This window comes from Beta vulgaris, chromosome 4 (genome assembly GCF_026745355.1).
Source record: "Beta vulgaris subsp. vulgaris cultivar EL10 chromosome 4, EL10.2, whole genome shotgun sequence".
Lineage (NCBI taxonomy): Eukaryota > Viridiplantae > Streptophyta > Magnoliopsida > Caryophyllales > Amaranthaceae > Beta > Beta vulgaris.
In genome coordinates, this window is record NC_079205.1 from 53,890,359 (window position 1) to 53,962,447 (window position 72,089).

Here is a 72,089-nt window from a genome sequence, read left to right on the forward strand (position 1 = left end):
TCAACAATCAAATGAAAAGTAATGAAACTTAGAATAAATGAGAAAGCAATGAAAAACACACCGAGTAACGTGGGAAAACCCGAGCACCGGGAGAAAACCCACTAAGTAAGCACCTTTGATCAATAAAGAAATGGATAAACAATACAAGCATTATGGAAGATTTAATGCTATTGTCTCTCTCCTATTTCACTAAATCCTAGGTTGATCTCTCTTTAGGTGGATGAGTGCCTAAAACATAAAAGAGGGGTTTATATACTTTTACAGGGTCAATAAAAATCAAGGGCCGAGATTAAAGCAGAAATTCGTAAAAAATCACGTCAGATCTGGGTTGCCCGGGCAGACGAAGTGGGCCCGAAGAATCGTCCGCCAGAGCCCGAGAGCCGCTCGCCCGGGCGAAGAGCCCCTGTCACATTTTTCCCAAAGGGACAGAACAACATCTGCCCGCCCGAGCTAGGCACAGCCCACCCGAGCCTATGCTGGCGCGATCGAGCAGCTGGGTTTGAGAGGATTCCTTGCTTTCGCTTTTAGGCCGTGCTGTTGGGCCGTGGCTTCGAAGCAACAAGATGAGCATTGTTTGCTCAATCTCCACAAGAGCCCAACAATCTCCCACTTGGAGATGTGGGCAAACAAGGTTTCAAAACTACCAGTATTAAACTCCCATGAAACACCATATACAAACCCAAAAAAGAAATCATCATCCAAACTCATTATCACCAAAGATCCTTACTCCCCTCCATCTAGAAATGGAACCACCTTAGTGAGCATGTCCGCTGGATTCTTTGAACCGGCTATCTTCCTCGAAACCAAGACACCATCATCCACCAAACTTCTAGTGAAGTGGTAGTGTCTCTTTATGTGCTTGGTTCGGTAGTGAAACATAGGATTTTTAGCCAATTGAACCGCACTTTGACTATCATTATGCAACACACATTGTTGTTGTTTCATGTCCATTTCATCAAGGAAAATTTTCAACCATTCCATCTCCTTTCCCGCCTCCGACATAGCCACATACTCGGACTTCGTAGTAAACAGAGAGATACACTTTTGGAGCTTGGACATCTAACTAATGGTCGTATCAATAATAGTGAAAACATACCCCGAAGTGCTCTTGCTTGAATAAACACATCCTCCAAAATCGGCATCAACAAACCCTTCCAAGATAACCCCTTTTCTCCCAAAGCAAAGAGACATAGAAGACGTACCTTGTAGGTACCTCATGAGCCATTTCACGGCTTCTCAATGTTGCTCACCAGGATTTTCCATGAACCTACTCACAACTCCCACCGCATGAGAGATGTCGGGACTTGTGCACACCATAGCATACATTATGCTACCAACGACCGAAGCATAAGAAACAATGGTCATTTGCTCCTTTCTTCATCCGTTTTGGGAGAATCCTCCTTTGATAACTTGAGTTCAATAGAAAGTGGAGAACTTCGAGGCTTTGCATCAACCATGTTGAACTTCTTTAGCACCTTCTTGACATACTCCTCTTGAGATAACCTCAACAAACCCGCCGATTTATCTCTCAAGATTCTCATGCCAAGTATTTGCTTCGCCCCACCCAAGTCCTTCATCTCAAATTTCTTTGACAAATTCTCTTTCAACTTGTTCACAAGATCCATACTAGAACCCGCAATAAGCATATCATCAACATAGATAATATAAGCAAATAGATACAATCATTTACGTACCTTTGAAAGTAGCAACAACGGTCTCCATCCGATCTCACAAAATTGTTTTCTAGCATGAACATGTCAAACTTCTTGTACCATTGTCTTGGAGCTTGCTTCAACCCATATAAGCTCCTCATGAGCTTGCACACCAAGTTCTCTTTACCCGAAACTTGAAACCCTTCCGGTTGCTTCATGTAGAGATCCTCTTCTAAATCCCCATGTAAAGACGCGGTTTTCACATCCATTTGCTCAAGAAAAAGGTTTTCGGAAGCCATTATTGCCAACAAGATTCTAATAGTGGTGAGCTTCACAATCGGGGCGAAAATCTCTTGATAGTCAACCCCTTCTTTTTGTGAAAACCCTTTCACCACAAGCCTTGCCTTGAAGCGGATTATGCCATCCAGTTCATCCTTCTTACGAAAGATCCACTTGTTCAATAGTGCTCTCTTTCCCTTGGGTAGTTCACAGAACAACCAAGGCTTGTTCTTCACCAATGAGTCCATCTCATCTTTCATGGCTTGCTCCCACTTAGATGCTTCACTAGACTTCATTGCTTCACCATAGTATTTCGGTTCACCCGCATCGGTTAACAAGAAATAATGCAAATATGCAATGAGAGAGAGTATCGATTCGGTGGCTTGATAGACCTTGAAGATCTCCTCATTTGAGGAGTGAAGCTAGCTTGTGGAGTGTTTGGTTCACTATGAACCTCATCATCCATGTCATCAAGAGGATCATCCTCCAAATCAATAAATTCATCAACGTTGGGAGCTTGAACATCTTGTTAAGGAGCTTGAACATCATCAACCTCAACTATTTCTCGCTCCTCTCCAATCCACCTTCTCTCAATTGAATCTCCACCAAGGTTATCCTTATACAAGGATTTCTCATCAAAGGTCACATCACAATGCCTTATCACCACACGTTTCTTAAGATCCCAAATACAATACCCATATTTTTCACAGCCATATCCTAAGAAATAGCAATTGATGGTCTTTAGGTCAAGATTATCACGCTTTTCGGATTGAACATAGACAACACAACCAAAAGTTCTCAAGTGTGAAAGACATACCTCTTTATCACTCCAAACTTCTTCCGGAATCTTGAACTCCAAGGGAACACTAGGTCACCGATTGATCAAGTATGTTGCGGTGCTCACAGCATCGGCCCAAAAGTACTTGGGAAGACCTACATGGATTCTCATGCTCCTTGCCCTCTCAAGTAGTGTTCTATTCATTCTCTCCGCTATCCCGTTTTGGCGAGGTTTCCCCGGAATTGTCCTCACCAAAACAATGCCATGCTCTTGACAAAGCTTCTTGTAAGCTTCCAACTCATACTCACCTCCATTATCGGACTTGATACTCTTTATCTTCTTTCCGGATTGATTTTCAACTTCCGCCTTCCAAACCTTGAAGGTTTCATACACCTCGGACTTGTGCTTCATGAAGCAAGTCCATACTTTCCGGCTAAAGTCATCCATGAAGGTCACAAAATACCGTGAGCCACCAAGGGCATTGATGGGGGAATGTCCCCATACATATGTGTGCACTAGCTCTAGCTTCTCATCTTTCAAAGACTTCTTGGTTTTTGTGAAGGACACTTTCTTTTGCTTCACAGAGACACAACTCTCACAAAATTCCATGTCGATTGATTTCAAATTCGACAACTTACCCCTTGAAGCTAGAATCTTTATCCCATTCTGACTCATGCCGAAGCCTAGTATGCCATATCTTACTTGGTGTCACCTTTCGTGGTTGTAGCAATCACGCTCTTACACCCTATGGTAGTGTAAAGTGTGCCGGTTTTAGAGCCACGAGCCACCACCATGGCTCCCTTTGGTTACTTTCCAAACACCGTCACCAAACATGATTTTATAACCACAAGAGTCCAATTGACCCACCGAAATCAAATTCTTTCTCAACTTAGGTATAAACCTAACATCTTAAAGTTTCCATAGGCTCCCACTTGAAGTCTTGATCATAATTTTTCTTTTTTCCATGATATCCAAAGTTTCATCATCGGCTAGATAAACCTTCCCCAACTTCCCACCTAGGGATGGCAGTGGATCCTGGACCCGGCCCGGATCCGTGGACCCGAATCCGTTTTTCCGGGTCTGGATCCTAAAATTATGGACCCGTTGGATCCGGGTCGGATCCGGGTCCACTTGTCAGATCACGGATCCGGGTCCGGATCTGTGCAATAAACCCGGATCCGCAGATCCGTTTTAAAAAAAGCCTTGCTAAATTTCAGGTACAAAAAACCCTAAGCACTAAAACCCACCCCCTACCTCTTATGCGCAGACCCCAAGTCCCCAACCCCCTATCCCTTATCCGCCCCTTCTCTCTCTCTCTCCTCTCTACATCTCTCTCCATCCTCATCCTCTCTCTCTACCTCTCTCCTCATCCTCTCTCTCTCTAATACTGCGTTTCTCTCTCTCACACAATTTCTCCTTAATCAGCCGCCACCAACAACCGCCACCCATATATAGCCGCCACCAACAACCGCCACCCACGTACAGCCGCCAACAACAACCATCCAGGTATGCGACCACTTGCCTGGAAAAGCAAATAAACGCGAAGGAGTTCCCAACCCTTCTCTCTCATCAACCTAATGGAATTGACTGATTTTTCGTTTGATTTATTTTTTATTTTCATATATATTTTCGTTCTCTTGTATTTTCATAACAATTTATTTTTTGGTTGATTTTCGTTTAGATTTAGTCATTATGTAATTTATTTCAATTTTAGGGTTTATGTTTCAATTTTCGTTTATCAGTGGATTTTCGTTTAATTTTTTGGTTCATTTTTCGTTTATTTGTTGATGTTTCGGTTTATGTTGATATTTGTTTTGATTTTGCTGCTGTTTTGGTTTTGTTTTGATTTTGTTGTTCTTTCCATTTAGTTGCTGCAATTGTGAAGCATAATTTGAAATAATTTATTGATTGTAAGTGTGGTACTATTTGTGTGAATTTATTCATTTCGAATTTGTGATAAAGTTGGTAAATTGTTAAAAACCAAGTAGAATAGTAGGGACCCGTTTTGGACCCGGTTCCGTAGGATCCGTCGGATCTGGATCTGGGTCCAACATTTTCAGACCCGCTGGATCCGGGTCGGATCTGGATCCAGCGTCTTGAAACGGATCTGGATCGGGTCCACCTGGACCCGGTCCAGATCCGACCCGTTGCCATCCCTATTCCCACCCTTAAAGTTGTGAAATAGCTCCTTGTATGGAGAGGAATGAAATGAAGCTCCCGAATCAAAGATCCAAGAAGACATCAAAATCAATGCCCTCACTTTATCTTCAAACTTGATACCAACCGAAGACAATTGGCTAATGATCGAATTGAACTCATTTACGTGTTCGGCGGCCGAATTTCCATCAACCATCTCAAGATTAAACAACCGACGCATCAAATACACGTTGTTAATTGCCGAGTGCTTCTCATACATATTTGATAGAGTTTGCATCAACTCTGCCGTTGTTTTCATCTCCTTGACATTGAAAGCCACACTTCGGGCCAATGTCATTCCCACCACACCAAGAGCTTGTCGGTCAAGCACTTTCCATTCTCCTCCTTCATACCACTTGGCCTCTTGCCTTCAAGTGGTAGGAAGAGATTCTTTTGGTACATATAGTCCTCTATTTGCATCTTCCAAAAGCCAAAGTCCTTCCCATCAAATTTGTCAAGTCTCACCTTTCCATCCTCCATTGTTGAATAACAACCCAAGTTCAAAATATCACAACTTTATATCCATAAAGCAAAAAACTTTGAACTCCAATAAACAAATAACTAGTTTTGCATACAAATACTTTTCCCAAGGTAAATCTTAGCTCAATACAAGTATTAAATTAAGCAAACTAACTAATTACTTGTAATTACCACTAATCAACAATCAAATGAAAAGTAATGAAACTTAGAAAAAATGAGAAACTAATGAAAAACACACCGAGTAACGTGGGAAAACCCGAGCACCGGGAGAAAAAAACCCACCAAGTAAGCACCTTTGATTAATGAAGAAAATGGATGAACAATACAAGCATTAATGGAAGATTTAATGCTATTTTCTCTCTCTTATTTCACTAAATCCTAGGTTGATCTCTCTTTATGTGGATGAGTTGGCAATCAGGTCGGGTTGGGTCAGGTTCGTGTTCAGGTCACCTATAATCGGGTTGACTACCACCTGACCTGAACCCGACCTGTTTATATAATCGGGTCAAAAACAAGAACCCTAACCTGATCTGCAACTAATCGGGTCGACCCTAACCCGACCTGCTTGACCTGATTTTTTCTAACGTACTTTTTAGCGGTCTAACCTGAACTGCTATACTTGTTATTTTTTCAGTTTGACCCGAACCCATTAACCCATATAACCTGATTTTAGGCTTTTCTGCTCTTTAAAAAAATCAAACAAAAAATATTGTTGCTCTTTTAGAAGATTATTATACAAAAGATAAACAAGTATCTTTAGAAAAAAAATGGCAGAACTTGAAAAATATAAAAGCAGAACTTGAACAAAAATACATAATATTAATACCAGGGCCTGTAGGCATAGAATTTACAGAGAAAAAAACAAAATAAAAATGAAAGCTTAAGTTAAAAAATACAGAAAATTCAATATAGAACTTACTACTTCTAGATTACTTCTTGCAAAATACATACAATCAAAAGAAAGTAAAAGAGTAGTATACAAGAATGAACACATCAACACACACAAACACTCATACAAAGAAATTTAAACGAAAAAAAGAGAGGAGAATTGATATGGTCGATTGAAGCAAACGAAACAAGTGAAGCTTCTTGAAGAGCAATCGTCTGAAGCGTAACAAGATGTAATCCGAAGAGGAGAGAGTAGATAGAGATACCGAGTTGCGAGAATTAGCGCAGGAGAGAGAGATTGAACAATTAGGTTAGGTCATAAGAAGGAGAGGAGGGGCTGAGAATGAGAGGAATGAAGAGGAGAGAGAAAGATTGAGAGAGTGACTTAGGGGTGTTTGATGTTAGCTACGTTAGGTTATTTTTCAAGAAATATGAGTAAGAAGATTTGGGCTGGTCAGATGAGGCCCAATTCTAGCATTTAAAGTTTGACCCATTAAAAAATTCAGGTTAGACGGGTCAATTTCAGGTTGAAAATTTCGACCTTAACCTAACCCATCTATTTTTCAGGTCGGGTTCGTGTCGACCCATTTAACTACTCGGGTTGAAAAACTCAACCCAACCCGCTATTTTCAGGTCGGGTTCGGGTCGGGTTATCAGGTTGGGTCAGCTTTTGCCAGGCCTAGTTATATACTTTTAGGGGTCAATACAAATCAAGGGCCGAGATTAAAGCACAAATTCGTAAAAAAATCCCGCCCGGGAGGGCAGGCCCGAAGAATCGCCCTCCCGGCCCAAGAACCTCCCGTCCGGGCGAAGAGCCCCTGCCACATTCTCGCCAAAGGGACAAAACAACATCTGGCAGCCCGAGCTAGGCACAACCCTCCCAGGCTGAGCAGTAGCTCGCTCGGTGCAGGGTCTTCCACAAGGTTCCTTGCTTTCGCATTTGGGCCGTGCTGCTGTGCTGCTGGGCCGTGGCTTCGAAGCAACAAGATGACCATTCTTTGCTCAATTTCCACAAAAGCCCAACACATGTCTCCTAGATGCGTGTCTAAGTGTATAACAAGTCTACCAGATTTTTATCTCTTCTTATAGGAAATGTTTCAATACAAGAGTCAAATTATGGCCATTAATTCTCACTTTATTTAAGGGAAAAAGTAATTCATTGGTCATATGGTATTGAATGCATGTCAATGTATATCATCATAAATTGTAACCTCGGCTTTCCACAATTTATGATTACGTAATTAAAAAAATTAATAGTTAAACCAATTAAAGTGGACCTCCCTTGATAAACCAATTAAAGTGGAATGTTAATGCTTCATTTGCACCCCAAATCCTTGTTTTTTCTATTGGAGGTATTCTCTAGGATAGCTATGTGGGGTTTTATGTGCATTTTCTCATCTCCCATTCATCGCATGGAAATTAATAGTGCCGAGGTGTTTGCAGTTCTTCGTATTGTTAAAATTTCAATTTCAGATTTACGGTTGTGCAACATGACTATTATTATCGAGTCGAATTTGGCAAATGTTGTCAACTGGTGTACTAGTGATAATAGTGGTGGCCCATGGAATCTGAACTTCCTACTAAATTTCATCCGAAGCTCCCTCAAGAATGGGCGCACTCCTCCATTATTCATAGGGGTCGAAGTTCGAATTCAGTTGCGGACTCTATTGCAAAACAAGGCTTATCTAGGCAAAATGATTTTGTGGCCTGGCTCTAACATAGTCTTGCAAGTCTCCAGACCCTCTTGAGTGCAGTGGCTTGTATTTTAGTCTTTCTCTAAAAACCTTTGACTAATCTGGTTTTGTTTGATTCTAAGACTATGTAATCCTCCAGCCAAGCTTCTTGGCACTCTTAATAAAAATGAGCCCAATTATCAAAAAAAAGTTAATAATTGCATTGAAAATAGTGAAGAAACAATTAAGAGTGTGCTTGCTTCACCAAATGATGAAGTATTTACAAAGGATATTCTAGAGGTGGTCATGGGTCGGGCCTAAAAAATTGCCCATTGCTCGGGTCGGGCCGGGCTAAAATTTTATGCCCAAAAGCCCGCTATTTCGGGCCAAATGAGCGGGCTTTTCGGGGGAAAATCAGGACGGGCCAAAAAATAGAGTAAAAAGTCATTTTTGACTTGCCCAGAGTATAAAAAAATTCGATCCGGCTCGACAGCGTGCCAAAAAATTCTGCCCAAAACCGGGCCGGACCGAACCAAAATGATTAGCTCTACGGATATTCATACTATCATACCAATCAAAAAAGTGTAAAATTAAAATAATTATGGTCTACCTTGACCTCTCATAATATTCACCCAAAAAGAATAATGGAGCATCATGATTCATGGCATGATTGTTAACAAGATCAAAGATTCGTGACTTCTGAATGATCCATCCAAATTAGTTGAAACTTATGGATTGATGGAATATTGATCACCTTAAAAGATAAAGTCTTGCTAAGCATAGGAGAGGTAAACACTTTATTCATATATCCAGTAGATAAATGTTCTATTTGTTATAACAGACGTGAGAGAGAAACAAATAACGGATGCAAAAACAAAAAAAAACACAGACAACAGATTTATGTGGTTCACCAATTTGGCTACGTCCACGGCAGAGAGAGAGAATATTGTATTATGAGAAAAAAAAAACAGATTACAGAGAGAATTAAGTCTAATTCGTCGTTTAAACAATTAGGTTAATGACCTATTTGTACTCCCGCGTCAAAAATGCGTTTTCCGGATAAAAACCCGAACCGCCCGACCTGCCCGAGCGAAATCTGTCCGACCGGGCGAGATTTCGCTTTCCCAAAACAGCTTGCGCTCCCGACTGAAAGGTCCCGGGCGAAATCCTCCCGACCTGCCCGGGCGGGGCGCAAGAGGAAACAGGTTCGTCAGTTCTTCGTAAAAGAGTCATAACTTTCTCGTTTCTCAGCGGAATTGGGCATATGACCTATCGTTGGAAAGCTCTTGGAACAATATATCACCTCCAATTTGAATCACATCAAAACAATTTATATATTGAGATATATGTGCATTCAAAGTCAGCCTTATGTGATTCCTTCTTCACGCATTCTACCAAACACCTTCGAGGCACCATTCAAGTCACTATTCTTACAAATCTCCACCTTGACTTGAATCCTCTCACGATAAGCCAGAAAACAGATGCATTGATCACAACGTTCAGAATCTCCCTACAACAGACTTGTCCCAAAAGACAACCAAACCAGATTAGTCCATAAGGACTCCCGACTAGACTAGCCCCTCAGGACCCTAGACAAGGTTAACCCCCTAAGGGCCACTAATAATCACGATCAGCTTGTAAGTCCAAACAACCTTGGAACTTACCCTGTGGAATCTGATTCGAATATATGTGTTCCTTATGCTCTTTCCTAGCACAACACCTTCGTTGGACGGCCCAAAAATATTCACCTCTCCGACATATAGTGCAAAACCCACCATGTCTTCACAACGTCCCTTTGGGAGAGTCCCCAAAGATTTCATGCTGACCAGAGCCAAGTTTACTGACCCAATTTTGATGACGAAGAACACGGAATTTCAGATTCAGATTGTGAGTGTTGACAGATTTCTCCCTGACGTGAACCACCACTCCAACCTAGAGCGCCTTTGTGCTCCACCTGTTTCTCAACACTATCACAAACAGCCAATGTAGCAACCCCAGACTCAGATAACGTAGACCCTTGCAACACATACAATGTCTCCCGTTTAACCCCTTTCAGAATCATCTTCGAACCCCTGTAGACATACAACCCTCCACCCTCACCTTTGAAACTGAACCCTTTCTTGTCTAACAGACTAAGTGAAATCAGATTCTTTGTGACCTGTGGAACATGCCTAACATCATTCAAAGTACAGACATTTCCTAATTATGATGGATTGCATACCAACTGCCTTACAGACCTCACTGTTGGCCATAGTAACGCTTCCATCAACCTGTTTATAGTTCATAAACCACTCCCTGCGCGAAAACATATGACAAGACGCTCCAGAATCTAAAACCCACACATCACTGCAATGTGTTTGTTCATTAGCAACTAAAGCAATATCATCATCAGAACTGAAATTTGCAGAGCCAGACCCAGATTTATTTTTCTTTTTAGGACACTCCCTTTTCCAATGCCCCGTTTCCTTGCAATAATTACAGACATCACTAGATTTAGGACCTCTAGAAGACGGTTTCCTGGATTTTTTCCCCGAATTCTCCTGTCCATTACTACTGGCTACTAATCCGCAGCCTGATCGACTGTACGTGTACCAGACGCCTTATGACGAATCTCTCTAGTGTGAAGTGCAGATCTTACTTCTTCTAATGACAGGCTATCTTTCCCAACAATAAAAGAATCCACAAAATTCTCATACGACGAAGGCAAAGATACAAACAGAATTAAAGCAGCATCCTCATCATCTACTTTAACATCAATATTACGAAGATCTAGTAAGATAGTATTCAATTTATCTAGATGGTCCCTCAGAGATATACCTTCCTGTATACGCAGGCTGAACAGACGTTGCTTCAAAAGCAACTTGTTGGTTAGAGATTTTGTCATGTATAAACTCTCTAACTTCAACCACATACCAGCAACAGTTTTCTGCTCTACAACTTCAGTAATTATGTCGTCAGAAAGACACAACATAATCGTTGAATGCGCCTTCTCCTCCAGAACGGCCATCGCAGCGGTAGCTAAATCCGTTGACTTCTTTGCCAACGGTGCCTACAACGCTTGTTGCTTCCGTCTAGCCCGCATCTTGATATGCCACAGACTAAAACTATTCCTCCCAGTAAATTTATCAATTTTGACATTCATCCCAGACATCTTTCTCACACCGATCGAACACCAAAGCTCTAATACCAATTTGTTATAACAGACGTGAGAGATAAACAAGTAACGAATGCAAAAACAAAGAAAACAGACAACATATTTACGTGGTTCACCAATTTGGCTACGTCCACAGTAGAAAGAGAGAGAATATTGTATTATGAGAAGAAAACAGATTACAGAGAGAATTAAGTTTAATTCGTCGTATAAAACAATTAGGTTAATGACCTATTTATACTCCTGCGTCAAAAACGCATTTTCCGGATAAAAACCCGAAACGCCCGACCGGGCGAGATTTCGCTTTCCCAAAACAGCTTGCGCGCCCGACTGAAAGTGTCCGCGCGAAATCCGCCCGACCTCCCCGGGCGGGGTGCAAGACAAAACAGTTTCGTCAGTTCTTCGTAAAAGAGTCATAACTTTCTCGTTTCTCAGCGGAATTGGGTATATGACCTATCGTTGGAAAGCTCTTGGAACAAGCTATCACCTCCAATTTGAATCACATCAAAACCATTTATAGATTGAGATATATGTGCATTCAAAGTCAGGCTTATGTCATTCATTCTTCACGCATTCTACCAAACATCTTCAAGGCACCATTCAAGTCACTATTCTTACACTATTAGAGGTATATATATATATATATATATATATATATATACATAGGAAATTAGAGGTGTATTAATGCTTATTCGAGCCAACACAACAAAAAGAACATATTATTCAAATTCTCTATATCTTATAGCATACCGGGTAGATGTATCATTCTTTCTAACCATATAATCTTTATAAGTTATAAAGATGGAAATTTATGGAGAAAATCATATAGTTTTCGTTGTTCATGAATACTCGATATATTTACTACTTATTCATAACTCTGGTCACCTATGTTAGGCAAAATCCCGGGTAATATTCTTCAATATACATTTTGGTAATGAAAATACTTTAGAGGGTTTTATCATATATGACCACACAAAAATACTACTGATCTAAAGTAATTTTATATAAAAAATGGGTTTAGGAACATTGGATAGCGTCTTCCATGATTTCGGTGAGCACAAACTTCTGATTGAATTTCGCAAAAGCGGCGAAGTCTTTCTAAAAAAATTGATCGATGTGAAAATAAACACTTGTCTCTATTACATACTTTTCATATATGGTCAGAACATAATCTTAACAATGTACCAAAAATGTTTTATTTGATGCCTTTCCAGATATTGCCAAAATACAAATCTGCTAGATTTACCCAACAAATTTCAATAATACTATTTAATTTCATTTGTTATCAATTTATTGCAAGGAAATCCAAAGTGGATATAGTATTTGCCAAGAAACTTGCACAAAAATCATATGTTCAAAGTATTGAAATATAGTCTTCTTCTCTATAGTATACTAACCTTTAATTTGTCTATATATATATATATATATATATATATATATTGCAATGTACATCTTTCCTGATTACATTGCTAACATTTTTGCCTAAATTGTATTATTATTCTCAATAATCATGGTTAGAAAAATAAATCAATTGAGGCTCATTGAAGATGAACTTAGCAGGCAATTATCTTTTGCAAAGCGACGCAATGGACTGATGAAAAAAGCATTAGAATTGCATATGGTGTGTGGGGTTGATGCTGTTTTTTTAGCCTTCTCACCTTCTGGTCGTCTTAGCTATTTTTGTGGTGATAATAGGTAAATTTTACAGTTACACACATATATATAAATGTTGGGGTAGAATAGAATCTTAAAAATCATTATTTGCGTTTTTTCTTAACTAAATGTGCATATTTTTTAAACTGAAGAGATATATCATGTGCATTTTTTAAGTAAAATGTCAATTTTTTTCATCAAACAAAATTTTTGTTTCAAAAACAAGTTGTTCAACTTGAAATCACATATAAGCACATTCAAAATTTATAAAATGTAACTTTCTAATTTTAAGAAAATTTTTATTGGATCTTTTCCTTGTATATATATATTATTCTACTTTTGGCAACACTTAAAATATATAAATACTATTGTTTTATGGTGATAAAAATGTTATAATCCTCGTATGAAAACATATAAAATACTTTGTTATAATTCTTTTTTATCAATATGTAATATATTTTGATTAAAATATACTCTTTTTTCCTTAGACGCTCAATCTTAGTTTCCAAACGAAATATTACTAAAATGAATTGTAATTTCATTATTCTCATATAAGAAGTGTTCTCATGTGAACTTAATAACTCATCAGCACAACTAGTATGTTATTACCTCGTGAAAATGTTACTCTTATAATTATTATTTTTTATTGTCGTGTATATGTTTATATATACACACAATTTGTTTGGGATGATTTCTTCATTTTGCTTTACTTGATAACTTTTTGATACAGGGTTGAAGATGTGCTAAGTCGCTTTGTTGCATTGCCTGAAGATACCAGACGATTGTAAGTTTCTTGTCATTAAAATATTGGGTATATAAGTTAGTTTATAAAGAAGAATCTATAATACAAATACTTGATCTTCATGTTAAATTTCTTGCTGAAAGCAAAAGCTATAAGCAACATATATAGTTGTATTATACTCTATTAATTAATTGATCTCATGCATAAATTAACCAAGTTTTCTTCTTTTAATTCTTGCAGCCATATACCAGATATAGAGGTAATATATAATGCCTTCAATGTTAGGTTTAGACATGCATTTACTTGTTCATTAACCGCCGCAAATGGCCAATAATAATTTATAATTTATAAGTTGTTTTTTATTATTAGTTTGCTAAATATATGAAATTATGTTAGAAGATGAAATAATATAGGAGTTAGAATAACTAAATTAAATGAAACTATTCTATATTTCTTTTGCTTTTTTTTACTATATGCTTTTGGGGTGGTTGACAGAATATGAGAGAAATATGAAGTTGATTTTGTTGTGGTTAATTCCAGTTGCAGCTTTTACTTGATATACTCAGGCAGCTTCAAGAACAAACACAAGAACATATCAGACGCGACCGGTACAATCTCTTTAGATAATTCAATACCTCATGCATTTCATTTTTACAAGCCAAACATTTTGATTATTGTATCTTCTTCAAAATTTTAATTAGAAGAAACAAAAGTTCATAAAATAAAATCCAAGATATATATATGTATGATAATATTACGATACAAGACATAAAAAAAATTACAAAAATATAGGAATTTATCTAGATAAACACCATTGATTATTTTTAACCTAATTCATTTATGATTTTAATTTATTTGAAGATAGTACCTTCATTTCTTTTTGATGTTTATATTTTGCTTCATCTTTCAAAAAGTTTAAAACATTAATGAAAAAAATGTACATTGGTGAATATGAAAAGACAAGTGTAACTATTACAAACAAATTTCAAAAATAGGTTTGAGTTATGGAAAATGGAATAATTATCAATACATCAAGAAACTGAAGAGCAAGTCGGATCTTACTAATGGCTACAAAATATGCAGAAGGTAGGATGTTGACAAAATAGTAATTATTGGAGGGGAAGAGATTGAAATGGAATAATATTATGGGCAATGATTTTGTCATATAATTTGCAAAAGTTACCTTTTTAAAAGATGCGTAAAAATATGAGTAACAACATGCGTATTGTATACGCTCTTTTGAAATAGTATATCTTATACGCGTGCGTGAACTTCAAAAAGGAATCGTTTTCACATGCATTATCAATTATCAAACTTGCCAAAATTAATCATGCATGGACAAATAACCTAAGTTTTATCAACTTCAGTAACCAGATTAGCAATCAAAACTAATAATCCCATGCAGTCTTTTCACTAATATGTATTCACATCATAGTAGGAATTAGCACATGCAACTTTCTTACTAGCCACCACTTGGGCACATACATTATTCTTCTCATCCCAAGGCTAATGAATTTATGTTTGTTGCATTTTAACATGATCAATCCCTTCTGTGCTGCGGCATGTTACACACACAGTACCATTTCAGTAAGTCCAAAGTTCATCTAGAAAATCTTGTTTGATAGATAATCCTGTTTTCCCTGTTTAAGTGATGTCTATATTTCTGATAAATGCTATGTAGGCAATCCAGAAAGAACTTTCTCAAGTGAAAGAAGAGATTCAGTGTTTCTTGTTTGATACTAGGTTATACTTGTACTTCTCAGCTGATAAATTATTTTGCATTTTTGACTTACTCCCTTCGTCTTGTTCTACCGATAAAAATTCAATTTCAAAATCTTCGGTCTACATCTTTGACCAAGAGTATCTTCAATGATTTGCTATAAAAAAAATTATAAAAGTTTATCTTTTGAAAATATATTACAACCAGATCTAACATAATCTCACATAATAGTGATAATACTATGATTTCATTACAAAATTGTCAAAATTTTTGAATAGTTTGACCTTGAAAAGGTTAATCAAATGATAAAAGTTTTTTCATTAAATAAATGGGACAAAGGGAGTATTTCAATTATTTTTCATTTTAAGCTCAAAAGTACAACTTGTTCTTAAGCTAAATTACTTATGTTAAAATTTTGGGTAAATTACAGGATATACGAACCCTTAGAAAAAGCTATAATGACAATCGAAGAAGCAAACCTTTCTGAAGAAATTCTTGAGGAAACACTTGCCAAAGTCCAAGAAAGAAAGGTGCTTTATATGAACATTACTAGCTCTTATGTGCTTCTCTAGAGATTATGATGACCTCGCATTTTGTATTAAAATTTGTATCCTACTATAATCTTGCATACCTTGTGGTTTATTTAAGACTATATTTTTAGATGCACACTGTAAAATATGTCATTTAGTTTATGTAAATGATTATCTCATAATAAATTGATGATTCCTAACTAGAAAATGTAAACATATATAGTTTCATCATTAAACCGGTAGTATAGTTATTGGTGCAAAATCAGTAAGCATTTAAAAATGGTAATAACAATAGTCCAACAAACGACCAATCTAGGTTGATGTCTAGCAATATAATAATCCTCGTACACGTCCCAATAGTAGTGTGAAGTAACAATTCTTATTGTCATAGAAACCTAAGACACTGTGTCAATTCCTCCTATCTTTTCGGTTTTGGTTCATGTTAAGACATACTACCTCCGTTCCTTTTTAATAGTTACACTTTCAATTTTGAATTTTTGACACTATCAACAAATTTTCCTTTCACTATCATTTGTGACTTATGGTTAAGAGAAAATATAGTTATGTAGAGTCTTGTTTGATTCGTCTTGATATGTACTTTTAGAATATCGATTTTTTTTACAAATACAAAATTAGAGATATAAAGACTCAAAGTAGTGTATCAGCATGCGTGAAAAATATAAGTGTAACTATTAAAAAGAAGTAGTAGTTTAATACTAAAACCCTTTCTAAATAACCAACTATATAACATGATTATTCTAAACGCATGGTAAATTGCCTAAGGAAATTCATTTCTTCCTTCATTCAACGCCCTAGCCAAAGTCTTTATTATCCTGGATTCCTGGGGAGATAATTAATCATGAATACATTGAGCTCAAACTTAGCTTGTTAGTAACTACGTACGTAGGCACACAATCATTATTAACACTTTGTTTGGATAAGAGCGAGGAATTGAAGAGAAAAGGAGGGGAGAAAGGAAAGCTAGCAAAGGGAACTAATTCCCTTGTTTGGATAAGATGTTGGGGGAGGAAGGGAAGGGAGGAGGAGAGATCCGATTTCTCTTCCTCTTTAATAAACACCGCCCCTCCAACACTGGCGAGTTTTGGAGGGAATATGAAGTTTTACCTCTCACCTCCATTTCTTTTTCTTTCTTTCCCTCCCCTTCCTTTCCCGTCTATGTTGTTATCCAAACAGAGTCTAAAAGTAACTATTCATATGAGAATAACCCACAACTTGGCAGTTTAGGTCACATATATATTTACCATATAGGAATCCTCAAATTTTTCTCGTTCAATGATCATATCTCCATATGCATAATCTATACAATTTGATGATAAATTATTAAATTCTATTAATCAATATTAATTGTTACAACAATGAAAATGTTTCTATTACATGTGTATTGACAATCTTAGTAATGATTCTTGTGTTTTGGCCAAGTAGAAAGAGCTAACAGCAGAAGTTCATGACGGAGAAGCATCTCAACCATCTGGTTCCATGGTATATACATGTGCTCTAATCTGAACTCATCACCAAAACTATATAAAGTACTTAATTAGGTTCATCAATATGGATTAATATTTTTACTATAATGTTCCCTTTCATGCATGTATTTATAAGTTTGGAGCAAAAAATTCATCACCAAAACCTTCAGACGAAGTTCAGCAGGAAGAGTTTCAGCACCAACCAAAAGAAGATTCTGACAAGAACCAACACCACTCAACAACAACTAAAGGGTACCTAATGATCATCTTAATTAGCTTCTTAATAGTGTATATTCTTGCATAATTAGTTTGCCTGATTATCTTGATGAGCATGTGTACTCTATTGCTTGTAGTATGATCTAACAAGATTTTATACCTGTGCATGCATATGTGATGTGTATGGCAGCATCCAAGTTACGTTGATGGAGGGATGTCAATTGCAAAATTTAATGCTACAAATGGCTCCTAGTCCTCATCCTCAACATGCTGGAACATCCTTTTCCAGTCTTTTAACTGCCGTGGATGTTGCTGAAACTTTGTCTCCTATAAGGGTACTTAAATTTTTGGTAGCACAAAAAATTGCACTGTTTATCGTCTAACAGTTAGATACCTAACAGTAAATAAAAAGAATCTTAAAGTAACTTTAGTTATTTTGCGTAGCTCATAAGTTGCGCTTATCTTGTTAGATATTTACCTGTTAGCTATAAATAACAGAAGTTTTTCATAGACAGTCCTTGTTGATGCTTGATATACATGTAGAAATCTACACTTGAACTGATAAACATTGTTTAATTTGGCAGGAAACTTTCTACTCTCAGTCACCTAAGCAGAATAACAGCTCTTCATTCCAACAACATCAGTTCAGTTTTTCCCGAGATGGTCTTGACACTAATATCTACTCGTAAGACACTTTTCTAGTATGAAAATTTTATGCATTTCTTTCAAAATATACTCTATTTGTTCCTCTAAGTTCTTCACTCTTAAGCTTGTTTCATACTATAATGTTATTACTTGTTCAGCTTTGTTTCTACTCCCTCGTCTTTTATTAGTTGCTATATTTATTTTTGCACAATTGCTAAGGAAACATGTGGAGATCATTGAAAAGTAGAGCAGTAAAGCATAAAATAGTTGTCTTTTTGTGTACTGAAAACAAAAATAAGGTATAAAGGTAAATAATATGTGGGTAACACATACTAAAAGTAGAAATATTTAGCAAATGTAGCAAGTAAATCAAAACACCCGAAAATGACAAAATGTAGCAACTAAGAAAAAGATAGAGGGAGTATATATATTAGCACGAATAATCGTCATCTTACCTCTAGTTGGCTCACGTTATGGGACCCACTTTATACTGACTCGTGGATCCCACTTTTCCTTTTTCCATGGTATCTGGAGCTACAATAAGAAGTAAGAACGGCATAAGAAGATTATTGTGGAATGGAAGGAGTATTATTTTTATTATATTTCAGTTCTAGATGATCTTCTATCTTTATTTTGTTTGTGCATGCTTTTTATTGTTGCAGGAATGGTGATTCATCAGGAGTTAATCAAACTTCACAAGACAATGAGATCAACACATTTAGAACTGATAATGGTTATAATAATCTTCCTGCTTCAGACTTGATTCCCCAGAATTTTGAGCTTCCACCTTCATCAGCAAGCTTCCAAATGCCTTATCATCAAATTCAGATCCCTATGCAGCTACAAGCCCCTTACTATCAAATATCTGTAAGCCCCTCTTAATCTGACTAATTATGTTTAGAGGTGTTAATTTTAACCATCTGTTTAATTAATATCTTACAAATAAATTCAATCATGTACAGCAGCAAATGCCACTAGGAAGCAACAGTAACGAATCGCGATTTAGTGATCAACAATGGTGTAATCAGAGAACTCTGCAGCAAAATCCAACTGCCTTTGGGTAATATGTTTACTCAATATAATCAGTAAATTCAAATTTACTTCATATTGTTATTTGTTATAATGATTGGTAGTTTAGTACAGTTATTAATTTAGCCTAATATCATGTTTTGTTGCTTTAACAGACAAAGATCGAGCTCTCTGAACTTGCTAAATTCAGTTTCTGGACTGAATAACATATATATAGATTCAAGACCACCAAATTTGCAATTGAATCACCAGGTATAGTAATATATATACCATTCCCTCCATACCCTTATAGATTGCTTTTTTTTATTTTTTCAAATTCTCCGAGACATGCATTTGACCATTAATATGATAAATGACATATGCGCTCATTTCACATTAAGACGACTTTAACAAGGTCTGCATGAATTCCTTTCACCTGAACTTTGTTCAACTCTTATTTCACCTTATGTTTACACATTAATTGGACTTGATCCGTGATCAACCCTAGTCTCCCCCCGGGTTAAACCTGATCAGCCTTAAAACTTATTTTGTGAAGGTGAAGGCTGAAGAGAGTAGAGAATACATGCTAATCAATTTGTTTGACATTAGCAATTTTATTTTTAGTTGATGCAAATTAGAATCTTTCAAACTGGGTAATTCTAATTCTTTTAAATTATAGGCAATTTCTGGATTTTCATATTCAAATCAGTCAATGGGAAGTCGAAGCAATATGGGGACTTGTCTTTCTCTGAATTTACAAGGGCGGTTTGCAAACTTTTCTCCGGTTGGTTCCATATCATTTCATTGTTATACATGCTTAAGTTTTTGAAAACATTTAGAACAAGACATTAATTTTCTTCACTACCTTCTCTCCTTTTCATTCATTCAACTATGATCCTGTAAACAGCTTACAACTTAGTCTTTTATAGACTAGAGAAAACCACCAGAAGTTTCCTAGGAAAGTGCTGAAATAACGGCACAATTGCTAGCAACACAAAATGACAAAAAAGCTAATGATTGGCACAGACGCCAAAGAGAGAAATCCTCCTTGGGATTACAGCATACTAGGTAGTGCTCACTAACTGCTGATGATATCAGTACTGATGTACTATGATGCAGTAAAGTAGTAGTGTGCCTACTTTAACACTCCCCCTCAAGCTGAGAGTGGAGAGGATTGTAAAACTCCCGGCTTGAATAGAAGAGCCTGATGTTGCTCAGTTGTTAAGATTTTAGTGAGTACATCAGCTAACTGCTGTGCACTAGGTACATATGTAGGAAGAACACCTCCTGAACCCACTTGATCCCTGATGAAGTGACAATCAATCCCTACATGCTTGGTCTTCTCATGGTGTACTGGGTTAGAAGCTATGGCTAATGCTGCCTGATTGTCACAAAAAATAGGTGTAGTGTTCAAATTTTTCAACCCAAGATCTTTAAGAAGTTGTTTGATCCAAATGACTTCACACACAGTCATGGCAAGAGCCCTACACTCTGCTTCTGCTGTAGACCTAGCCACCACAGATTGCTTCTTAGATTTCCATGTGAGAGGTGAGTTCCCAAGCATGATACAAAAGCCAGTTGTTGATCTTCTTGTATTAGGACAACCTCCCCAGTCACTATCACAGTAAGCTTGTAGTTTTGCTGCAGATTTACTGGCTAGAAGAATGCCTTGTTCCCTTGAACCAGCTAGGTATCTAAGTACCCTTTTTGCAGCTTGAAAGTGCACTGTAGTGGGAGCATGCATGAATTGACTCAAGACATGCACAGTGTATGCAATGTCTGGTCTTGTGATGGTCAGGTAGATAAGCTTTCCTATCAGCCTTTGATACAACTCAGGATTAGGTAGTAAGTCTCCTGAACTTGTAAGAAGTTTCACATGAGTGTCCATGGGCAATTTCAGGGGTTTGCAGTCCATTAGCCCATAATCTTCAAGAAGATCTGCAACATATTTTCTTTGAGATAAGAAAATACCTTGATCATTCCTATCAACTTCAATACCTAGGAAATATTTCAACTCACCTAGGTCTTTCATTTTGAATTCAGTGCTCAGAAACTGTTTTGCTTGAATAATACTGCTCATGTTGTTTCCAATGAGTATAAGATCATCTACATAAGCTAAGATAGCTGTAAATGTAGATCCTTCTTGCTTCACAAACAGAGAGTAATCAGCATTAGATTGAGTAAATCCATTACTCTTCAATACAGTACTTAGCTTAGTAAACCACTGTCTGGGTGCTTGTTTAAGCCCATACAGTGATTTTAATAGCTTACATACCTTGAGCTTACTTTCAGTGGTAGGCACAGCTTCTCCTGGCTTATCAACATTAAATCTGAACCCTTGCCTTGTGTATCCTGGTGGCAACTTCATATACACAGTTTCTTCAAGTTCTCCATGCAAAAAGGCATTTTTTCACATCCATTTGATGTGTATGCCAGCCTTGAATAGCTGCAACAGCTAGTATTGACCTTACTGTAGTCAATTTTGCAACAGGTGCAAATGTTTCACCATAGTCCAATCCATATTGTTGTCTATTTCCCAGCACAACAAGTCTAGACTTGTACCTCAGGTCTTGCCTTTGTGGATCAATTTTGGCTGTGTAGATCCATTTGCAACCAATGGCATGCTTCCCTGTGGGTAACTCTGTAATTTCCCATGTGTTTTGCTTTCTAGAGCCTCCAATTCTTCATTCATAGCTTTCAACCACTGCTTGTGTTTCACTGCTTCTTTAAAGAAGTTGGGATCAGGTGTTCTCTCTATTGTACTCAGGAGTGATGTGTACTGCTTAGTGACTTGAATGTTAGTCACTTTTTGAACAAGATTTGCTCTCACTTCATAGTCACTATGCCAAGTTGGAGCTTTGTGTTCTCTTCTGGATCTTCTTGGAGATACTTCCACATCAGTTTCTACATCCACCATCTCACCTATTTCTGCATCACCATCACCCCTCTCAGTGTTATCTTGTTGTGTTTCTTCATCATTCACCTCACTCCATACAATGTTTTGTTTAGGAGCCTCACAAATGTCCACCTTCTTATGAGATGTAGTATGAAAGATGTGATAGGATATACATTTTCATGAAACTTTACATCCCTACTCACAAATGAACTCCACTAACAAGATTATGAAGCTTGTACCCCTTCTGAGTAATTGAGTATCCAATAAAGATACAAGGTATACCTCTTGCACCAAACTTATCTTTCCTTCTATCAGGATTATATGCCATAGCTAAGCAACCAAAGCATTTCATCATGCTGTAATTTGGTTTCTTTCCATAGCACACTTCATAAGGGCTCTTTCCCTGATGAACTGAACTGGGCAACCTGTTAGTAATATAGGTTGATGTCATCACACAGTCACCCTAGAAATGAAGTGGAAGACCACTCTGAAACCTTATGGCCCTTGCCATTTCAAGAACATTCCTGTGTCTCCTCTCTACTCTACCATTTTGCTGAGGCCTATCAGGACATGATGTTTGGTGAATTATCCCAAGCTTCTCAAAGTATGGCCTACACTTACTGTCATCAAATTCTAAAGCATTACCTGATCTTATGACCTTTATGCTCTTCCCAAACTGTGTCCTTGCCATATTGACAAAATTTTCCAAGGCACCAAAGGCATCAGACTTCAATTTCAGTAGATGCACCCATGTTAGTCTTGAGTAGTCATCTACCAAAGTGAGAAAATACCTATATTTTCCCTTATAGTTCACCTTGTAAGGCCCCCAGGTATCCATGTGTACCATTTCTAACAACTCTCCTGCCCTTGACTCACTCCTTTTAAAAGGCAACTTTGTGAATTTTGCTAAAGGACATGTAATACAAACATCCTGACATCCACCCTTCACATCAATAGAGTCTATCATAGCAAGTTTCTTCATTGGAGCATGCCCCAATCTATGATGCCATAGTGTTTCTTTGCTCAACTTTGGTACATCACTAATCACACTAGGAAATTCAGTGTAATTTTGTGCATTCATAGCCACCCTTTTCTTGTTTCTTTGAATTACACTACTGGTTTCTTCTTTGATTCTACAAAGAGTTTTCTCAACTGGCTCATTTATCAGATAGTAAAGACATTAGCACTTTTTCCTACACCTTTTATTTCTTCATTCACACAGTCAATATTCATCAAGGAATGTTGCCTTACATTTTAGATCTTCACACAACTTGTTCATAGACAAAAGATTTTGTTTAAAGGTAGGAATGTACAGAACATTTCTTAGCTTTATGTTACTTTCTAATATCACAGTACCAGTATGAGTGACTTTAGAAGTCTGACCAGTAGGTAAATTGATCAATGAGTTATCTTTGCATGACACAACATGTTTTAATATACCAAAATTCCCAGTCATATGATCTGAGGCACCAGAATCCAGAATCCATGTATCCATGTTTACAGAATCAGCAAAGTAACATGAGACCATACCTGAGTAATGTATGTCCATCTCATCTTCAGTATCCTCACCTTTAGATGGAGTAGGCAAGAGTCTGAGAAGCTGTTCAAGTTGTTGAGCAGTAATGGTGGTGTTGTTACTTGAAATTGACATGTTGTCACTCTGATTTTGAACATTTGCTGCTACTTTCACACCAGATGGCTTCCCTTTACTCCATTTTTGCTGACCATAATATTATTTTTGCCTTCCCTTTGTTGTATGGAAGTCCCTGAGTTCTGGCTTTGTTCTTGGGAAACCCCACTACAAACCAGCAACTTTCCTTTGTGTGTCCAGTTTTACTACACACAGTGCATTGAGTAGTGGAAGGTGTGCTAGTAGAGGCTCCCCCTATCCCTTTACTGAACATAGCCAATGTTTCTGTTTCTTCTTTCACTTGACTCAACAGCTCTCTCTGAGCTTCTTCTTGTTCAAGAAAGCTACAAGCAGTTTCCACTGTTGGAAGAGGAGACATCATGAGAATGTTGCTTCTCTGTGTTCCATAGACTTCATCAAGTCCATTCAAGAACTGGAACAACTTATGTTCATCTTGCTGCTGAGTAAGAGCTTCAACGAAGCTTGTTATCTCTGCTGTCACGGTGGTAATAGGAGGTAGAGTATTTAGAGAGTCCAGTTCCTCCCAGTGACACTTCATCATAGTGTAATACTCACTCACCTGTTTACCTTGCTGTTTTGCTTCATATAATTCTTTGTTCAGTTTATATTTTCTTGACCCATTTGTGAGAGAGAATCTTTTCTCTAATTGCATCCATATCTGGTGTTCATTACTCACAAACATTACAGACTTCTTAATGGATTCATTCACAGAACCCAGAATCCAAGAGATAATCATACTGTTACATGTATCCCAGGCTTCTCCTTTAACAACATCTTTATCATCTCTTCTTACCACTCCTGTCACAAAACCTAGTTTTCTTTTTGATGCAAGACCAATCTCTATTGATCTCTTCCAAGATCTGTAGTTAGCAGACCCTTGTAGTTTTTCTATTACCAGAAAATTATTTCCATCTGATGGATGGAGATAAAGAGGACTAGTTACCTCTATAGTGGTATTAGTCATGACAGATTTTTTCTTTCTAGCTATTTTGAGAGTAGGTTAGATGTGTTTAGGGAAGATTTTTAGCAGAAAAACATGAGAGATGTAGTGATTTTTCGAGCCTAAGCTCTGATACCATGAAAACATTTAGAACAAGACATTAATTTTCTTCACTACCTTCTCTCCTTTTCATTCATTCAACTATGTTCCTGTAAACAGCTTACAACTTAGTCTTTTATAGACTAGAGAAAACCACCAGAAGTTTCCTAGGAAAGTGCTGAAATAACGGCACAATTGCCAGCAACACAAAATGACAAAAAAGCTAATGATTGGCACGGACGCCAGAGAGAGAAATCCTCCTTGGGATTACAGCATACTAGGTAGTGCTCACTAACTGCTGATGATATCAAAACTGATGTACTATGATGCAGTAAAGTAGTAGTGTGCCTACTTTAACAGTTTTCTTGCTAACAATACTTAAATAGAAGTAATAAATACTAATAATCAAATATTCAAATTTCAGCAGGCACATTTTGAGGTGGAAGGATCACCCGTTTCTGCTCAAAAGGTTAGTTTTATATTTAGTTATGATCTTTGTCTATATTACTCGGAGTCGAGACTAGTGTTGGATATAGGTACACGTCCAAGTGTCATACATATTCAATATTTCCAAAAAATCAGACTTATCGTTATATTAGCTTCTCTAATAAATAAAAAGTTCAACCTTGTTGGTATATAAACAAATGAAGAATTCGGATAACATATATTTCATTGGAAAACGGAAAATGTAACTATATGTGTCATCCATTTCCAACAAACAAATCAAAAGGTCATTAAGCATAAGTCATTAAGTTGGTGACATTTTAGTTGTTACATACTTTTTGTTTGCAGAGAAAATTATCATGGGAAGATGATTTATTTGTGAGCCTATCAAGTTACCAGGATGAAACTTCAGCATCTAACAATGCAATCTTTTCGGCTCCTATTCCTAGGTATATATATCGCCAATTCTCATAAGCTTATACCATAAAAACCATGCAAAAAAGAAAAGAAATAAGTAAGAATTTTTACAATGGACTATATGTTTTTTCTTTCAGACCTACAAGAAATGCAGTTTATCATACTGCATACGAATTAATGGGCTTACCCATTGACCCTCATTGCCGGAATTTCCAAGAAATGCTTAGAAAAGGTAAACATCTCAGCTTTTCCAACTATGACACTTTTTTACATTTTGTTTAGAATTATGACACACTTTTTCCATTTAAAACTAGTTATTAGGCACGGGCTACGTCCCAGGCAAAAAAAACATTTATTAATATAATACTTTGTAATAATAACACTAAATACTCTTTAGTTTAGTGGTTAAGACTTTAGTATATGTATTTGAAGTCTCGGGATCAAACCCTATACTATGAAATTTGTAAATTTTTTTATTGAGCGCCACGTGACACAGTTTCTTGTTTATGCACGCCTTTTAATATATTTGTATAGATAGATAGATAGATGAGTTGTAGGATACAAAAATACTATGCAATTTGTAAATTTTTTTATTGAGCGCCACGTGACACAGTCTCTTGTTTATGCACGCTTTTTAATATATTTGTATAGATAGATACATAAGTTGTAGGATACAAAAATACTTTTTTTAGGGAGATTAAATACTTTATGTGTGTATATATATACTGGGAATTAATACAAGAAAGGGCATATATTGGGAATTCTATTCATTAATCATTGTCGTTTTATGAATACATGCATAAAAATGGTAATACTAATAAGTAATATCTAATGGAAGTGATTGATTAAGGGTAATTGGTTACGCCATGTAAAATATACAACAGTTGCATAAGATATTTTCTAAAAAGAAATTATTTTTCACAAATAACATCATGTAAGAACTTTGTTCATACTAGTCTAAGAACTTTGTTTTGACATTAACAGAAGATGTGAACCGGCAGCATGGAAATCGGTGAGAAAAAGGAAAAGTTGGATTAAAAGCTCCATTCTAAAAGGATAATTTGGTAAAATGACAAGTTACAAGTCAAGTGAACAAAATAGCCCAAAGGGTGAATCATTTTGTTCATACTTTTAGATGAGGCTTTGCTAGAATCATTTTGTGTTTCGTGTAATTTAGCTTAGACTATGCTAAAGGCTTGCTAATTTTAGCTTAGCTAGATGTTTAGAAAAGCTCTTTTGACTATTGTTGTGATTCTTTTTCGTTGTCTTAAAAGCTTGGCAATCTAATACTTCCTCCGTTTCAAAATAGATGGGACATTGTGATTAAAACGGACTCCTAGGCAAAATTTCATAAGTATGTTTAGGTAGTATAATTAATTCTAGTGGTCCCATGTGAAAAGGAGGGAGAAACCTCTCCCCCAAACCTGCCCACCGGAAACCACCCTCCCTACCTGCCCACCGGAAAACCACCCTCCCCCAAACTCGCCCACCGGCCATCCACCACAACACCTCCACCACCGGTCACCACCATCACTACCGAAAAACTTAAAAACAACCACCACCTGAAAAACTCAAAAACAACCACCACCACTCAAAAACAACCACCACCACCCGAAAAACTCAAAAACAACCTCCTCCAACATCACTTTCTCTCTCCTCTTTTCCTCTTCTTCTAACAACAACAACAACAACAACAATGGCGAAAAACAATACCCTTTCTCATCTTACTTTACCGAAAACAAATCCGAGTTTCGCGGCCCTAACCCTAACATTTATCGGAGTTTCGCGGCCGACAATGGAGGAACAACAACAACAACGTCGTGGTGGTGGTGTTGTTGTTGGTGGTGGTCATATGGTGATTGGAGGATCGGTTGAGAATTTGCCGGCGAATGTGTTTGGGAGGGAGATGAAGGAGAAGGAGGGGAAGAAAGGGAAAGAAGGCGGTGGCAAGGTCGAGGTGGTAGTGGTGGCGTTGGGTCGCATCTGGTGTCGAGTTGGTGGTAGTGTCGGGTTAGTAGTGACGGTGGTGGTCTCAGAGAGGAGAGAGAAGGGTGGTGGCTAAGAGAGAGGGGTGGGTTGAGTTGAGGAGAGAGAGAGATGGGTGGTGGCTAAGAGAAAGGGGTGGGTTGAGTTGAGGAGAGAGAGATGGGTGGTGGCTATGAGAAAGGGGTGGGGGGCATAAAAAATGGTGGGAATTGTTAGTTTTAGGTTAGGATTAATCAGATTATTAGAGGTAGATTAATGTACATAACACAAGTTAGTAAGGGTAAAATGGTAAAATTATAAGGCAAAAGTTACTAAATAAGGAAAAAAATAACAATGTATCATCTATTTTGAAACACCCCAAAATAGACAATGTCCCATCTATTTTGAAACGGAGGAAGTAAAAGAAACTTTTTACAATACAAGGAAAACTATTGTGGATTGTGCAAGAGATTATATTTATAGTGAGATATTGCACCATCTCAAAAAGATAAGCTTTGTGTTTTATCATGTTGAGTGAGAAAGAAATCAGGTAGATTATTGGTAAAGTGGGTAATGGGTTTAATATACTTTCTTTAAAAAGTGGGTCTAATTTATAATTTATAATTTATAATTTATATATGGAAGAAATGATGTGAATATAAGAAGTTGCATGGATCTACCAATATTTAATTTGGACAAATGAATATTTCTATTTATGAATTAAAGCAATCTCGTTTCCTTATTTTAAAAAATAAATTATTAAGACATACACACTTTTTAAGATGAATCAACTACATATTGTTTGAGATCATCAATCTATTTAATTATCATTTGATATTTTATTTTAGAACTTTTTATCTTTTTAAATTACATTTAATACATAAAAGTTAAATAATCAAAGCTTTTTCGATCCATTTGATGGGACTTCTTGTGTCCCTATCCTTTCTTCTATCATATATTAGCAAGATATTTATAACTTAACTAGTTCGAAATTTAAATACTTCTTCCATTTTTTTTACTTGTAACACTTTTTTTTAATCAACTCTAATGTAAAATTTGGGTAGGCTAGAGGAAAAAAAAAAGAGGGCTCATGTGATTGGAGAGAGATAGAGAAAAAGGAAAAACAAAAGTAAAAAATATTGCAAGTAATTAATTATTTCCCTTTTAGAAAAGTATTGTAAGTAAAGAAAACGGAGGAAGTACTTTAAATTTTTCAGCTATACAAAATTCTTGAAACGATGAATTTTACATTGAACTAGAACTTGATTTATCTTGTCGCCAAAAGTTTTATGACTAAAAAACAATTGGGTAATAAAGATGGTAGAATTTTTTTTATTAGTGAATACTTGTCACATGATTGTATGTATGAGTGGATTAAGGCCCCGTTTGGTAGGGCGTAAAACGTTTTCCCGGAAAACAGTTTTCCTTCATTTTCAGTTTTACATTGTTTGGTTGGTAAAAGAGTGTAAAATCATTTTCCCTTGGGGTAAAATTACTCTCCCAATGATGGAAAACCATTTTCCTTTCAAAATGAAGGGAAAATTGTTTTCCTTATCTCTCTTGTACACTTTTCTCACTACCTCCTTACTTTCCCTTTCATTTTCCTTTCATTTCATCATTTTCCTTACATGAAACCAAACAACGGAAAACTAATTTTGGAATTGTGTTTTCCATTATAAATTGTTTTCCATGAAAATCATTTTACACTGAAAATGTTTTACGCCCTACCAAACGGAGCCTAAGAGAGTTGCGATATAATTGTTGGTACTAAAATAAAGTTTAAGAAAAAGTTTAAAATTATGAACATGACTTTTCTCCATTTTTTTTATTAATACTTTGTTATGACTAATTTTGCTATTAAAGTGGTCATACTAATATATGATATTGTGAGTTTGTGATCTGGTGGTTTTGAAGCTTTTAGCTAAGCAGCTAGTATTGATGCTCACATACATTCATTTTTTTGAGAGACAATGTTGATTAAATTATGTCTATGGACATTACTCTATGTTATTTGCTAAAAAGAGGATAATTTGTACCAAATATAACGTATCGACAATGCTATCTAGTGGCTAAATGGCAAATCCAATATCGGAGACTCTTCTTTGTTTCTTTTCCTTGATGGCATTAAACAAACGTGTGTTGGGTAGGGATGGCATTGGGGAGGGTCTGTGTTGGGTTCAACTGGACCCAGATCAAGACCCATTCAGTTTTCACAGGCACAGACCCGCCTCAGATCCGTTGGGTTCAGATTTTTCAGACCCATACCCAGATTCGCTGGGTCTAGCGAGTCCATGGGTCCTAAATGAGTCCTTCTTAGTTTTAAGTTTTCATCATATTTTTGAATATATGTAATTAAAAATTTTCAGCCTAATATATATAGGTTCTTGTATCCATGGTTAAAACATTCTCTAAATAAAATTTTAAGAATTAACTCATAAAATATTAAAATGTTACAACGTATAAAGTTACATGTCTTAGTGGAGTTACAACACTGACGAGTTCACAAAATCACAACTCATAAAAATTTTAGAGTTTAGGTTAAAAAAAAACTTCTAATATGTAAATGCGTCCGCGGGGCGGGTCTGGGTCTAGCATATGTGGACCCGGACCCAGTCCCGACCATACTCCTCGGGACCCAGACCCATTGAGTCTTAAATTTCTGGACCCAGACCCTTATAAATGGATTAGGTCCAAGCGGGTCTGGGTCGGGTCCAGGACTCATTGCCATCCCTAGTGTTGAGTTGATTATTTTCTTCTGTGTCATGTTAGGCGGGGTGAAAAACTGTACCATAGCACATTTTAGTAGCTAGATGAATAGTGAATTCGTAATTAGTGTGTATTGTGTACAAATTTAATTCCCCAAGTTTGATTTCTTTGGCGGAACTTTGATATGTATTAATAAAAGTAAAAAATTTATATAAATTTGGTCTACATTAAATCAGTATGGATCTAATGCTAATTCATGTGATTTATGAAAAAAGGTCACTATATAAAAAATATATATAAAAAATATGAGTAAATATAGATTGTTAAGTTTGACTATGTGAAAAAAAAAAAAAAGGTCACTATGTCACAAAGTAAAAGTTTCATTATGATAAACTAATGTGAGAAAAATGGACTATATTTAAATATAAAAAAAAGTCACTATGATAGATAGTAATTATATAAGGTTAGTATATAGAAAAAAAAAAGGGTCATTATGTTAATAAGTGGCTTTGGTCCACAATAATATTATCGTGGATCAGGTCCACGCACGACTAACTCTTAATAAAATTCCCTATCCTTTTTTCATCAAAAAAAATAACATATTGAAAATGCTATTTAATACTTTCTAATTTTTTGCTCTTGATGGTTGAAATCACGGAATATGGTAATAGTAGAGCCAAAATTTGACGGTAAAATATTTCTCCTATTATCTAATTCGCATAATTACATCTCATCAAATAAGATATAAATTTTCCCTAAAAAAATATCATATAAATTAATAAACAATTAATACTCAAGGTCTGTTCTCCCCTTTTTATTTTCAGTTCAGTTCAATTCAATTTAATCCAGTTCAGTTAATCTCCAATTATCATTTCTATTACTTATAATTTAATTCAGTCCAGTCCAGTTCAATTCAGTTCAATTCAATTCAATTCAATTACAATCAATTCAATTCAGTTGCAATCAGTTCGGTTCAATTCCATTAACAAGTCTCAAATAACAAAACACAAAGAATCAATATAAACCACTCATTAACCCAAATGGCACATGATGAATTGTTAATTGCCAAAAACTAAAGAAATCCACATTAAAAGTTGAGCTTTCTTGGAAACCATTACCTACACTAATCCAAACACAATTTGTACAAAAATATCCAAAACAATCCACTTTATTAACTCATTTGCTAAATCACGCCCTAAAATTTCCTGGTAACGCCCTGTATTTGTATAAAATACTGTATTTTTGTATTTTTCATTTCTTTTTATCATTTTCTCTTTCCTCACTTCCCCTCCTTCCACACCATCACCTTCATGCCCCTCCACCACCACCAACACTACCACCTCTTATAATGTTTTTTTTTTAAAAAAAAAGGAAAAAAAAAAAAACAAACAAGTTGACAAAGCTCACAACTGCTGCCGCACCTCCACCGCCGCACCACCACCGCCGCACCTCCGTCGCCACAAAACTTGAATGGAGAAAGAGGTTGTGCCTGTCAAAAGTTGTCAAAAATTAGCAATGCTTATCAAATTTAACAAGGAATACTTTTTGGTGAGAAATTGTTCGTACATGTAACAATTAAAACTATTCCATTATGAGTTCATACATCTATACGCTCGATTGATTTTAACTGAATCAAGTGCAAGCTTATTTATCTAACCAAAAGTTAGCCAAATAGCCCTACTGCTTCATATATTGAATTCCATGCTATGCGAAGAAGATATACATTGGGTAATTATTACTTAATTATAATTAGAAAACTTACGGCATAACAAGAGCACTCATCAGCGCAATGGCATCACCAGCACCACCGACACAGCACCACACAATCTTCTCCTCTGTTTTATTCCTATTCTAAATTTTTTTTAAAAAAATATAGGTAGGCGTCCACCATGGACGCGCCACCACCGGTGGAGGCGCCCATGGCAGGCGCTCCACCACATGGTGAGGCGCCTGCCATGGGCGCCTCCACCGGTGGTGGGGCGTCCATGGTGGACGCCTCCTTTTTTTGAATTTTTTTAAAAAAAATTAAGGGAGGCGTCCACCATGGACGCCCCACCACCGGTGGAGGCGCCCATGGCAGACGCCTCACCATGTGGTGGAGCGCCTGCCATGGGCGCCTCCACCGGTGGTGGGGCGTCCATGGTGGACGCCCCTTAATTTTTTTTAAAAAAAAATCACCGTAAATTGAAAAATAAAACAGAGGGGGTGATGGTGGAGTATGCGGTGGTGGTATGTCGGGGTAGGTGTTCCGGTGGTGGTGGTGCAGTCGTGTTCCCGCGGTGGTGCGGAGGTGGTTGTGTGGTGGCACCGGTGTATAGTGGTTGGTGGAAGAAGATGGGAGAGAAAGGGGAGGAAGAAGGGTAAAAAATCTGAAAAAAATAGGAAGTGAGTCAAGGGGAGGAGAGAGAAAAAATACAAGTATATAAATACGGTATAAAAATATCGTATTTAGGGCGTTACTATGAAATTCTAGGACGGTGTTTAGCAAAGCCCTTTATTAATGGAGTACATTTCTTTGTTGTTGTTTGCTCTCAAGTTCCATGGCTCCCCACGTATCAGCTCTCCAACCCCTTTCTTTCTCACCCAATCCTCTCAATCTTCAACTCAAAACGCTTCGTTTCAACTCCATCAAATTCTCAACTCCTTCATATTCATCTAACTCACTATATGGTAAAACAATTTTCTTTTCTTTTACAAAAAAATTGATTTTTTTTTCTGCTCAATTTACCCCTGAATTTCGTTGTTGAGTCTTAAAAATGAATTTTGTCTTGTGGGTTTTATTTTTTCCTGAAATTATTGCAGGTGGATGTAAATGGAGCTTGATTACTTGTTCTTCCTTAAATGGGTCTGGACCCGACCCGAATGATGATGGAGTGAAGAGCATTGATGAGCTTCTTGAGGAGAAAAGGCGCGCAGAATTGTCTGCTCGGATTGCTTCTGGGGAATTCACAGTTAAACAATCAAGGTAATGAACTAATGATTAATCACCCACTAATTTTACTGTCTTTATCTTTAAATTGTTGTTACTGGGTTTTTGTTCATACATTGTGGAAATGTAGGTTTTCAGAACTTTTTTTGAGGTGTTTTTGACTGTTAATTGTTGCATTTTAGAATAATTTATGGAGATGTTTGTTGTACTTGTTCGATTAGTTCTGGTTGCTATGTACTGTATATGGACTATGGTAAAACATCTCCTTAGAGGCTAGAGCTATGGGAGAAATCTAATCAATAATTTAGTACAATGAAGGTTGTTTTTGATGCATAGTATGAATCACATCGGACGTAAAGTTAGAGTTGTGAAGGCCATAGTGGTGATGGCAGTATCAATTATGTTTTCACTAATGTGTACAAAAAGGATGTTTTGCCTTTACAAACAAAACATTTCGTGGGGGTGCTGTGCAATCACTTTCAATTAGCTGGGGTTCGTTGTGCCGTGGAATGGGAATTCTATTTGTAGTGGAAAGGTGTTCCAATATCTTTTAAACAATGCATTCAATTGTATTTGGATATGCTTTATTAAGTGGGGTGTCTAATTATCAGAAACACACAATACATTCTTAATAACTCACTATGTATAGTATTTTTTTTGTGAGTAGTGACTGAGAATACTAGCATGTTGCATAGTTTGTTACAGATTTCATGGAAGGGGTGCTATGTGGAATTACTAGGAAGTTAAATAAAGCTGTAATCAAGAGCAAGCAAATTGAGTGTAACAAAAATGAGGGAAGCATGTAAAGGGGATCATTCTAAATAGTAGGGAGAGAAACTCGTCCCTAGAGAGAATCCTCTTCTTGAAAGTGGAAATGTTACAAGTGAGTTGAGATCATTCAATCTATCAATACAAACTAATTTCTCTAGTATTGCCTAATTTTTCTCTTATTATCTTCTTCATTTCTTATTCTTTTTCTTTCTCTGAGAGGTTGAATTTTTAACAGATGTGATGGTGGTAGACTGGTAGTGAAATAGCTAATAGACTCCCCATCAATAGGCGCACTTCTTAAGATTGAAATACCCATTTACTTCACACACATTAGCCACTGTGTTCACGGAGAAAGAGTAGATTTCATGGTTTCCCATTTTCTATTGGCTCAGACAGGGACAAGGTTTGCATGAGCGTGTTTTGGAAAGAATTGTCTAGGCTTCAGATAACTAGTCTTAATAGAAGTACAGCATACCAGTTACCACCGCCAGTCGAATGGCCAGACGCGGTGGTGAATAATAGTACTGGAATCTTCCTGAGGTGCTTTATCGATGGAAAGCCAAGAGCATGGGAAATTTAGCTTTCATGGGCTGAAAATTGGTAGAATACTTCCACCCATGTTGCAAGTTGCAAGTTGCAAGTTGCAACACATTGTCGAGGCACTGTGTGGAAGGGACCCTTCACACTTCGATTTGAGAAGCGAAGTGTTGCTGTATCTACCCTTGGTGGAGCAGTTGGTGAAGACAGATATTTGTGCTGGATGATCTTAAGGCTGATTTGGTAAGAGCTCAGCCAAGGATTAAGGTCTAAGAATACTAAAGAGAAGAGAGTGACAGTATAAAGTGGCGGATATGGTCTACATCAAGCTGCAGCCCTGTAGACAACATTTCTTGGCAAGGAGACCTTTTTGACAAACTTTTTGTGCTAGATACTATGCACCGTTTTAGATGATACAATCAAAGACTGCTGTAAGAAGAGCTCCTGTGGCTGGCAATATCTGACTTTGTCCTAGAAGCTGAACCAGAGCCCATACTTGTGGTCAGTAAATGCGGAGGGTGAGACCATGGAGGTGGAAGTACTGACCGGGTAAAGGGTACCATCTGAATCTGAAGCTACTTGGAAAGACTACAATGTCTGGATCAACCTTTTCTTGTTTTCCACTCTGAGAACGAGGTGGCAATTTGGATATGGTGTCATGCAAAGAACCAGCCTACACCACCCGTCCTATTTCTTACGCAAGATTCAAGGAGGTGGCCCGGGGCTGCCAAGTAATGAAGCTAATTTTGTTACAGATACAAGGGAAGAGTAGTGTGGGTTATCACGAGGGAGTTAGTTAGAGGTTTAAAACTATAGTGGAGGGCAAGCAAGGTGTGATGTAGTGAATTATATGTAGTAGAGAGAAATATCCATCCTTGGACAGACCCACATCTTGAAAGTGGGCAAGTTATATTGAGCTAGGTCATTCTTATCTAACAATACAATCTGATTCTCCTTGTTGCTAAATCTCCTCTTAATTTTCTATTTGCTGTATGAGAATGCCAACTTCCTCATGTGCTTTTTAAAATTTCTAAGTAGCATGCTTTTTGATAGTCTTTTCAACAAGTAATATAAAACTAGGAAGGTTTTCTCAACAAAGAAGTCCTCCACTTGAGATTTATGTTTCTATTTCTTCTTCTTTTGATACCTTTGGCGATTTTATAAAGTATGACTATGAAAAGAATAGTTTTTTTTTTTTCCTTTTCGTTTACGCTGCTGCCAATGCTGATTATTTATAAAATACCAGTTTGATCTTGTAGGTAAATTAGACTATGTAGTTGACCTCATAACTTGCTTTGCTTTCTCTTTGCTACAGCCTTCCTATGAAATTGAGGAACAATCTGTCAAAAATAGGAATTCCTACACCATTTCTGGATTTTGCATTCAGACCTTTTGAAGAATATGAGAAATATTCTCAGATTCCCGTAGCAAAAGGACAAATAGCAGCTATTCAGAGCGAGGCCTTCTTTTTGCCTTTGTATGAGCTCTATCTCACTTATGGTGGAATATTCAGGCTGGTTTTTGGGCCAAAGGTTGGTTTTGATTCTTTTTAAATTGATCTACAATTTTGCATGAATGAGATGTATCGGCACATATATTATGTCCATATCATCATTTTGTTATCATTGCAGGCGTTTCTTATTGTTTCTGATCCTACAATCGTAAAGCATATCTTGAAGGACAACTCTAAGGCTTACTCTAAGGTATGGAATTTGACTATTGTTGCATTTCTTGCTTTCTTTAGCCATCATTACACATGAGATGCAATACTCTTTAGACCTATTTTGATTCTGATTCCTTGATCAGGGTATCTTGGCAGAAATTCTAGATTTTGTGATGGGGAAGGGACTCATCCCTGCTGATGGGGAGATTTGGCGCATCCGGAGACGTGCTATAGTCCCTGCATTACATCAGAAGGTAGTATTGTCGACAACATCAGGATCATCTCTTACTCTAGTTATTTTTCTTTTTTGGGACAGATCTCTTTCCGCATTGATATGAGTGTTATTTTCTCCTTCTAAATGCAACTTGACATTGACATGTTTCTCTAAAGTAGATGCGGTGGCTTGTAAGACTTGACGCTGCTTTTCCTTTTTCAGTTTGTGACTAAAATGATCGACCTCTTTAGCCAAGCTACTGATAGGGTTTGCAAAAAGCTAGACACCGCCGCATCAACTGGACAAGCAGTAGAAATGGAATCACTTTTTTCACATCTAACACTAGATATTATTGGAAAAGCAGTGTTTAATTATGATTTTGATTCTTTGTCCAACGATACTGGAATTGTTGAGGTATGTTGAGCACCTTCTAAATCTAAAAAAGCCTGACCTTCTCACTTTAGATTATATAGCCTCATATCATTCTCTAGACCAGGCTGTTTATACTGTTTTGAGAGAGGCAGAAAACCGAAGTACTGCACCAATACCTGTCTGGGAAATACCCATATGGAAGGATGTATCCCCTAGACTGAAAAAAGTGAATGCAGCACTCAAGTTGATCAATGATACACTTGATGATCTGATAGCAATCTGCAAGGTAAATGCTGCATGCTTTTTACGTCTGTGCTTTATGTAATTTAATAGTGGTTGCTAAGTATTTCTTCACAAATATACATGCAGAGGATGGTAGAAGAGGAGGAGCTGCAATTCCACGAGGAATATATGAATGAACAAGACCCTAGTATTCTACATTTTCTTTTGGCATCAGGAGATGATGTAAGGAAATTTTTATGTATCGTGGGATTGTTTCTCTCTAGGCCAATTGAATAAAGCCTTTTTTGTCCTCTATGTAGGTTTCTAGCAAGCAACTTCGTGATGACTTAATGACACTCCTAATTGCTGGTCATGAAACATCTGCAGCAGTACTAACATGGACTTTCTATCTCCTCTCTCAGGTTTTTAGCTATCAATCTCTGTTATCACAGTGCCCACTTCATTTGATATACTATCTCGTACATTTGTTTCAGTTGCAGACTGTCTTCTGTATGATTTCTCCTTGGGTTTCCCTGTCTCTTAGCAAAGACATAATTTGGAGAATGTAAATTGTAAACTGATTCTTGTACCCAAATGGTCAAATATACCTGCAGCGAATCTTGAATTAAACTAGCTTGCTGCTTGTTACTGTCTACAATTTTTGCTGCTTGATGTGTATGATCTGCAAGCTTTCCTGAATGTAACAATATTTCACTTATTCCCTACAGAACCCAGGAGTAATGTCAAAGCTTCAAAATGAGGTAACTTGAATTATCTTCTAGGGAGCTTTAGTTACAAATCTTCCGGGTTTTAGACCATACCCAAAGTATTGCATATTTCCTTCAAAGTACTGCGTATTTCCATATTTCCTTCAAAGTATTGCAGCTACTTATAGCTATGCGAATGTGCACCTTGATTAGGTTGATACAGTTTTGGGAGATAGGTTTCCAACAATTCAAGATTTAAAGAACCTTAAATACACAGGTCGAGTGATAAGCGAAGTAAGAGTACTTCTCTTTATTCTTTAATTGTCTTTGGTTTCATTACCTTATGTTTTGTTGTATATTGCCTTCAGTCTTTGAGGCTTTACCCACAACCACCTGTCTTAATTCGTCGTTCTATTGAAGAGGACACGCTTGGACCATACCCAATCAGAAAGTAAGATTCCTTTTTATATAATTTTGAGTTCATTCTTTGAAATTATAATATCACTTGATCAAGGGAATTCATTGGAATTTTTTGTGAATTGTTGAACTGTAAATTCATTGAGGATTTAAGTTAGAGATGGAACAAAGTTGAACATTTTCCTTCGGAATCATCTGGGAGTTTACTTGCTTCACTTATCAGTTCCACTTAGATATAGACTCTTCATGTGTAGTTGGCTCAAGGGGCAAGCTGCTTCCAATGTCCAAGCACCTATATACTGTTTATCTGAACCAGACTTGTTCCGAAACTGTGTGTGGAATATCTTCGATGAAATAAACATCAGAAACTGTTGGAGTAAAATTTAACATTATAATTTTCTGGGTTTGTTTGCTTCTCTGGACGACTTGGTATGAAAAATTATAAGAATATATTTCTTCTCTTCACAGAGGTGAAGATATTTTCATATCCATTTGGAACCTTCATCGTAGCCCAAGTCTTTGGGAGGATGCAGACAAATTCAATCCTGAAAGGTGGCCACTGGACGGGCCTGCACCAAATGAGACTAACCAAAGCTTCAGGTATCTTTTCTGTATGTTCACTGACCTCTGAGAAGCAAAGTTCATCTTGTCACTTGGCTAATCCTTTTTTCGTTTGCGATTTAAGATATCTGCCATTTGGTGGAGGTCAGCGGAAGTGTATAGGAGACATGTTTGCTTCTTACGAGGTAATGACCCTGACAAAAGGCTGTTCAATTTCACTCAGTTAAGATCAAATTTGACCCATAATGAATTGCTCTCGCTTGTGCAGAATGTAGTAGCACTAGCCATGCTTGTTCAACGATTTGACTTTGAGCTGGATCCCGAAGCTCCACCTGTAAGGCATCTTTATTTTACCTACATATTAAAACAGGTTCATTTTGACTGATTAACTGACCTTTGAAATCATTCTAGGTAAGGTATAGAATGTCTCCAGGATGTTTAGTCTTAGTCCTGGCTTCTAATCATTGGCAGACTAAAGATTTTAATTTCAGATGTAACTTTTAGGTTTTGGGTCAATTGAGGTTGCAAAATCAACAATCAAGACATTTCTTCTATTTTTTGTGGCTCATAGAAAAGGTAGCTAAAACCTTTGTTTTAATAGAAAATTTGGGTTGGGACACTGTTCCCTCGATGTAAGTCCCTTACTAGTTCGAACCTTGAAACATCATTCCGACCTTTGTGTGGCTAAAAGTGATCAGTGTAAAAGTTTTCCCTCTGGCGTGAATTAAACTAGTGGCTGGATAATATGAGTAGTTTTCTGATCCATGTGTTTGCAGGTGAAGATGACCACAGGAGCAACCATCCACACAACAAATGGGCTTATGATGAAGGTGAGGCAACGAACAAGACATCCAGTTAAACCCACAATCCCTATTGTGGAGACTGCTCCTGCCAGCATTGCTGAAGCTGCTATGTCTATAGATCAAAAAGGGCAACTTTCCACTGCTCCTGCACAGAACTAGAATAAAGAGGCATAAGAGAAAAAGGCAACCTTTTCTTTGGACTCGCATGGCATGCTTATCTTCCAACACAAGTAAGAATCAACCTTGTCCTTCATCTGCTTCAATTTGAGCTATGGTGCAATCAAAGTGCTAAAAATCGAGTAGGGGAGGTTCGCAAGCCCGTGATTGAAATTGTTGGCTGATTATGTTGTAAATTGTGTTTCTTTTTTTAGATTACTGTGAAGGTACGAGTAATTACAAATGAAACTCTCACAGGAAAATTACAAAAAAAAAAAAAGAAACTCGGTAATTCCATGTGCCAATATAGTAATAGATATGATTCTATTGAAAAAAATCTTAATTCAGTTATGTAAATTTTTGCCGACTATTGATGTTTCACAGCTCAATTTGACATTTTATATACTGGAACATTTGCAAGCAGGAGAATTGCGCAACATTTAAACCGCCCGTCATATCAGGTATCACTTGCATGAGGCTAAATATTAGAAGCCACAGCCATTCCAGAAAGCAAAAGAATTCTTCACAAGAGACACATTAACATTTATATATAATTTAAAAAGTGGACAATGTTTTGATATTACAGGAGCATAAATTAGATACATCAAAATACAATGATATTATAACTGCACAAGCAACAATAGACACACAGGATAGGAAAACTGCTAATGGATATGGTGAGACTTGAGAGATGGCTGGTTAGTCGAGTCAATCAAGGTCTTAATCATGCGTAGCTATAGACGGCTCAAGGTGATATGGCATGAACTAACAGTTAGATTAATGTGTACCCAAAAAACACCCTCTTATTGACAAATGAGATTTATGTGGCTTATGAACTTCTAAATGCTCCGGCTCGGGTTTTCTCCGAGGGAAATGCCTGTGAAAAGCATCTACTGCACCTGCAACCCCATCTTCATTCTCCATTGCCTTTGCCAGTTCCACAGCACGTTGTTTCACCTACAGTTCATCAGAAGCAGGATAGCCATCAACTTCACATTTGCCAGGGCCAAAGGGAACGCATATTATCATTATTGTGATTTGTCTAAAAACTTCAAATTTTTATAATCTGAGAGTAAATATGAATACATCCTTTACAGCCATGATTAGGTAAGATTTCATCTTATGTTATCGTTTAAGGAAGGGTAAGTTAATCAATACATTTTGCAGATGAAGTTTATATGCAAATTTTCCGCCAGGAATATGTACTGCTGTCTGCTAAGTCGAAAAATGGTAGTTTGTCCCCTCACCAACAATCCGCAACCCCCCAACCCAAAAAAAAAAAAAGTTCCATACAAAACATAAAAATTGAAGGCCGTTTCCACAGGGTTGCGCGCGTACCTTGGGATCCAGCATGAAGCGTATGGCAGAGATCAGTTTCTCAAGAACAAACTCCTCAATTGGGATGGGTGAAGGCCCTACACCCTTCGCATGCACTTGTTCTCCCCAAAAGGGTTGGTCACCAAAAAATGGCACAATTGTTGTTGGACACTGGAAGAAGAGACACTTAAGTGAAAGTTGCCTAGCAACAACAATGCAATTACATAAAAAATGAAAAGCAGTTCAAAGAAGAGAAGTTGATTGATGTGAGAGCAGTTACCGACTTACCGCGGCTTTGAGACCAGCAGCTGTTGTGCCAGCACCACCATGATGCACCTGCAATGAAATTAAAATTGTCCACATTAAAAGAGAACATGAAAGTCTGCAGTTGGGAAATACTTAGTCAAGGGAAAAAATTCAACTCCATATCATTAGAATTCAACCCCAGCGGGGACTTTAGAAACTTAAATATGCCTGTAAGTAACAGCATCATAAACAAAGACTCACTCAAGCTCTCTAATCTAAACAAATTCAGCATCATGAAGATGTCTTATAGTAACACCAAGAATAATCATACGCCAGGGGCGACAAACAACTCCCCCTGTAGATGAAACAAGAGAGTTCAAGGGGAAAGGAAGGGATAAAAACACTCCATATTTGACACAGGAAGATTGACCACACCTATGGCTTCTCAAGAGATGTCAAATGAATCTCCCCTCTATAGTAACAGTTATTAGTTGAATAGATGTTCAGTTGGTAAGTTATAGGTTTTGTAAAACATAATTCATTCCAAAAGCAGTTCTGAAAGACTAGGAAATATGTCATATCCTAGCCAGAAAAAATTTGTTGCCCCACATGGCCTAACTCCATGAGTCCATGTTTTTTATGTGTAACTTGGATGCCAATATTAGAATTAATTCCCAGGATGTATTGAATTGCTTGAGATATAAATGGAAAAATAAACAGCATCACAAACTCGAAATAATCCACTACTCAAGAAGTCTTACCACAGCGGCACACTGCAAGAATAGCCAATCATGAGGGACATTATCCAACAAGTACACAAAATCCTTCGGTTCTGCCACTGGAAAGCAACAAAATGGTGAGAACAGTAACTAGATTGAGTAATGCATTCACGGTGCTTATGCCCATGTTTTAACCTTTTGTAATGGTGCAGCCAATTTCTTTTTAATACTTATTGGATAATGAAAACCGAACGAATGGATTCTGGACATGTTTCCCATTGACACTACATATGTATGGACTACAAATTAAACCTTACAGTTTTGGAGATCATCTCCTTGCTTACAAGATACAACAGTTATCTTTCAGACTGTTGACAGATCTATGAGGACTAACCATTGTGACAGATGCACTTTTTGCCTTTGTATGATCTCATGATTTTAATTTATGAGAGTCTGGGAAATATGGGAGGATACGAAGAAAGGATATATGAGACTTCAATAAAGACTGAAACAACATGAGTATCTTACAATTTCCAAGACCACCCCAGCCTTTATTGATGATTCCTCTTTGCTCAGTCAGTTCCAGAGCCCGTACAATGATATTAGTCAATTTTTCAGGATCTTGGACAGGCTGTCATGATTTAAACAAGGGATGTATCAGTCCACATCAAAGAGAATAGTCGAAACCCAATTTCCAGACAGTTCATTGAAGCTTAAAGAGTTCACTCACGCCTTTACAGGCACAGAAACGGATTCGTCATCTTGAAGATATGTCCAATTACTAGACATATCATACCATTACACCAATGCCTCTGACAGGCCTTGGAATCACGGAATTTAGATCTAGGTAGCCTTACAAGTTACAAACTTAGCTCTGTAATTGCTTACGGCTATTTTATTTTTTTATTTACACATCATATTCCTCACTTCCATCGTTCTATTAACAGTCATTACTAAATATTTTATATTGTAATTTGGATTGATGAAAATTAGACACAAATTACATAGTGCTGCCAAAAGTGTATAACTTAAACAAGCACATATAATTGAGCATGCTGATGCCTTGATTTCATCATGACCTGCCTCTAATAGTAAGTTCGAGTTGAATAGTCTTCCAAGCAAAGGAAAACTGTAATATCCAGCATAATCTTTTGAAAGAACTTGAAAGTTGATACTTACAAGGCTTCCAAATCCAATATATATTGGCTTTTGACCCTTTTCAAGCCATTCGACAAGATCTTGTGGAGGTTTATAATTTGAAGCAAGGTCAAGGAAACAGAAGCCAACAACGTCAATTTTGGGTCCCCAATCTGCAAGAAAATATGCATAAACAAGTCCAGAGGGTTAGAGTTGAAGCAAATAAACAATTTTGTCCTAACAGCAATACAGATACTACAGGAGTATTCAAGAAAAGGAGTAATTTACAAGGGGACACAAATTACTGACCTTTAGGTTTGGGAACAAGGTGAGGGCTCCAAATATACCCGTAAGGGATATCTAGTGGAGAGCTATATGAAGGTTTTAGGTAGGTCACAGGTCTCAACTTCAACTGTTTCTTCCTAAATTCATTTATCATGTCCCGTATTCCGAGCCAAATTAATGCATCAACAACTTGATAAGAGAGCTGCAAGCATATATTGATAGTGACTGAATTGCCCAAGAATATATATCCCATGGATGTTGAGAGGGAAAAACACATACTTTGTAAGCAACTGGTTGCTTAACCCGTGACAGAGGATGTGCAAATTCACTGGTGGGCCTGCAACAAATAAGCATTTTCATGAACCCTCTATTTGGCATTCAAGTTATGTATCAATATCCATGTTCATGCATCTGTACTTGGGACACATTTTGTACATAGTATTTACTAAACAGTAATAATCAAATAAATATCACAGTAAGGCTGTTTTGAATTTATCAAGGAAAAGATATTTGACCAATTTGTACAATTGAAAACTAAAACAATATTTCAGCTCAGAAACTCTGCAAAATGGAAGATTTCACATCATAAATTAAATGGGTCCCATAAAGCAAACAGAGTTTGACACAGCCTATCAGATCTATCAATATAGGTCATGGATAAAACACAACTTAAATCTTTGTCAAAAAAAGAAATACAACTTAAAAAAAGTTTCACGCCAATGTCAGAAACATTAGCTTAGAAAACAATGGAGAAACTAGTGAGATTTTAATTGCGGCCTAAAAGATTCCAGCATGACATCATAGCAGAAAAATACTTACGTCCAAGGCATTGTAAAGAATATGTGAATCGGTACTTGGAGAGCCTCAGCAACATGTGTATGTCCTGAACAATAAGAATGAATGAGGACCAAACAATAATCAAAATAAAATACATGTTTGAAACCGTATCTACTGCTTTGTATACACCAAGCTATAGAAAGGCTTAACGAATCCTATGGACACAACTCTGCTGCTTTATAATTCTCTGCACTTGCTCTGTTTTAATACATAAAATAAGACCTTAAACTTAAAAGACTTTTCTAGAAACATTGATCAGTAATTTTTTTCCAGTTAATACACAGTTAAGAAAGAAAGGTAATTACCTATGTTATTCCGACACGGATACAGGTGTCGTATCCAAGTAGGGATCGGAGGATTCGACAACCTACTCCAAAAATTTGGCCGATACTCCGAAACGGTCCTTTGACCAATTTTCTGGACACGTCTATCGTTAAAAGTGTCGGGAAATTTTTTCCGTTTATTTTGATTAAAAGAATCAATTGTAATAACTAATGTATTTAGAAAATTATAAAATTCAAAATAATATATGCATAAATGAGATCGAACCAAAATATTTAACGTAACATCCAAATATCAAAGTCTCAAAGTGCCTTAATAGCTTTGATCACTATATATATATATATATATATATATAAAACATAAATTGTTCCAATCCACATTGCAAAAAAAAAAAAAAAAAGTCTTCAGTCATCACTCGTCATCTTCATCTCCAATTACAACCCCAAGTAGAGCCCTCTCTACTTTTGGTTCATTGACGGATAAATATGATATCTCACAAATATCGACGACTTATTTCCCCCTATACATATAACAATATATATAGAATAAAATTAAGTTAATAAGATCAAAAAATAATAAATATATATAATTACCTACATCCCAATATCGACTAGGGTCTGATTTATAACATTTCTCCCGTCTTGCCACTTGACAAAGATTGTTATCACGATAGACTAAATCTCTAACTCTTTCCGATGACAACCTATTTCTCTTAACCGTTTGTATGTTGTCATAAAGACTCCAATTACGTTGACAACATGAAGAGGATGTCGGTTTGACAATAATTTGAAGGCAAGAGATTGCAATGTGGAGTTGAAGAACCATAGTTTGCCCACCAAATAATAGGTTCTTCATCATGGCAGCAATAAAATGTGGTTGATTAAAAGGATATGTCTCACTAGAAAAAGCCCCATATTCTAATCGAGCATGCTTGAAATTGTCGGGATTTGGGGAAAAAAATCCAAACATTCATTCTATTATTTGAGACTTCTTCATCTTCATTAGGTTTTGAAAAATTTGTCGCGGAAGAAGTCAAAAAGTGGTACTGGGAAGAAGTCTTCTTCATGTTGTGAACGTAATTGGAGTCATTTTGACAACATACAAACAGTTTAGAGGAATAGGTTGACATCGAAAGAGCTAGAGAGTTAGTCTATTGCCATAACAATCTTCGTCAAGTAGCAAGACGAAAGGAAAGTTATAAGTCCGGCCCTAGTCGATATTGGGATATACGTAATTTTATATATACATATAAATATAATTATACTATATTATTATTAGTTTTTGATCTTATAAACTTAATTATTTTATTTATATTGTTATGTGTATAGGGGCAGATAAGTTTGATGTCAATGCGAATATTTGTGAGATAGTAGATTTATCCGTCAATGAATCAGAATTAGGGAGAACTCTGCTTGGGGTTGGAATTGGAGATGAAGATGATGAAGGATGACTGAAGACTTTTTTTTGCAATGGAAACTAGAACAATTTATGAATTTCTATTTAATTCTAGTTTTTAAGCCATTAAGGCACTTTGAGACTTTTATATTTAGATGTTACTTTAAATATTTTGGTTTGATCTCATTTATGCATTTACTATTTTGAATTTTATCATTTTTAAAAATATATTAGTTATTACAATTGATTTCTTTTAATCAAAATAAAGTGTCGGGAAAAATGTTACTTTTTGGTTGGATCTCATATATGCATCTACTATTTTGAATTTTATAATTTTTTAAATATATTAGTTATTACAATTGATTTCTTTTAATCAAAATAAAGTGTCGGGAAAATTTTCCCGACACTTTCAATGATAGATGTGCCTAGAAAATTGGTAAGACACTCTCTTGACAATGTCGGAGTATTGGCCAGATTTTTCTCTTGACAATGTCGGAGTATTGGCCAGATTTTGGAGTAGGGTCCCGTGATCTTCCGATCCATACTTGGATACGACACCCGTACTCATGTCGGAGTAACATAGTGTAAGAGTATAGAAAATAACAAATTAATATGTGAAAATCCAAATGAAAGTAGATCTAACAGTTAATCTTTCCTATGTTTTGGTGGAAAGTTATAGTCAACATTTTTAAACTTAGACTAAAGAGAAAACATATAATGGAGCGGAGTATATCTACAACGAAAGATGCAGAAGATGCAGCAGTGGAGCCTCACTCATAAACATAAAAAGTACATTGAACAACGTATATACATAATGCATATGTAAGATAGTGCGCATTATAAATCCCCTTTAACTGGGCCAATATTTTCATCCCTTACGAATGGGATAAATCATCCTTTCCACGGAGCCAAAGGAAACTGATTCAACCATCACTACCATAGGGCGATTCTATTTAATGTGAAGCAACTGAGAAGGCATATTAAACCAAAAACAACTGAGAAGGCCTAACTGCCTAAGGTAGAGAATAAAGATATCCATATGCCAAAACCACTCCCAGATAGATATCAATCTTTCAGGCAGAGCTAAAAAAAACCTTTGAAGGAGACATGCATGATGCTGCCCTTGTAAATTAATTAGCAAAATGTTGCTATTCAGGAATGGCATGCATTACCTTGGGCAGCCAGAAATAAACGAACAGCCAACTGCAAGGCACTATTGCATGCCAAAAGAAGGGGGGGGGGGGGTAATCTTTATACTATTTACCATAGAATTTAGTGCAATTTCAAATAGTTTGCAAGGAACCAACTTGGAAGATTCCTTCTAACTTACTCTAGAAGGGGTAAGAAAGGGAGAATTGGGGGGTAGTGGGGGTTTATTCCTGAAAATGATCCTCACTAATGATTGGCACTAACTTCATGACAAGGGAGAATTGGTGACGTGTACTAAGTAGAGTCTGGTATCATCAGCTATTAGTATAAATAAGAGAAGGACAGATTAGAGGGGTATGAAAAATATCTTGTAATAGCTTAATCCTGGGAGAGACCTCACCTCTCGAAAGTGAGTTAGTTTGTATTTTGGTTGATCTTTATCCTGAGATACATCCATATCCTTGTGGCTTTTTTCTGTTATTTGTTGTGGTTCTGGTTTCTAGCAACTTGGTATCAGAGCAAGGTTGCTTAAAGCGGAGAAATGGAGAGCAATCGGCAAAGACTAGATCAGCTAGAGCAGAGCCTGGCAGGAGTGAACACAGCTCTCACTGAGATACTCAACAACCAGCGGGGATTTGAAGAAAGAATGGAGGAACGGGTAAATCTGGAACGAGAAAATCATGGAGCTTTGATGCTTCAACTCCGGGAAGAGCAACGGAGGTTTCACGAAGAAATGAGGACAATCCTAAGAAAAAATTCTGCCACCCCTTCTGTGCGACCGCGGGGGAACCCTAGGGCAGGAGGGCGAGAAAACGAGGGGGCGTATGAGACGCCATTAAACGGAGAAGAAGAAGAAGAACCGAGGTGGAACAACTAGGGGGCGGCGGTGCTCGGAAACTGGAGATTTAAGAAGTTGGACCTACCTCTGTTCACCGGAGCAAACCCGGATGGATGGATACTTCAGGCGGGGCAGTACTTCAAGTTTCACCGCCTCACGGAGGATGAACGGGTGGAAGCCGCGGTGGTGGCTTTCGAAGGTGACGCCCTTCTGTGGTTTCAGTGGGAGGATGATCGACGGCAAATCATGGGCTGGGAGGAGCTCAAGATGATGATACTGAGGCAGTTCAGGCCAACGTTTGCCGGAAGCCTCCATGAGCAGTGGCTCAATCATCGACAAACTGGAAACATGGGGGTCATCGAGTACTGGAGAAAGTTTATTGAACTTGTGGCTCCTTTGGGCAATCTGCCATAGGAAGTTTTAAGGGGCCAGTTCGTTAATGGGCTCAAGGAGGATGTGCGGGCCGAAGTTCGCCTATTAAGCCCAAGAACTCTTGACTTGGCTATGGACCTTGCCATCAGGGCCGAAGATAAGCTCAGATGTCTCCCTGCTCACAAAATCACTCCATCAAGCCCTCACCTAACTAGAGCCCATACCTACACCCAAAACTGATTCTCCTCACCTACCCAATCTCAAACGGGATCCAACCCCCATATAGCCCACCCCACAAAAACAACCCAATCCTACAACTCCCACCCACAGATAAGTACGCAAACACGAACAACCTTGGGCGTGAGGAGGCTGAGGGAACAAGAGGCGCAATACCGGAGAGAAAAGGGGTTGTGCTTTAAGTGCGATGATAAATGGAGTGTGGGTCATCGGTGCCGGCGAAGCGAGCTAGGAGTGATTATCACGGCCGAACACCCTGGGGAAGAAGAAGTAGAGCTGGAAGGAGAAGGGTGCCCTGAGGAACCCGTGAGTGAGATGGAGAGCATGGACCCACCGGAGGTTTCCCTGAACTCGGTCCTGGGAATAGATACTCCGCGGACAATGAAGATGAAAGGAGAAATCCTCAGCCAGGATGTAGTAGTGATGATCGATCCTAGGGCAACCCATAACTTCATCTCCAACCAAACAGTACAGAAATTGACACTGCCTATAACACCTACCAAGGAGTTCGGCGTCACTTTAGGCACTGGAGAGGCTGTGCAAGGTCGAGGTAAGTGTCAATCTGTCGTTTTATATTTACAAGGTATCACAATCATTGAGGATTTCCTACCCTTAGACCTGGGAAATCCCGACCTTATTTTGGGGATTCAATGGTTGTCCAAATTGGGGACTATGACTAATAACTGGAGAACGCAGGTCCTGAAGTTCAAAAGGGGGCAGGAGAGTGTGGTTTTGAAGGGGGATCCGTCCTTGGGCAGAACTTTAATCTCATTAAAGGCCATGGTCAGAACCATTAGGAAGGAAGGAGGGGGCTATCTAGTAGAGCTTAACAGATTGGAAGGAGGGGGGAACAACCTGCCTAACCCAAACACACACCCAGCCATACAAGCCATTATCGACCAACACCCCACTGTTTTCTCTACCCCCCAAGCCACCTATTAGGGGTCACGAACACTCTGTCACCTTGAAAGAAGGGAGCGACCCAGTTAGTGTGAGGCCTTACAGATACCCCCAAATACAAAAAGATGAGATTGAGAGGTTGATAGACGACATGCTACAAGCAGGGATTATTAGACCATCCACCAGCCCTTTCTCTAGCCCAGTCTTACTTGTCAAAAAAAAAGGATGGTAGTTGGCGTTTTTGTGTGGATTACAGGGCACTCAACAAATTGACCGTCCCGGACAAGTACCCTATCCCTATGATTGACGAGTTGTTAGATGAACTCAAGGGAGCTAATGTGTTTAGCAAGCTGGATTTGAAATCGGGGTATCAGCAAATAAGGATGAAGGCTGGAGATGAGCCTAAAACCGCCTTCAGAACTCATCAAGGCCACTATGAATTCATGGTCATGCCCTTCGGCCTCACCAATGCACCGTCAACTTTCCAAGCCCTCATGAATCAAGTCTTCAAACCCTACCTCCGAAAATTCATCCTAGTATTCTTCGATGACATCCTCATCTACAGCCCTACCCTTGACCTCCACAAAACACACCTAGCCTTAGCCCTCCAAACACTCAAACACTACCAACTATTTGCCAACCTCCAGAAGTCTGAGTTTGGGTGTGCTGAGCTTGCCTACCTCGGCCACATTATCTCGGCTGCAGGTGTTTCAGTGGATCAGGAGAAGATTAAAGCCATGGTTCAACCCCAAGGAATCTGAAGGCACTTAGGGGTTTTCTCGGCTTAACGGGGTATTACAGGAAATTCGTGGTGAATTACGCCAGAATAGCTCACCCACTGACCCAACTGCTCAAAAAAGATAGTTTCCAATGGTCTAAAGAAGCCAATTCTGCCTTTGAGACCCTCAAAAAGGTTATGACCACAATCCCCACCCTCGCCTTACCGGACTTTAGCAAAATTTTTGTGGTGGAAACAGACGCATCAAACTTTGGGCTTGGGGCTGTCCTATCCCAAGATAACCAACCTATTGCTTTTTTCAGTCAAACCTTGGGCCCTAGAGCCAAACTTAAGTCCATCTATGAGAAGGAGTTGATGGCTATTGTGCTTTCGGTTTTGAAGTGGAGGCATTATCTTTTGGGCAGAAAATTCACTACTAAAACAGACCAACAGAGTTTGAAATTTCTCATGGAGCAAAGGGAAATTGGGCCGGAGTATCAAAGGTGGGTGAGCAAGTTGCTGGGTTACACCTTCGACATCAGTTATAGGTCAGGGGTTACTAATGTTGTAGCGGATGCCCTGTCTCGGCAAGGGGAGGCAGACCATGAAGTCAATGCTATCACTACAACCTGCATTTTTTCGTGGCAGGAATGGTTGCCCAAAATTGAACAGGACCCCTTCATTCAACAGCTAACTGAGTCCATCCAACAAGGCACGCCTCATCCAGTGGGCTACACAGTGCTACTTATGTACAAGGGAAGAGTAGTGCTACCTAACACATGTGCCTTGATCAAGCTCCTGCTTAAGGAATACCATGATGGGCCTCTAGCGGGGCACTCAGGAGACTTGAAGACCTATCAAAGGATAGCTAGGGAATGGTACTGGCCCGGTATGAGAAGAGAGGTGATGAAATATGTCTTGGGGTGTGAGGTCTGCCAGAAGAACAAACACTCAACCCTTAGACCTGGAGGGTTATTGCACCCTCTCCCCATTCCCAGTCAAGTATGGGAAGAAGTCGGCCAAGATTTTGTGGAAGGACTACCAACTTCTCAGGGAAAGGACACAATTATGGTAGTAGTTGACAGGTTGAGCAAGTATGCCCACTTCCTCACTCTAAGACACCCATTCTCGGCGCCAATGGTGGCTGAACTTTTTACTAAGGAGATAATCAGGTTACATGGCACACCCACTTCTATGGTGTCTAATCGAGACAAGGTCTTTTTGAGTCTGTTTTGGAAGGAGATACATCGTCTACAAGGCACTGCCCTACACTACAGCAAGGCATATCATCCACAATCTGACGGGCAAACGGAGGTAGTGAACAAAACGCTTGAGTCTTACCTCAGGTGCTTTACAAATGGTAAGCCTAGGACATAGGCAAGGTGGATCCACTGGCAGAATTCTGGTATAATACCAGCATGCATTCAGCCATAAAATGTACCCTATTCAAAGCTTTGTATGGCCGGGACCCTCCCCACCTTACCAGGTACAGCCATGGGCACACCCCTGTGTCTACCCTAGAAGAGCAGTTGGTTGAACGAGATGGTATCTTGGATGACTTGAAGGGACATCTCATCAAGGCACAACAACTAATGAAGCACTATGAAGATGGCAAAAGGAGAGAGGTCCAGTTTGCTGTGGGTGATTTCGTTTATCTAAAACTCCAGCCCTACATGCAGAAGTCACTAGCCAAGAGGGTCAATGAGAAGCTTTCCCCCCGATTTTATGGGCCCTTTGAAGTCTTAGCCAAGGTGGGTCCAGTAGCCTACAAACTAAAACTCCATCCCCACTCCAAAATCCACCCAGTTTTCCACACATCTCAACTCAAACCTGCCATTGGTGCTGCCCCAGCCAACCCCACCCTCCCTGAACAGCTGACTGCAGATCTAGTGCTTGAAACTGAACCCGAGGCACTCTTAAATGTTAAACCATCTTTTCCCCACCCACGCCCCCCTACACATGCCTTGATTAAATGGGAAGATCTCCCTGAATATGAAGCAACTTGGGAGGACATTGCTGCCATGGTCCACAGGTTCCCCAACTTTCACCTTGAGGACAAGGTGGCTCTTTGGGCCCGGGGTAATGCAAGGAACCAACCTGGAAGATTCCTTCTAACTTACTCTAGAAGGGGTAAGAAAGGTATTACACACACATCAGGGTGACTCAGCATCCAGTACAGCAGGGTAGTGGGGGTTTATTCCTGAAAATGATCCTCACTAATGATTGGCACTAACTTCATGACAAGGGAGAATTGGTGACATGTACTAAGTAGGGTCTGGTATCATCAGCTATTAGTATAAATAAGAGAAGGACAGATTAGAGGGGTATGAAAAATATCTTGTAATAGCTTAATCCTGGGAGAGACCTCACCTCTCGAAAGTGAGTTAGTTTGTATTTTGGTTGATCTTGATCCTGAAATACATCCATATCCTTGTGGCTTTTTTTCTGTTATTTGTTGTGGTTCTGGTTTCTAGCATAGTTCCCCCAAACTTTGGTTTCAGCTTTAAGTTACATTAAGGTTCAATATAATATCATAAGGGTACACTCTGTGCATCAATAACTAATTTGTTGTGCCAAAGACTGATGTAGCAATGGCTATTCTAAACCAGCCTACTCCAATAACTAACAATTGTACTTCCATCATATAGAGTTTCTTGTCATGCCATGATGCCAATCGTAAGCAGATGACCTTCATCAAAAAGTTGAGTTACAGTATTCAGGAATAATTTAATTGACATGGCGGCATACGTCTGAATCTCTAAATTTTTTGCCTATAGTGTGTGAGTATGATCCATACAGGTGGTGGTTGTTTTTTTTTCTAATTACTGTTGCTAGGAAGGAGAGGATCTTTGTGGATCTGGTCAAATTAAGACTAAGAGTACCTCATATGGAAAGAAAAAATTGACAGTATCTAAATGCAATTGTTGAATAAATTAAGAAATTTTTTTTGCTAAACACGATGCAACCAGTCAAGAACTATGGCAGTATCAAAGGAAGAAAAATACTTGAACTTCATATAAAAAAGAATCAACTTCTAACCATAGGCTGGTGGGTTTGCAATTATTGCATCAGCAGTAAATGGAACCTGACTTTCGGGATCAGGATTTTTGCAAGCAGGTAGCAAAGAGAATATAATATCCCTCATCTGATTCCTTTGGATAGGTATCTCTGAAGGTTCCGAAGGCAGGAAGCCCTTGTTTTTCACCATATCTGCATGAATACTACAAAATTATTGTGAATAATATGCAACAAGGTATCAAAATAATCAAGAAATTGCTAGACTGTCCAACAGCTTTTGCACTATTCTCCAAGCAATTAAGGACTCCATTAGTAGCCAGCTCACCACTGGAAGATAATCAACGCCGTTATCAGGACAGGACGCCCTTGTCACCAAATCATGGTTAAACAAATTTACAAGAACTAAAAAATAAAGACAACTGACAACCCCCTCCCCCTCAATAAAAAAACAACGGAAACCCCAAAAGACTGAGTGAATGACCATGATAAAGTACCAGTAGTCCAGTACTATTATCCGGAGGTCCCTGCCTAGGGCAGAGGAAATGGGGTGAGATTAATGTGACCTCACTCCTACACTTTCAAAGAGGTTACCGTTACACTATACTGCGAAGGGATTCACTGAGACAATAATTAAACAGTAGAGTCCATATAATGATGTTCGTGAGCCAGTCATTTTATATATAGTCCATTGTGATCTGAAGCTGGAAAAGCTGTCAATGCTGACTCCTTTCACCTTTTTTAAAACAGACACTGTCATCACGAAGTACCAACCAAATAAGCTCCGCAAACAAAGAAGATAAAGTAACATGCTATTCACTTATTGATATAGACACTGGCACACATCAAGGCAAGTAGAAGCAAGTAGACACTTGTATTGTTTAACAGCATACAGATGATAAGTAATAGATTGTTGTGCACATTTATGCTGATTGCCAAAGGACAACAGCCTCTAATTTTAAGCTACAATATAGCCCAATACAATAGGCTCCTAGAACTTACATCCAGCAAGAACTTTTGGATCTCCTCCTAAAGGAAAGAACTCCAATCCAGCAGCCAAGACAAACTCTTTGAAATTTCGGTGAGTTGCTAATCTAACCCTGTGACCATACTCCTGAAGAAAAACACAACATTAGCTGTCACCCTTGACAGACAGCTTAAGAGTCATAAGCATGAAAAGAATGATATGAAAAATCTAATAATAATACTCCCTCTATTCCTTCATCCGACCTTCCAAATTGTCGAGTTTCTTTTTGTTGTTCTTGCTTGAAATCATTCCCTCCCCATTTTAACCCAAAGTGCCCCACCTAATGGATCCTAATTACCCCAACTAACTCCAAACATCCATTTTGATTATCATTGTTACCCCCAAATACACCATCTTATGAAATCACCTTAACTCCATTCACTCACTATTTACTTATAGTTTACCCACTTTTTTAGTTCTCTTTCACAATTAATATAGGAAGAACAAATGGAAACGGGGGGAGTAATAATAAGAACAATGATGATAACAACAACAACAAAAGATAACAAATAAAATACCTGTAAACGCTTCCCGATCGCAACGAAGGGTTGCACATCCCCTCTAGTTCCAACAATTAGCATCACGATTTGCAGTGGGGGAAGATCATGAATGTCACCTGACTCAAGTTCTTCCTCTTCTGTAGGGTCATCAGAAGCCATTCCAGTTCCCAAATCAAGGCTTGGAGTTTTCACATCTCCGGGAACTTCAAATTGTACAGTTCCATCTTTTTTAACAGTTGCAACCCGTTTTAGCCATTTAAGCTGGAAATACGAAAACAGCTCAATGGAAAGCTAAAATATACTAGTCTTTGCCCTGTGCTTACAGCCTTAACACAAGTACAAGTATCAATTGTTTTTACCAAAAAAAACTAGAAGTATGAAACTAAATAACTCAAATACAGTAATTAATAATTCTAACGTTAAACATTCTCTGCTTCATTGCAATAAATGACCCCCTCCTTCCAATGTATTATCGGTAGCATCCTTACATCAGTTACTTAAATAATTGAAGCGGGTAGGGGAGGATGAGAAGTCATATTGAATAACCAAGCAATTAAAAAAAAAATCCACCTATATAGTTATTTTATAAAAAAGGCAAATAGAAAATGTGGTTCAATTTGAACCCCAGCATTAGGATCTTGTTAAGCAAAGGGGAAACGAGTACTAAGAAAATCATTATAAAGGTAGTACTTCCAGGGATGCGCTAGAAAAGATAGGGCAAAATAAACACCTCAATCTTAGAAGTTGAGTAGCAAGTGCATTCAGATAGCAAGAGAAATAATGAGATGCAAAACAAGGTAAATGTACAACTACAAAATACAACAATACCTACCAATACATGCCGGAAAAGACAATGTGAATTCACACACCAAAAACACATAAAAAATAAGTCTAACCTTTTTCTTAAGGGGCACTGTTTCATCAAAAAGTTTTGCTGCTAGTATACTGAGTGGATTGTGACGTTTGGATTCTCCAGCTTTCACTAGATGATTAGAAGTTGATAACTCCTGAAAATTGTTGTTTTCTTTCGATTGATCCCGTTCGATATATCCTATAAAAAGTACATATTCAAAAAAAAAAAAAATCTAGCAAACCAAAGACTGCAAACATAAAATCATCTGCAACCATAAAAAAGAATAACATAACTAGAAGTAAAAGATGGTATTAAGCATTCATGAGCTATATAAGTTAATGACAAGTCTGCTTCCACAATGTTTGTGCTGGAATTACATAAAACCATATCACACATTTGATACTAAAAGCATTAGAAAATTTCAATTATGTACTGCATAGTGTATCCCTGCACTTACATTTCTACACCTCGTATCCTTTAACTAAAGCAAAATTCAACTGGGCTTTGGGGTGTCAGTTTTGTTGTAGCACATGAATACATGGTGCAAAAATAGGCATATGGGTGAATTTTGCATTATCTAATACTCCCTCTATTTCTTTGTAATTAAAACACTTGCTTTTTCACGGTTCCTAAAGTACAATTTTGGCCATTAACATTTATGTAATATTAAATATAGATAAAAAGTAATTTCTTACAGATAGACAATAAACCTTTGAATTTTTCACACAATACGCCTTGATATTTATACTAGCGAAAATTGAAAGTTTTCAATCATTGACCACAAGAGGCAATGTGAACTTTTAGAAAGAAATGAAGGCAGTTGCAACTTGTGATAAGTAGGAGTATATGGTGAAATTCCCAAATTTTTTGGAATGTCCTCCAACTGCGAACGCAAACCTCTCAATGCCTTGAGTTTCATTTCATAAGGCTTTGTCATAATTGGAGATGCTTCATCACAAGTAATAATTGTTTTGTGTGCATTTCATGAATGTAATAATCGACAATTTTGCTGAGGACATATTTGTCTTGTGGCCAGCCCTCTGTGGTTAGGTCTGTACTTGTGCAGGTTGTGCTTAAGAAATTGATGTGTTATTCCCTAGCCCTTCTTTTGTTTAGGAGTCACAATCACTTCGTAGTTGGTCTCCTTCGAAGTTTTAATAGAATTATTCAAAGCAAATCCTGCCCAAGAAAAGTCCTCGGTAAATCGCATATGTTAAACTCTTATGCTTCCCAAATTTACCTATTGATGCACCAACAAGCTCAAACGAAACAAACCAGATAGAAAAACTCCCACTCTAACAGAGTTAGATGACGATCAACCCCGATAAAAACTGACACTCCATCTAATCCGTTGTAGTCAAGGCCAAGTCTAGTCTGTACACAGCTTTACGCCTTTACCCCCAATTAATTGAAACTCATTGCAAAGGCGGGAACTAAACCGTATACACCATTTCTTTGACGAACTAGTATTTGGGCCCGCGCGTTGTCACGGGTTGGTATTGTTTTCGGAATATGATATGCATTTTTTTCCATTTTTATTAAAATATATTAAGGAAAATACATTTAAAAGGTACAAATATAATAAGTGGACACTTAAAGCATGATTAAAATTTGGTTGAGATGGTAATTGTGTCATGTATAATGTATAATAGCAAGAGGTCATGTGTTCAAATCTTGTTGCAAGCTAATTTAACTGACATGACTTATGTACACATTGAACAATTCTAGTGGAGTAATAGGAGTAGGTATCCACCATTGGCCACTGTCTTCCTATCTAACCAAAGTACCAAACTAACTAGGCAGGTCCACCACCTTAATTCCTTAAATAGATATTGAGTGCTCTAAACGTAACTTACTTCTAGCCATCAATTTTTCGAGACGAATTAGTCCGTGTTAATTATTACAGCTGACAAAGTCTGAACTCATAAGTCCATTTATGTATTAAGTCTTTGCTTCGACCTCATGAATTCCTTTAGAACAGAGCACATATTGCAAATTGCAATTATCTGCCTACGCAACTAAATACTATCTTCCAGTTCCTAACACTGCCGCGGCCACCGCCACAAATATGATCTTAAAACAACTAAATCAGCCACTAATTCAATGAGAATTTTCAATTTTACTCAGTTCAACCGAAATTGTCAATCCAAATAACACAAACAAAATCAAATTCATATAAATTCCAAAAATATTTTAATAACATAAAAAACATACCAGAAGAATTTGACCTGCTAACATCTTCAGAGCAACCAACAATTGCATCAATCATCTTAGAATCATCACTCACACCATGATCATCATCGTCACCTTCACAATTGTCTCCAATAACAACGTCGGAATGAACAACGTCGGAATGAACATCATCGGAATATACATCATCGGAAACTTCGACGTTAACGTCGCCGGAACTCATCGAAATGCTTCTGCTAGAAGTTTCAGCGTCATTGTTTGCCATGTCAACTTTGAAAAAATTTAGCGCAAAATTGTGTAAGAAAAAAGCGAAGAGAGGAAACCCTAAATTGAGAAAATGTAGGTTACAATTTACAATCACATGAGGTGAGGGGGTGACAGTTTTATTTTGGTTTGACAGAAAAGTTGAAGCATTTTGTGTTTGTTGAACAAGAAAAGAGGAGAGAGAAAGAAAGATGGTTCGGCTGTTGGTTGTCTGTAAAAACTATAATGACACGTCGAGGGAGAATAAACCAGTTTTGAATTTTGCTTAACGCATGAATAGTTTTTTTCAATTTTTATTTATTTTAAGGACATAGTCATTATACATACTTCTATTTAATTATTACCGTCAATCTTGCAAGAGATCGCCTACTTTTGGTTTAAATTAAACACAATTGAAATTCTGTATTAAGAAGAGAACAAGCCACCTTTTTTAACATAATGATTAGTTTTATCTATTAGGGACCAGTTTAACTTATTTCGTGATCAGTTTAATCTATTCAGTAATGACATTCTCTAACTCATCCAGTGACTAGTTTAATCCATTTAGTGACTAGTTTATTCCGTTCGATAAGACAATCGAGTTTTTTTTGAAATTGTCTGTTGTAATTCAAAAATCAAGAAAACAAAGGAATGAGAAGAAAATGGATGACTAGGATAGTGTTGGGTTAGAGTAAAATGGAGTTGATTCATTAGAAAAATTTAGTGTTAGGTTCGCCTAATTTTATGTTAAAATTAAACCATCTATTCTAATAATTTGTTTAATTAATAAAGTAGTAGTAGTATAAAGTATTGATTATTGAGCTAAAAATAAGATTCAAGGTTCAATCTACTTCGTCTTTATTTATTTGTCCGATTGTGAATTGATTCCTTCCAATATTACATGTAATGTGATTTTTAAATGTTCTTTGGATTTTTCGACATTGTATATTTGCTTTTTTTTCGAAATATATAGTGTATCTTAATGGTTTTTAAAATTCCATACAATATACTCAAACTTACAATTTTTAATGCATAACGCTCCTGCTGTTCATTATCTGTCATTAACATCATTTACTTTTGTAAAATTTAGTTTCATTAACTTATGTAGAATTCAACTTTTTGAGTGACTATCTATAAGTTCGAGTATTTCCACTAAATTACAAAAAGTAAATGAAATTAGTATTGCCACATTTATGTCGTGGGCATTGTGCATCACAAAAGTGAGTTTAAAGGTATTGTATGAAATTTTATAAAGGTTGAGATACGATGTACAAACTTAAGAAATACAAGGATATCATTACAAACATCCATGTTATCGAAAAGTTAAGGACTCTTTAAAGACACAACATTTCAACCACATTTATAGCCAACAACACACCCAGAATTCGACTTCAAAAAATTACAAGAATAGGCCAAAGGAGACTACATGATATCCTTCATCCCAAGATAATGAAAAAGTGAATAGGCAATGCGCAATACTGCATTGATTAGAATTTTACCAAGCTAAGCTTGACATACTGGTAAGGAAAGAACCTTCCAACTCCAAGGTTGGGAGTTCGATCCTCATTAGGGGCATTTTGGGAGAGGTCTTCCCCTTACCATTCCCCACTTTTAAAGTGTCTGCTTGCAAACCCATGACAGGTCAACCTGCGAGGGATCTAGTATGGTAGGGTCGTTCATCTTACTATGGGGACCCAAAAAATTACTATTATCGAAAAGATTGATGTGATAGAAGCTTGTAGCGTATTTCAATTGGATGAAAGAGAACATTTGATATATTTTTATTGATAGAAATAGAGTAGGAGCAAAAGGGCGTTTCATAACTAATATATATTAACAACTTGGGCTATAATAAAAAAAATGTAATTGTTTAAACAAATTTGAGACCAATAAAAAAGAAAATTTTCAAACTATATACGAATAAATAGAGTAAGTAATCGCTCTATTGCTTTTTGTTTGTTTGTACATTGGCACTATTAAGATATATAACCTTGACAAGTTTTTGTGATCTACTTCCCTTGTTCCAAAATAATGCATTAGTTTGACTCGCATAATTGTCAGTGTACAATATGTAATTAATAAAATTATGAAAATATTAATATTTTGAAATATATAAATTGGGATAAAACAAAAATAATTCATTTATTTTCATATATTAGTAAGAAATTATGGTCAATTTAAAGCATGTAAATAGTGGATAAGTCGTAGCCATTAGGGAACCCTTGGCGAGTCGACAACTACAACGACTGTCTATGTACGATCCATACTAGATCTAATCAACTGTCCATCCTACCTCCTTTATGTTCTTGACAGTCCATCTTTGTTTTGTTTCATTAGCGTCTTTTAGTAGTATTTTTCGGTCCTCTTCACCATTACTTAGAAAAAATAATCTACTAGTTCAAGTACAACGTAAAAGATATTATCATTATCGCCTAGACAATCAATCAACAAAAAGCTTTTTTTTATGAAATTCCCTGATTTCTTGATAAATTGTGCTATAAAAAATACTTTTATTATCAATTTGATATCAATAATTTTATAATTATTAGATATAGTTTTACGAATAAATCATATATCAATTCTCTTTCTCAGAAAATATAGAAGAAAGAATTATGTGCGCCAATACGGGGTGAAGGGAGGGCCAATTGGTAGAAAAAAAAACCCACAATCCCTGTGGTTTATCATGCACTTGGAAGAATAAGTAGAAAAAGAGTTGAGAGGGGCTCCCAATATGAGAAGTCGATTGTCTCTAAACTAATGGAGGTCGTCACCTCACCATTTAATTATTATATATATGCTTTCAGTTCATTACATATTAGAAGTGATCATGAGTCGGAATTTGGCCCAAAAAAGTAACTTTTTTTCAAACCAAAATCGCATCTTGGGCCCAAATTAAAATCCTCGCCGCAACCGAGTGTTTAGGGCCAAGCCTGGCGGGCTTTTTGGACCGTTTTTCGGGTGTCCAAAAAGTAGAATCGAGCCCAACCGTGGGCTTAAAAAGTATGCGCAAAACTCACCCATTTTCGGGCCAGGTTCAACTTGATCATCTCTATTACTTATATATTAAAACAACCTAAATAATCAAAAACAAAAACCTAAGGGGTCGTTCGTTATCGTTTTTTGTTTTCAGTTTTCGGTTTTTTTGAAAACTAAAAACTGAAAACTGAAAACCAGAAAAAGTGGTTTTCATTTTTCAGTTGTTAGTTTTCAAAATCATCATGTTCCCCATAAATTTGACTAATTTTTTTATTCATTATATGACATATATCATATGACTTTGAAAATCAAAAAACCAAAAAACAGAAAACTACAGTAATACCGAACGGGCTCTAAACACTATAATAGTAAAACAATCACCTTTAATCTGTTCAAGACCATATTGCAGGTGCATTTTGTTAGCTTCAAGCATCTTAGAAACATCTTTACCAAAATCATAAACTCTTATAAAATAATCCTCAATATCATTCAATGCATTTAACAACACTCTCCCTTCAACCCATCCCTAACTCCAAGTCCAACTAGTTGATCGATAACAATTAACCCTTTTTCACTTTCTCTCACATTTCCTCCTTCCATTTCCTTAACAACGTCAACTCTTCCCCCCGAACTAAATGTTCCACCATACCTTCACCACCTTCGGCACCACAACCACCAACACCACATTTCTCTTCCACAACACTTTCCTCCTCCCCTCCTATTTCATCTTCCAATTCAGGTATCCCTTCTTCCTCCCTCACGGCCCTCAACTTGTCCTTTTGGGTACGCCGCTGGAACTATATTTAAAAAAATTTTCAACTTCACTTTAAAAGTTAAATGTTCTAAATTTGGGAGTAGCATTCAATCATTAATAAACAAAATTAAAGAAATTTTTTTTTGGCCACATATCCTATTTATATATTAATAAATATTGACTCGTTGTATAAACATTCTTCATTGTTGGTATATGACTCATATATCATCCATGTATAGTTTTTATTGTAGCAATATGTATGATTAATATGAAGTCATGTAGTAAATTGATCAAGATACCAATATTGATTATTTGATTACGGTTTTGATGCTCTTAAATTACTCCAAACTCAATTAATCAAACAATAGTAAATACACTCTTGTATTAAAACTAAAGGTTTTTATTACTCTTAACTGTCTAATAATTCAATAGAATTTCAAAAATTCTAACACTTGATGAGACTAAACACCTTTCTGAATACTAATAGTAATAAAATGAGTTATAGGGAGAATACAATAAAACCATGAGCTTATTACGTATTAAAACATTAAAATAGATAGTATAAGAAAAAATTGTAACACATGGTTATTCATCTTTTAAACTTTTGCCTTATGTCAATAAGTGAAAGTCAATAGAGGCCAAAAGTGAAGAGACAACTTATTTAAAGAGCGCCTCTTTTTTGATCTCAATGATATTAATTGTGTGAATTTTTTTATAATAAAAAAATTATTTTTTAAAAAATCATTGTACTCTTAATATATTAATAAAGGGACCGATATAATATTAATTGAACGAAACCTTCTTGATAAATGAACTGCCCCTGATACCAGCATCAAAGTAAATGTTACTCCCTCTGTCCCAATTTAGTTGCTACATTTGCTTCATCACAATTTACGAGATGCAACTTCAAACACCAATATCTTGAGTTACATATAAAAAAAAAAATTATATATTTGAAAAATACAAACTGGGACGAATCAAATAAGATCCAGCATGACTATGTTTTTTCTTATGTATATAGAGTAAAAGATAGTCAAAGTTATGACGTGAATAGTGCCTACGGTCAAATGTAGCAACTAAATTGGGACGGGGGAGTAACTTTTTGTGCATATATTTTTTGCCTTCTCAATACATATCGTCATGCCTTCTTAAACCGAAAAAGAACAAAAACAAAAACTCTATTACACCCAAATATGATTGAGAGTTCTTCATTCTCTTTATAGCAGTGTGCTAAAAGTTTGACAAGTCAATTTAAGTAATTCGCAAAGAACACGACGAAGATGAATACACCCCGAACTCCAAAGAAAATAAAGTTAGGATTAGTATCAAAGTTATATCATAATAGTATTTACAAATTTTTTTGTAAGAGTTATAATACTGAAATTCATATTTCACAGTGTTTGGTGGTATGGTAGTTTCTGTATGAATTATTCTACGGAATATAAGATTCATTTTGAGTGTCTAGCTATTTAGATTTTATAAAAGGTTTTGTATGAATTTAAGTTCATGAATATTGATGTGTATGCCTTTTCATCTTATATATACGTGTGTGTTTTGTAATAAAGCTAATCAAATCAGTCTGGCCCGAATTTCGGACGGGTTTAGGCAGATTTTTTTGGGGTTTGTGGTAGGGACGACCCCGTCCATTTTTTTACTTTAGGACCGGCTTTGAGTAAGCCAAAGAAACAACATTTCATTCTAATTTTTGACCGACTCGTTTTTAGCCCAAATTAGCGGGCTTTGGACACAAAAAATATAGTCATATGGGGTCTTGTTAGATTTTTCTTGATATATACACCTAATATATCATATTTTTATAATTCTTAATAAAAAGTAAGTAAATATATTAATACTTAAAGTTATGCATTGGCAAGCATGAAAACTCAATTGTTGCAATAGAAAAAGAATGTAGGAATTTAAGTAAATATGACACTTATCGAAGTCTTATAATTTTCAGCTTTGCGAAAAAAATAAAAAATAGGGAAGCAAAGTTCAAAACTTTAAATAGCATAAAGTAAAAATATGTACTTCCTTCGTTTTATTTACTTGCAACAATTTTTTTTCATAAAATCCAATGCAAAATTTGGGTAGGAGAGAGGTAAAGAGGAAAAAAAAAAGAGGGACCCATGTGATTGGAGATATAGAGAGAACGAAAAGGCAAAAGTATAAAGTGTTGCAAGTAATGAATTATTTCTCTTTTAGGAAAGTGTTGCAAGTGAAAAAAAAAACAGAGGAAGTATAAGAAAAATTTAGATGAAGAAAAAAAATATGTATAGTAATTAATGACTTTTTAAAAAAAAATAAAAATAAAAGAAGAGAAACAAAGGTGTATCATGTTAATTGGGTTCCTCCCTAGTTTCTTTCTTTCTGGCTAAAAAAAAAAGTGTAGCATGTGAATACAAATAAAATTTGTAAAAGAATCCTTTCAAAAAAAAAAAAATCTAAAAGACTTGGTGTCTCATTTGCTATATCTGTAATTGAGTGGTTTTTCATCAAGAAAATTGTTCTCCAACTAAAGTAATTGCGATGATAATAGCTTATCTGCATAAGTTTAGTGTGCATGGAGTTTCAGTAGATAAAATTAATGTTAAACTCTCCAATCCATGTGTCCTACTCAAAGCTCTGTGCGTCTTCTAGTAAGACTAAGATTAGGGATCAAGTCAGTTGGTGTCCTCCCTCACCAATTATTTCAAAGTTAACTTTGACGGTACGAAGCTTCCAAATGGTCAAGCTTCCTTTGATTTTGTTATTCGTGATTAAGAAGGGAAAGTGTTATTATGTGGTGCTAGTGCTTTAGATTCGTCGGTTTCTATTCTTGTTGCTGAAGCTTGTGGTCTAAGAGAAGGTATTAGAGGGCGGGGCTATTTGTTTAGGCATTAGAAATCTTATTATTGAAGGTGACAATTTGGCCGTTATGCAACTTATTAAAACATTTGAAAAAATCCTTGGACTACTGGTTGTGTTATTTTATTATTAGCAGGTTAAGATATGAATCAGTTTGAGGATATTCAATTTCATCATGCGTTTCGGGAGGCTAATGATGTTGCGGATTGGATGACTCATCGAGGTCATACGACAACTAGTCTTACATATTGATTTAATGTTCCTGATTTTCCGTTCGATGTAATCATACACAAGGATGATTTAGGGTGACCCAATTCTTGGAATCCACCCTAGTTGTTTCTTTCGTTCTTAAAAGAACATTTTACTACTTTTCCAATAGTAGTACTACATAATCTGTGGATCACGGGTTCCCCACTCTCATTTCCTCTTTCCTCTTCTTTACCAGGTGAGTAGTGTGTATATACTGTCATGTACAGGTGCTATACATTTATTTTCAGCTTTCATATTGTAATGGGATAAGGTAAGTAGAATATTGTAGATTTATCCCTTAAAAGACCGCCTCTGTCTACGTATAAAGTTATTATTAGTCAAAATAATACATTGATAAACGTGTAAATTAAAAATATCGGATCCTTTACAAGGAGAAAGTATTTACTTCCTCTGTTCTAAATTAAAAAATGCAACAATTTCACTTTTTCACTATTGATACTTTTCACTTTGACTAAGACTTGTGATTTATACATAATGAGAAACATAGTCAAGGGGAATCTTGTTAGATTCGTCTCGTGACGTACTTTCATAAAACGTAATTTTTACAATTTTTACTTATATGTAATTATAGATATTTGTGGTCAAAATAATACCCGACATGCGTAAAAGTGAATTTGTTGTATTTCATTCAGAACGAAAGAAGTACTTCTTCCGTTTCATATTACTCGCTACACTTCTCAATTCACGGACTCCTAGACAATTTTCGGAAAAGAGAGAGGTATAGAGTAAAAAGAAAAGGGACCCATATGAGAGGAGAGAGATAGAGAGAGTTTATTGTCCAAAAAGGAAGTGTAGCAAGTAATGTGAAGCTTTTCATAATGAAAAGTGTAGCGAGTATTTATGAAATTGACGGAAGAAGTAGATTAGATTCTTGTGACAAAAATTTAAACATACTCGATGAGTTGATTCACATACAACTAAAAAGGCGTCGATCTGGGCCCCCTTCTCTCTAAAACCCTAGCATCCCCTACTCCTTCTTCATCAGTTAGGGGCTGCCATGGATGATTTCATCCATGGTAAGCCCCCTTTTCCCTTTTATTTTTAGTTTTTAATTTATTTTCTTGTTTTGTTGAATAAATTAGTATCTCTTTATGAGATTTCTTCAAACCTTGTTATGGGGTTTTTAGTCTCTGTTGTGGAGATCTCCTTCTCCCCTATGGGAGTTGTGAGTGTGGTTGTTTTGTTTTTAGGTATGAGAAATTGCTCTTATTGGTTGACGTTCAAGAGTCTACATGAAGGTATTGGAATCTCGGATGCGGTTAACATGGCTCGATTAAGAATGCTCTTCCCAAATTATGCCAGAATGATAGACTTCCTCATTAATAACTGTTTGATTCAGCAAATACAAGAGGGCTGCGCTGTATTGCTCGATCTGATTCATTATAGTTTGATCGAAGACGATTTTAATTTAACCTTGTTAATTTATATATTGTTTTTCTTTAATATCTATCGTAGATGCCGTTTGAACTTCAATTAATGAAATTTCTCTTTAAAAAAAACATACAACTATACAAGTACAGCACACCGGTATTCTTCTTTGAAAACAAAATATAAGCACAGATATTGAGAATGACAAAGAAGCTAAAAAGAAGCGAGAAACAAGGGTCATAAATTGGGTCCCATACCTACTGAAAAATCAATATGACGTTCCCTTTCATTCCTTAATCCTTCCATCCTTCCCTTTTCTCTCTCTTAAAAAAAAAAAAACACAAATACGTTTCAAACAAAACCTATCTCAAATTCAATACTCCTTACTTACTAGAGTACTAGTACTAAAAAGTGTCGGAAGTACTTTTTTTTTTATAGAAAAAGTAAAAAAAAAAAAAATCCAAACTGACAAAAAAATTAAATTGAATGTGCCATAAAAAGAAAAGGAGTGGTGCAGTAGAGAAAGAAAATTAAAGAAGTCCTTCATTTTTACCATTTTTTTAGAGAGAGAAAACTCAAAGACGGTGCTGGATTTTCTTGTGTTCTTTTTCCCAATTCAATTTTCATTTTCTCTCTCCTCTTTTTCGTTCTTCAGTAAGTATTTTTGTTATTCTTTTTTCTTTTTTGTGTGTGTTTTTGTTCTGCTTTAAGTTTTGAATTTGATTTTGTTTTTCTGTTGATTGACTTACGTCATTATGGTAATGTTGTATATCTTGTGTTTATTCTGTGTTAATTTGGTGTTTTTGTGAGTTAGATTATGAATTTGAATTTGTTTTAAGTTTAGAAATTAGGAGGAGGAATTTAATTGGGAAATTGGAAGAATGTTTAAGGGGGTTTTGAGTTTGATTGGGAGAATGTTTGAATAAGAAGTTGAAATTAGATGATGATTAAAGAATTAAGAGAAGAAAAGGTATTTTCGGCGTATCGAAAGAGGAAGATTATGTGAGGTGAAAGGGTTAGCAATTAAGTATTTAGTATTTGCTGTGAAAGGGCATTTTGAGGTGTTTAAGGGTTTTGGAATAATTGGGGAATATATTTCTTGCTTGTTATATAAGTAGTGTTTCTTTTTTGGAGAAGACGCTAGATTGTTGTGGAATTGTGAATTGCCAGAATTGTAATGTTGGTGGGAAATGGGAAGTGTTTGGCTCAAGGATGGAGTGAATATTCTTTAATAATGAACATTGAAAGAATTAGTGCGCTTAATCGAGGGTGTTTGTTGCTTCATTGATGTGTATTAACTAGGAGTAATGTTGCCTTGACAAGTTATAGATGATAGCCTTTTTGTTGTCTTACCCAGGATTTGTAGATTGAACGAACGTGGCAAAATAGAGGTGTTAATGTTATAAGGCATTGTCAACTAGAAGCTGTTACACGATCTTTTAGGCGTTCTTTCTATTTTTGTAATCGGCATTGTATTAGTTTTGAAGCACTTGATGGTTCAGTTTTGGAAAATAAGTATTGCTTATGGAGAATTGTTTCAGGAAAATGAATACTTATGAATGTCTCCAGCTGTGATATGATTCATTTTTGCACTGCTTTCTAGATAGTTTTCATGGTGTTATGCAAGTGACTCGTGTTTTCTCTGTTTTGAACAAGGATTATGAATATGCTTGCCCTTTTTCTTGAGTTTTCCTGGATCATCTTGATATCGACTTACTTTATTATGTTTGTGACATGCTATGACACTTTTCATGCATTCACTAATCCGGCATAGGAGCGCTCCACCTCTCTGGTGCAGAACTTTCAATTTAATTGTATGTCAATGAGCGATCATGTGATCACGGCACTGTTATGCACATAGCCAATTAAGGGTTATGTAATTTATATGTCATAAATGTGGTACAGTATGAAAGCGTAGAACCTAAAGGCTAAATGTATATATTAGTTTCGGTTAGTTGTCTTTAGTCTTTACATAGTCATACCTCATACCACTTGAATGTGTTTAGCTGGCACCATGTTTAACATTTCATGGTGAGGCCTACATTATATATTATATACCAACTTGTGCTTAGCAGTGATGAGAGTCTGAGGGGACTTTCATGTTCTCCATGTCTCATCCAAGAATTTACTCCTACTGTTTTACTTTGATGTATGATTGATTGTTCACTTTTCCTTTGATGGATTAATTATCATGTTTATACACTTGTACTACTACAGTATTACTGCTTTTCTAGATATGCTCTATTATTAAGTATTTGGTATTGATAGGACTCTGGAGAACTAAGATACTGCTGTTATGGTGTAGAGTGTATATGTTATCTTCTATGGTACTAGTCTTATTCTTATATACACGCAATGCGTGCGAAAGCATATAGAAAATTCAATTAATTGTGTAATTGCATCTAATAACCTGAAATAAGAAGTTTAGAAAGTTATAATAGGAAGAACTGTCTTTGCATTTTGTTTCTTCAAAAGCTACTGTTTTTTCTCCCCTTGTTTGTTTAAATGAAGCGGTTAGTTATACCCCTAATTTTTTTTTCCCTTTTTTCTTTTTTTGGTGTCCCACGTTGCCATATATAATAGAGATTTTAGTGATTCTCTTACCGAGATCTTTGCCATTCTTTTGATGTTTTCCTTTCTTGACTGCTGAACCATGCAGAACCTTCCCTGGAATGACAAAATGATGGCTTTATGCTGGACGTAAGAGCTACCAGTTTTTGTTTACATTTCTGGTGCGTGCTGCTGCAGCTTTTTTGGTGTGGAAGAATCTTGTGTGAGAGTGTAAATGTCTACTGCAAAAGTGATTTTTACATACAAGCGAAAACGCTTATCTTCACACTCTGGTGTTGGCCATGCGGATGACTGTGCTGATTTTTCTTTGGATGCTCAAGTGGATAAACATCAGGATGCCCCCATCGAGAAACTTAAAAGCCCAGACAAAGATGTAACGGTGAGAACAGTTTTATTGAAAAAGTTGTTCGAGTACGACCCTGTAAAGAGACCTTCTCAAGATATTAACATAGTGTGGAATAATAAATTGAAATCTAGAACCGTCAAAAAAAAAAATTGAAATCTAGAAAGAAATTTCCTTTGCAATTTGAAAGTATTGGAGATGGCAATATTAGTTTCTCTTCTATATTCTCATATTGGCTATACATGCTTATGCCAAATTTTTACCCCATGTTTTTTCACATTACATGACCTGACACTTTCTGTCTGAAAATCCTTTAATTAGCTGGACCAATTGGCATTTAGCTCAATCCTTGCTGAAAATTCTTCTAGTTCTTATGTTATGATGTTAGCTCCCAGAAGTTCCCTCATTGCCTCTATGCTGTGTTATCACTTCTTTCTTACCATCTTATCGGTGGAATTACTGTTTTGCTAGCATCTATTATGGCAATTTGAAGGGAATATGAAATAAGTCGTGGTAAAAGTGACATTCAACTGAAATATATTGCTTGAAAATGGAGAATAAGATCTTTTTATGTGTTTAAAAGTCTGATTGTTCATGCAGATTTTCAAGTGTGCTAATTGTAATGATGTCCCGTGCTCTATGAATTGCCGAAGCTGTCTTGATCCATTTGATAATCAGTGCACAGGTCTCCAGCATCAGGTTGTGCATATCTTTCCTTTGCTGGTATTTATGTTCATTATGAATCTTGATTATCCATTGTGTGTGGGATATGATAAGTGGGATTATATAACGTAAACTCTTCTTTTTTCCTTTTCTCTAACCGTGTGATTTTCTTAAAATTTAAAGCATGTCTGCTGCGGCGAAAAAGTGGCAGTTGCTTGCTCATCTCTTCCACTCCACCATTCAAGTAATCTCGGAGAGAAGCATGACGTTCAAACATCTAATACAACTATCTCAAGAGAAACGATCCTTGGCTCTCATGGCTTGCCTGTGGATAATACCTTCAAAACATCAGGCGAGAATGTTTCTGCTGGAGCATCTGTAGGGGAAACCATGAGCTCCATTGAGAAGGATTCTTGTTTGAACTCCAGCTATCAAGACAATGGGGGATGCATACTAGATGATTCAGTTTCTCAATCAGTGGAGAAGGAAGATATTTTACTTCTTACACAGAGCTTTATGAGTAAAACTGAAGTTGCTGAAGGCAAATTGAGTGCTCCACTACGTACTTTTAGCAGAAGGCTGAAAAGAAAAGCCGACACATGTGGTATAGGTATGTTTATGGAACAACCACTTAGGGAAGGAGATGCAGCCATTAAAAAGTGCGACTTTGGGCCTGTTACCTCTTGTACCTGTGAATTGGCATCAAAGCATAACAGACTAAATGCGAAGTCTGATATAAAGGTTGAAGGTGGTGATGCTGACATGAGGAATATGTTCTGTCAAAGCAGTGAGAAGGTAAGTTGTCATCCTCTGTTATGTATTTTTTGCATATGTGGCTGTGTGCACATTTCATGCCAAAGTATGCATGTGTCTCGGGTTCTGGTTTCTTAACTTGTCAGGTCACATCTATTTGTGGTCCAAACATACAGGTCTTGATTATTTTTTTTCTTGAGGATATGGAAAGATTTGGTTATTTATACTATTAATACACTGAACTGCTGCAGTCCTGTACTAATTTGTCCTATTAGGACATGACCTCAGGCATAAGGAAGATTTTGTGGTTAGGGATTGACCTTAAATAGCAAATGGTTGCTCTATTTTTCCTTATTTCCATTCGCATCTTTTGCAAAAATAGAAAAACTTAACTATTCCTGATTTACTTGTTCTCTGATCTTAGTCAGTGCTAGGTGGCAAATAGTTTGTGTCGTCTGAGGTTGCTTTCGTATGAAAGATGAAGGAGTTTCTTCTAAATGGATAAGAGCACTTGACACTAAAATAACCTATTTAATAAAAGAGGTCAATCAAGTTGAATTTTTTGACCTGTTTATTACTTGCATAATCTAGTAGCAGACCACTTTTCACGTCTAGATTATGTCGTGCTGTGGTATTCATTTAGTTTTTGGCTGCTTTTAAGTATCTGGATTCTGGTGTATAACATAGTTTTTTTTGCCCTTCCGACTTGCTATGATGGAGTATGTTTTATTTGTGGTTGAACACTCAATACTGATAAGACCCATTTGATTGAATGAGTTTGAAAGAATTATTTGCACACGGTATAAGAACTAAACCCACGAATAGAAAGTAGCAAAAAAGAAAATAAGATTTAGTGTTCCATAAAAAAACTTCCTCTCAAACCAATACTGTATTATTAGTAATACAATATCACTCACAATGCACAAGTATGTATTTCTCTGTCATGTGATGGTTCCTTTCATGATTCCATCAACTCTCTATACAATTCCAGTCTAGACTAGAACCCCTTTTATAGGATAAACGTTTAGTTATCCATCTTAATAACTAGGATGCATAGACATCACCACCAATTAGTCTATTCATCCTTTAATACTGTAAACTTGTAATATACCAAACCTTTTAACTTCCTTATCAACTACCAAACTTATCAGAAATCTAGATCAGGCCATCAGGGTATGATTACCATGACCATTACAACATGTTAAAGAGCCCAACAACAAGATTGCCTCAGTCTTTACGACTTTTTGACTTACCACATGAGCATGGCATACTACTTGCATAGTTGATGGTTTTGCGGCTGCACAAATTTCATCCTTGAGCTTTGTTGGCATATTGCTTGAAAGATAAATTCTTTGGCATGTGCTGATACTCATCTTTTGCATTAAACTCCTTCCACATTCCCTTAAATTTAACTTACTCTCTTCATGAAGCAACATACATTATTCAGAGGTTGCCTCTCCTTTGAGTCAAAATTCACCGCCCACTTTATCCTTTGAGGATGAGGAGATTAGATTTACTTCATTACCCTATTAAGATCACATTCTACCCTTAGTAACCCAAGCAACCTCTGTCAATATAAATAGCATGGCCGAGGCCATTAAATGATCCAAAGATATGTTTACGATCAAGCCATGAGCTACACGTCTCCTCTTGTAATTTTCAAGTTATCACATCATGTGTGGAGATCTCCACCTCTCTTAAATGTGGACCTTTTCCGATTAG

At 36.8% G+C, this 72,089-nt stretch overlaps 4 protein-coding genes and 1 long non-coding RNA gene across 6 annotated transcripts in view; 3 read left to right on the plus strand and 2 right to left on the minus strand.

Moving 5' to 3' along the window:
• The first annotated feature begins 15,648 nt into the window (after positions 1-15,648).
• On the plus strand, positions 15,649-26,651 carry LOC104890884 (uncharacterized). The gene is made up of 13 exons (XM_048641863.2): positions 15,649-15,742; positions 17,186-17,242; positions 17,363-17,478; positions 17,633-17,777; positions 18,027-18,127; positions 18,750-18,954; positions 19,050-19,147; positions 19,272-19,368; positions 19,775-19,879; positions 25,106-25,150; positions 25,474-25,574; positions 25,680-25,774; positions 26,527-26,651. The coding sequence occupies exons 1-13, from the start codon at positions 15,671-15,673 to the stop codon at positions 26,556-26,558; spliced, it is 1,269 nt and encodes a 422-aa protein (XP_048497820.2). The 5' UTR covers positions 15,649-15,670; the 3' UTR covers positions 26,559-26,651.
• Positions 26,652-31,244: 4,593 nt separating this feature from the next.
• On the minus strand, positions 31,245-32,136 carry LOC130591004 (uncharacterized). The gene is made up of 2 exons (XR_008968883.1): positions 31,976-32,136; positions 31,245-31,702 (listed from the first exon to the last, which is right to left on the minus strand). It is a non-coding gene; the product is annotated as an uncharacterized LOC130591004 (long non-coding RNA).
• Positions 32,137-32,708: 572 nt separating this feature from the next.
• On the plus strand, positions 32,709-39,935 carry LOC104890782 (protein LUTEIN DEFICIENT 5, chloroplastic). Its single transcript, XM_010676372.4, has 16 exons — positions 32,709-32,883; positions 33,016-33,178; positions 35,766-35,982; positions 36,082-36,153; positions 36,257-36,367; positions 36,550-36,741; positions 36,824-36,985; positions 37,069-37,164; positions 37,242-37,343; positions 37,650-37,682; positions 37,842-37,922; positions 37,997-38,079; positions 38,514-38,645; positions 38,731-38,791; positions 38,875-38,940; positions 39,383-39,935. The coding sequence occupies exons 1-16, from the start codon at positions 32,754-32,756 to the stop codon at positions 39,566-39,568; spliced, it is 1,887 nt and encodes a 628-aa protein (XP_010674674.1). The 5' UTR covers positions 32,709-32,753; the 3' UTR covers positions 39,569-39,935.
• A 149-nt stretch (positions 39,936-40,084) lies between these two features.
• LOC104890781 (sterol 3-beta-glucosyltransferase UGT80A2) lies at positions 40,085-58,094 on the minus strand. Of its 2 annotated transcripts, none has more exons than XM_010676371.4 (14): positions 57,607-58,090; positions 55,436-55,590; positions 54,558-54,800; positions 54,015-54,126; positions 53,037-53,207; positions 44,089-44,152; positions 43,549-43,606; positions 43,294-43,471; positions 43,027-43,157; positions 42,376-42,478; positions 41,890-41,966; positions 41,171-41,218; positions 40,904-41,053; positions 40,085-40,522 (listed from the first exon to the last, which is right to left on the minus strand). In XM_010676371.4, exons 1-14 carry the CDS (start codon positions 57,845-57,847, stop codon positions 40,343-40,345), a joined length of 1,911 nt encoding a protein of 636 aa, XP_010674673.1. In that variant the 5' UTR covers positions 57,848-58,090; the 3' UTR covers positions 40,085-40,342. The 2 variants fall into 2 exon arrangements, 1 of the variants encoding a protein (XP_010674673.1); XR_008969103.1 differs by having other exon boundaries at positions 40,382-40,522; positions 41,163-41,218; positions 57,607-58,094.
• Positions 58,095-66,320: 8,226 nt separating this feature from the next.
• The window catches only part of LOC104890780 (hypothetical protein), a 10,667-nt gene continuing 4,898 nt past the window's right edge, over positions 66,321-72,089 (plus strand). Inside the window, exons 1-4 of the mRNA XM_010676370.4 lie at positions 66,321-66,691; positions 68,697-68,987; positions 69,552-69,650; positions 69,798-70,409. Of these exons, the coding sequence (XP_010674672.1) occupies positions 68,823-68,987; positions 69,552-69,650; positions 69,798-70,409 (876 nt within the window). The 5' untranslated portion in view covers positions 66,321-66,691; positions 68,697-68,822. The remainder of the gene's footprint in view (positions 66,692-68,696; positions 68,988-69,551; positions 69,651-69,797; positions 70,410-72,089) is intronic.

Bases quoted from the DNA above. Each gene is read 5' to 3' on its own strand.
- LOC104890782 (XM_010676372.4), top strand. From the start codon at position 32,754: ATGGCTCCCCACGTATCAGCTCTCCAACCCCTTTCTTTCTCACCCAAT. The intron at 36,154-36,256 runs GTATGGAATTTG...TTCCTTGATCAG, and splicing joins ACTCTAAGGCTTACTCTAAG to GGTATCTTGGCAGAAATTCT. The intron at 36,986-37,068 runs GTAAATGCTGCA...ATATACATGCAG, and splicing joins ATCTGATAGCAATCTGCAAG to AGGATGGTAGAAGAGGAGGA.
- LOC104890884 (XM_048641863.2), top strand. From the start codon at position 15,671: ATGACAATCGAAGAAGCAAACCTTTCTGAAGAAATTCTTGAGGAAACA. The intron at 19,880-25,105 runs GTTGGTTCCATA...TTCAAATTTCAG, and splicing joins GGTTTGCAAACTTTTCTCCG to CAGGCACATTTTGAGGTGGA. The intron at 25,151-25,473 runs GTTAGTTTTATA...TTTTGTTTGCAG, and splicing joins CACCCGTTTCTGCTCAAAAG to AGAAAATTATCATGGGAAGA.
- LOC104890781 (XM_010676371.4), bottom strand. From the start codon at position 57,847: ATGGCAAACAATGACGCTGAAACTTCTAGCAGAAGCATTTCGATGAGT. The intron at 55,591-57,606 runs GTATGTTTTTTA...TACTTTTTATAG, and splicing joins TAGCAGGTCAAATTCTTCTG to GATATATCGAACGGGATCAA. The intron at 54,127-54,557 runs GTATTTTATTTG...GTTTTTCTTCAG, and splicing joins CGATCGGGAAGCGTTTACAG to GAGTATGGTCACAGGGTTAG.